Genomic DNA, 72,089 nt, shown 5'->3' on the forward strand with positions numbered 1-72,089 from the left:
AGGGCACCTTCCTACTCAGGAACGATGCTAGTCAGGAAAGTTGGGAATGAAATAAAAATAATTGATAACAAAAAAAAGGAAAGTTGGGAATGCATGCCTCATCTTTCTATGCATTACCCATTGTACTTGTTAAAGATATGTTTTTTTTTTTTTTGGGGGGGGGGGGCTTTTATTTATAGGACAGTAGACTGTCTGGAAATAGGGAGAGAGGTGGGGACTGGGGAGTGACACACAGGAAAGGTAGTCACAATCGGGACTCAAACCAGCGACACGCTGTCAGGCTACACTGAGCCTATGTTGTGTGCGCCTGGACCAGTAGGCCAGTGTGCACGCCTACCCATTGTACTTGTTGTCAGAGTACCCGTTTTGCCTGTTGTCAAAGTACACAGTGTGGTACCCACCATATAACAGATCAACAAATATAAGGAGATAGAGGGATTCCCTGATGTCGGTGGACAAAAAGGCAGATACATATATTTGTTTATTTTGCTTCTCCGAAATCCTTGGTCCGAATTCCCAATTATTGCACACCCCTGGCTCGTCAGCAACAGTGACACACATATCAAGCTGAGGTCATTGGTGTCAGAGTTACTGTATGCCTGGGACAGCCAGACATACACACACCTACAGACAGACATGGCGTTCTCAAATTCTGCCCAAACGTGACCCGACCCGACATTTTCGGGCCAGGTAGGGCCTAAAATGTATGCTATTTAGTCTGGCCGGGCCTTGCCTGGGGCTCATTGAAAAAAGAAAATATATTTTTTTATTATTTATTGCGACCGAAGGTCGTTGCGACCAAAGGTCGTTGCGACCGAAGGTCGCATATAGGGCTGGGTTCGGTAACCGCCGTATCGCGGTATACCGCGGCCTACCGCGGTGTCAGGGTCCTTACCGCGGTCAAAAAAGACAAAAAATAGGCTATTTTTATTGAGAACGAGTGAGTTTTAAAACGGGGGAGAAGCGAGGACCGCATGCGCTTCATGCCGCTCTGCTCTGGGCCGCGCACCACATGTTTAACGCGTCTCCGACAGAGAGAGAGACACAGTAGACACTGGAGCAGTGCAGTAGCCTCGTAGCCTCAGCAGCGTTACACTTTCTCCATAATCCACACGACACAACTCACACAAGTATGTTTATACATACCTCGTGGCCGTTTCTTTTTTATTCATACGGGCGGATCGCGAGGACTAAAACCGAAAATGAAACCAGCGCTAGTGAGTACTTTTACAGTAAGCGTGTGCCCGTCGTTGTTCGACTACAACCTTTTCTGTCAAGTCTGGTAACTAAAACCTGTTTACTATGTTTATATCACCACTCAATCAATGCGATTTGAGACGTGACTGAGTTTGCATAATCACAGACCGTACACAATCACTATACCCGTCTCATCTGGTTTGTTCACAAACAGCGTGCAGTCACAGTGTCTGAACTCTGAAGCCCCAGTAGCCTACCAGTGGCGTCAGTTCAGAAAAAGCTAAGGTATGGCAACATGACAGACACCAGTCATGTTGCCATACGTTAGCAACAGGCACGATGAAAGTACATTTTATTATTTCCCCCTGTAGCATAGGTATGGCAGGTGCCATAGCTTGCCATACCCAATTGACGCCTCTGTAGCCTACGTTACTATAGTAACCCGACACTGCAAAGATCTACAAGCTCAGAACGCGTTGCGAACGCGACGCGTTGTGAGCTTGTAGATCTGCTACTTTCAAAAGCCAGACCCACTGTGCTGTACGGGGAACTCGAGCAGTCGGGCTTATAGGACCGTGGAGAGACGAATTTTGGGCAGATGATAGGAATATTTTGTCTTATCGCCGAACCTTAATTAATAGATACGGGGGTGCGGTAATTACCGCAATACCGGCGGTAAATGGGAGGACGGTAACCGCGATAACAAAATGTTGATACCGAGCCACCCCTAGTCGCATATACTCTGAAGAACCGTGTTTGAGTGACCTTCCGTATCCTCGTGACCGTCCGTATCCTCTGTGATGTCAGTGTGATGTCAGCGAGTTGTGACATCACTTCCTGTACAGGGCGGCTACACGAAATGTGGATAACACTATATATGGAGATAGTCCAGTCCATCATGTCATATGGGACTACCGTCATAGAAAGTAGCCATTGTTAGGCCGGAGTCATTGGCTGTCTAAACATGGAGATGTGGATTACACTATATATGGAGATAGTCTAGTCCAATATGTCATATGGGACTACCGTCATAGACAGTAGCCATTGTTAATCCGGAGTCAATTGCTGACTGTCTGTACAGGAAGTGATGTCACATGACATACTTTTTATGCCCATATATGAGTCCTAACATGGAGATGTGGATAACACTATATATGGAGATAGTCTAGTCCAATATGTCATATGGAACTACCGTCATAGACAGTAGCCATTATTAGGTCGGAGTCAATAAAGTTCATTGCCGCGTGAACATGGAACAGTATCCCCAGCCACCCATGTCCATGCCCACATGCTCCCATGTTCCAGGGGAGACTGCCGACGAACGTGATGTCACATGACATACTTTTTATGCCCATATATGAGTCCTAACATGGAGATGTGGATAACACTATATATGGAGATGTGACTACAAAGACTGATGTACGTGGTTTTCAGAGTGGAAAGGGAAGATTATTTAATTTTACCATTGCCGATGAAAGTGGAAAGAAGATCCAGATCACTGCGTTCAACACGGAGGCTGACTCTTTCTTCCCTCTAGTGGAGCAGGACAATACATACCGTATCTCCAATGCAACTCTCAAGAAATCGAACGCAATCTATGCCAGCGTGAACGAGTATGAGATTATACTGACCCGTAACAGCAATGTCGTGCTCTGTGTTAGCAGCACAAAGATCAATACCTTCGTACCCATCAGTGAGATAGAGAAAAAAGACCCAAACAGCCTTATTGACGTGATTGGAATTTGCAAGAGTGTTGAACCAGTGTCAGAAAAGAAAACTAAAGAGGGCGTCAAGATCTGCAAGAGAGACTTCCAGTTAATGGACGACAGTGGTAAAGAGATAACATTCACCCTGTGGGAAGATAAAGCAAGGAAGTTTGATGGGACAAGTCAAGCCATTGTCGCAGTGAGATCAGCAAAGGTGTCAGATTTTGGAGGCCGATCTCTGAGTATGTCATACAACTCAACTATCATGGTCAATCCAGATATAACAGAAGCGACTAGGCTTAAAAAATTGTACAAAAAACAAGGAAAAGTCTTCATCACTGAATCCCTGACAAATTCACAGAATGTCGTGATCAACTGGAAATCCCTGAGCGAGATGAAAAATGCACCAGAAGAAGAGGGAGAATGGGAGAAATACTATGAAGTAACAGCAAAGGTTGCTGACATTGAACGGGACATATATGAAGCGTGTACCACTGACAGATGCAACAGGAAACTTAGAGACCTGGAAAAGGGATCCTACTATTGTCCCAAATGCGAAAAGACCTCTCCAAACGTTAAATACAGACTTCGGCTGAAGGTAAAAATTGAAGAATCTGGAGATGTTCAATGGGTGACATGCTTCCACGAAACAGCTGAGGTACTGCTGGGTCACAACATGACCCAGGAATCACTGAAAAATTTCAAAGAGAATGACAAAATTGCATTTGAAGACATATTGAATAAAGTAATCTCAACAAGTCATGTCTTCATAATCAAAGTCAAGGTGACAACATACCAAAATGAGAAACAAATGAACCACACAGTACTGAGAATCAACTGCTGCTCTGGAACACAGGGTAGTGTTCCAAACATCTAGGCTGATAATCCAGCTTTTGCAGCGTCACAGGTTCAAGTCCTGACTTGCGACCTCAAGTCCCCATCTCTTCCTGTACGGGGCGGCTACACAAGACTAAGAAATACAAAAAAAAAGAGAAGGATACACAAGACTAAGAAAGACAAAAAAAGAGAAGAATAAAAAAGAAAAAAAGAAAGGAGGATAAAGATACCAAAAGGAGAGAGAAGAAAGGGTGGATGAGGTACAATGTGCGGTATCCTCCTCTGATCTGATACGGGCGACTGGACTTAGATCACCTATGAAAGGATGTCCATGAAAGAATGTCCATCCACCTGGAGAAAAGAAAATGTAACAAGGAGGTGGCAACGGGCGGCCAGATAAAGTTATTAGGCCTGGATCCAACTTTAGGTCGACGCACATGATTCCAGAAGTGTATGTGTCCTTCTGTACCACGCAAACCCCACACAGAAAGGCCCTATCGCTCACACCCTAGGTTCGGTTGGCGATAGGGCCTTTCTGTGTGGAGTTTGCATGTTCTCCCCGTGTGTCTCCTAGGGTTGATACCCTCACAAAAACATGAACAAACTCCCCCCAGCATGACAACAACTAGAATCGTCAGAGAAACGCTGTGGTTGGCCAGATTGTCAAGAATTGGCGCGACCTCGCCCTTTAGGGCGAGGTTGCATGTCACCCTGAGGTCGCATTCCACCCTCGGGTGTCTTACTAGTTATTAGTTAACTATGAAAACCGTCACATCTTGTCCACGTATCCACGTATCTTTGTAGGTCACACCTGACACTGTGGTTCCCCTGACACATCACTGTGACATCTCAGATCTATGGGTTTGCTGTGATGTCAGGGGAACCACTCTAACAGAGTAGGTTTGCTGCTCTGACATCATGCTCTTGCTTCACTGTGATAGCACACTAACAGAATCCTTTTTATGCCCATATACAGTATGGAGTTCCCTGATATTAAGCCCATATCTAACAGGACTTCATATGGGAATGCCCATATATGGAGGACACATCGGCCACATACCACATTAACAGAATCTATATATGGCCAAGACAGCCCATATCTGTGTGGCTGGTTCTAGGGATCTCCATGTATTGGCATGTATGGTATGATGTCAGATGTCATAGACATCATAGGACTTTCACATAACGAATAACTGAAGCATGTTTGGGCTCTCACAGCATATCTCCATATACAGTACATAGATCTCCATATATGGTTACCAGGGGTCACTCGCCAGATGGCAAAGAATTGGCCCTTTAGGGCGAGGTCGCATGTCGTCCTGAGGCGTCTTACTAGTTACTTTTACTCTGTGATAGAGTTCTCAAATTCTTCCAGAACCCGACCCTACCCAACCCGACATTTTCGGGCCGGGTAGGGCTTAAGATGTATGCTAATTAGTTGGGTCGGGCCAGGCATCGGGCCGGTCCTGTTATGGCCGGGCCTTAATTTTCATGCCCGTTGAGAATTAAAGTTTCTGCTGTTAAATAAAAAAAGATTATTAGAACTATTTTCACCCCGATGAAGACCTTTCGAGGTCGAAACATGTTTTCACATGTTAGATCCCATTTGATCCGTGAGCACCTCTGACACTTTTAACTATTATATCTCCTGCGAGCACCTGGTTGTTCTTTTCTTTTTTTTTTCTTTCTGAAGATTAAAATCTTGAAATGACCAAACCTGCCTAGCAATGATGCCATAGGCAGGTTTCTGAGTCTTTGTCATAGAGCCCTGCGTATAGGTATCCACTTCAAAGAACAAATATACAGTATACAGTAGATCATGTTGAAAGACTAAGCAAAGTCAAGGACACTTGAAGTACATTTTAAACTTTAAATTAACATTTCAGTGCATTTTAAGCTAAATCTTAATCCTTTATCGATACAGTAGCCTACATTACAGTTGGATATTGACATAGGCCAACAGATGATGCCTTTGGTTTATTGGTAAAGCTCTCTCCCTGCCACATGGTGGCGCCATCAGACCACCAGCAATAGTCTTGTTGAGGAGCTTGCTTGCAAAGATCCTGGGTCTCTGGAGCAATTCAGCTCTTGTGATGCTGCCAGGAGAGGAGAATATTTCACTATGGTCTAAGAAGTGGACCTGGTCTTTTTTCAACTTGTGAAATGCATTTCTGTCCAGAATGGAAACATGCATTTTTAATCACTTACAATCACCTTCATCTTACAATATTTATATTTTTGAATGATCGATGTCATTTGGCTCACTGTGCCCACAGGTCTCTTAAACACTTTAATCATTACATTCCAGCCTGGTGGTCTAGAGGGGAAGGGACGGCAATGTACATTCAGTGAAAAATAAATGGAAAAGGAAACTGATGAATTCAGTGTTTATTTACACCATGATCGTGTCTGGCGCCAAACAAAAGCAAACAGGGGAAAGGATTGGTGATTGCTAAATCAAAGTAATTAACAAAAACAAAAACCCACTAAAACGACTTCTCTAAACAAAGCAATAGACAACCAAAATCTACTAAACGAACTAACTAACAAACAAAAGTGCAGTGGGTCTCACCTATAAACTCGGTGTGCTCAACATAAAACTCCTATGTGTGAAATGTGTAAAAGGTCTTACCGATCCTTTTCCACTTAGAAATAAACCACATAAGAGACGGGACAAACTGAGTCATACATAATCTGTGCAACAAACAACAAAAGCAAGCTGGAGGGGAGTCCAAAAAGGGGAAAAGGCTGATTGCAGGTGCACAAGTGCTTTATATTTTTAGTGGATGGAGGTGATTGGGTGGACAGGACTGGAGGTTGGAGGACCTGCCTCACCACCGGGTGGTTTGGCAGAGTTAGAAGGGTTGACCCGAGTGGAGGAAAGGAAACAGCAGAGGGGAGAAACACAAAAACAGACTGTTTTGGGTATGTCAGATGTCCTTGGCTATTTTCTTTTGTTAAAGAATCTCTCAAGTCACTAATTCAAGTCTACTAAATTCTTCAGTGTTATAACCAGTAAAATGGATCCAAATATGGATCATTTTGGATAATGTTACACTCTCAAACCCAAATGAACACTGAGGGTCTTACTGTGCAGATGAAAATAGTAGAACACATCAAGACTATCTATGCAATGCACCTGCTCACACGTACACAGAAACAGATGTTGTTTTTGGAAACATTTGGGGACATTCCATTGATTGATTCCATATTCCTTTACCCATACCAAAACCTCCGCCCTAACCCTATAAAACTTCAGTAAAAATCGAATGGGGGACACCAATTTTTCAAACTATCCGCAATTTGACATGCGGCCGCAAAGCTGGTTTCATGTCCAATATTTGTTTGCAAATGTGGTCTGTGAGGAACACGCATCTGGCCCTCACAAGTATAAAAATTAGTACACACGCACACAGACCGTGTCATGTCCAGTTGAAACAATGAGAGCTCTGCTGCGTCAATTGCTTGCTATGTGAACCATAGTATTATATGCGAACTGCACTCTGTCGAGGTGCCAACTTGCACCATGTATGGCCTACTTGTTGTGTGCCAGCAGAGCGCGCCATGAGGTGCGCTCACCACTGACAACACCATACTGGCAATGCCAGTGACATCACCACTGGCATCACCAGGAATGCTTGTCCCTCATTGGAAGTTAATGATGACGTTGCCAGAAATGCCGGTCCCTGATTGGGCTTCAGGCTTAAACAGACACCGACATACGTACATACATACATACTTACGTACATACATACATACATACATACATACATACATACATACATACATACATACATACATACCGGTACATACATACATACATACATACGTACGTACGTACATACATACATACATACATACATACATACATACATACATACATACATACCGGTACATACATACATACGTACATACATACATACATACATACATACATACATACATACATACCGGTACATACATACATACGTACGTACGTACGTACGTACATACATACATACATACATACATACATACATACATACATACGTAGCCGAACACAGTACTTGCGTGCTCTGCTGGCGCAAGTAATTAGTACCCAGTTTTACAATTCAGAATTTGAGTTTATTTAACACAGTGTATGGTGCTGGTTCACTACCAACCAGGTTACATGTGTGACTGTTTGGTTATATCTTTAAAAAAAACAAATTGCCATTTTAAGCGAAGTAAACATGAATGTGAGCCCTGTCTCAACTGCCTGCTCCGACCGAGCATTTAACGCTGGCAGACGAGGTCGTCCTGAGGCCTTGTGCGGGAGAGGAAATGTAAATTCCATGACAAAAAACAAACAAATAGGACCTTGGCTTCATAAATTCTGTCATCGGCAGACACTAACATGGAAAATAACATCACTGGGACCTGTCAGGCCTTCGGACTGTGTTTGGAGCGAGTACACTCGAGAGTAACATCATGTCCATCCATGTCATCGCGACACCTGCGGTCTCGAAAGGGCGACTGGGTCTCCATGCTCCAGTTTAAGTCTATAAGGCTTTAAGGCTAACAAGAAGAGGTCACAGTGATCCCCTCAGAGCAGTAATACAGAATATGTGGGTGGAAAAGATGCAGTCTTCAGAGGGAAGAGGAGAGAGAGAAACAGAGTGAGAGGGGAAAAATCTTGGACTGTGGTCTTTAGACACAATAAATTACATCGACTGCCTGAAGCTGCTCTGAACCGACTTGGAAGCGGGCGGGAAGCACAGCAACATCTGTGGAAGCCCTCGCCGGTTCTCTCTGTATTTATGGAAAGAGAAACCTCCCGGTGACCTGGGAACACGCTTACCCAATTAGCAGCCTCGCCGACGGATCAAATGGAAGTGAAAACATTCACCGCCGTGACGGTAGACGCATCACAATGCCCCATTCATGCCGCCGAGCTGCTCCACGCTTTGGGGATGGTGGGGGGTGGAGGTGAGGAGGTTGGTAAGCGTGGGACACTGGAGGGAAGTAACGGAGTAATGAATGCAACAAGAAACTTAACTTACCTCACCGTATTTGACGTGTCGGCGGAGGCCTCTGCCACAGATTCATGACTCAATACGGGCTCGGAGGTAAACACCGTTCAAAGGCGGTGTTTTCATAAGGGTTACCACTCGCTGCTCACCTCGGCCTCCCACATCCCCCTCATCTCAGCCTCCACATCCCCTTCGACTCTCCCACCTCCACCTCCCCGGCACAACCACCGGTCTTATCCTCTGGCCCTCCTCTGGGACTGAAGGGGAGGCTGAGGGGGGTTGAGGAGCCTGAGAGAAAACGCTGGAGGAGAGGTTCTCCTGACAGCTGCAGTGCCCAGGGGAGCATCTGAGACCTCTGGTCTACAACAGTCTCCCAATCATGCGTTTGTTCCCTCTTTTCAGTGGCCGCTGGATGTTTACTTCTCTTTGTGTTTTCATGCCTTTTTTCCTCACGTTCTCTCTTCTTGATGTGAGATTTGCTGCTCTAAGTTGAAAGCCACTGCTGCAGGACCTCCACATTTATCATGGAGCTCTAAAGCAGTTTCAGCTGAATTTGACATCAAAAATAAAAACCCCTAGCAGAAAGCCAACATGTGCAGAGGCAGTTTATTTATTTTGCAAATGTCAGTATTACACTGCGAAACCATGAGTGTCAATTTAACTCTGAGAATGTAGGACCCTTACAGGTCTATTTTTTAGACAGTCAACACTCAGGATTTTACAGTGTATGTGAAAATACAGTGATGGTGAGAGTTAAGCAAACCCAGGTGTGACGGTCAAGAGAGGACTTGTGTCTTGAAGCGGAATGATTGACTAAAATGTATGCTCTATATGTTGATAAAAGTGCCTGTGTTTACATCAGTGTGACAGACCTTTCTTCAAGTAGATTGTGTAATCTCTGTGCAGCCATATAGGCACAGTATAAAGACTCCTCTATTTCTAAAATTAATTGTTTATTTATAGGGGTGGAACCATAGGTGCTTCGTTAGAAAGCGGTCCCAGGTCTTTGCTTGTGGATGTTTCCATCAAAGCTTATAAAAATGTTACCACGCAGAGGCCCGTGTTATATAAATATTAAGAACACACACATACACATGCGCGCGCACGCACACACACACACACACACACACACACACACACACACACACACACACACACACACACACACACACACACACAAGAGTGATTCAATTATCTCTCTCCTCATTTATTTTCCGTACCGAATGGCCAAGTCTGATATCCTTTCCTCTATTCACCCTCTCTTTGCATGGAAACATATGATAGAAATAAAATGTTTCATGGTGTCAGGTCAGATAGCCATAAATACAAGCTGTCAGCGTTGCAGGCAGGACCGGCCGACCATCACATCCAGGCTGGAGGCTTGGTCCGAGCTGCTGCGGTTTGGAACGGGATATCACATGTTTAAATATTGCACATCTTTCCGAAAGAAAAAGTGGCTACTGTAAAACAACTTCCATTACTGGGCATCGCGTTACCTGTCACCGACCGTAATTCATGCCGTTGCAGCCCCGCAGGCATAAAAGATATGGATGAACAGAGCCATATGGGCAGACAGAGATCACTCACCCCAGGGATCCGTCTGGAACCCCCGGGTACAGTTTCTGCCTGTTAGAAGCAGACAAAAAGAGAAGGACATATATACTGGAAAGGACACATTTTTTACAGATTCAACTGGACAGGTTAATTGTTGGCATCGTCTTTTATCGCCTGTCTCTAACCTTTATCGTCTGCTTCAGCAGGTGTATGTCTGGCCATGAAACAGCCGACAGCTCTGTGGGCCTCGTGAATATCCACCCATCAGTGTAGTATTAAGGGAACTGCATTGTGTTGAAGCGTATGGCCCTATGGACCACGGGGTGACTGTTATTGGGTTTGTCAGCGCGTACCGAAACACTGCTCAAATTCTGTTGCCTGAAGATGAAAGGAAAAACCCCCTCACCTTCTCTTGCAGGTTTTGTTTGGTGATCTGTCCAGATGTGCAGGGAAGCCCCTATAGGTGCCGCGGTGTACTTCCGGGGCCCTGCGCCACATGGAATGACGATATAAGCCTTGAAACCTGGAAGCCTGCAGTTTGCCGTGACCGATCCCACAGGTACACAGAGGTAAGAGGAAGCAGGGGCGTTGTGTTCCTTTCCTCCCCTGCATCAATTTGCCAAGCGGCTGTGAATGGGCACCATTTTGAAACATGCAAATGCGGGCAGCCTCTGCCTGTATCAGCTGATGCAGTTCCAATGTTGTTTCTGGCTCGGCCTTAAAGGCCCGGGGGGAGAAAAGACGTACTGAGAGTTAGAAAAGGTCGCACAAACTCTAGCGGGATTACTTTACCGACACTTTCCATGGCTGAGAGCCCGTGAATGGATCCATTGTGGGGGTGGGTCTCCGCTTCGGCAAAGCAAACCCTGTCAGGATCCAGTTCATTAGCACCTAGTTTACTGTTTGAAGTTAGTTATTTATCCGGTGGCTAAAGGGGAACCCCGTTCAGACGTATGTAAGCGTGTGTGTGTGTGTGTGTGTGTGTGTGTGTGTGTGTGTGTGTGTGTGTGTGTGTGTGTGTGTGTGTGTGTGTGTGTGTGTGTGTGTGTGTGTGTGTGTGTGTGTGTGTGTGTGTGTGTGTGTGTGTGTGAGTGTGTGAGTGAGTGTATATGTGAGTGTACAGTACTCTACAGGATCTACAGGGGGGTTTCCAGGGCAAATTGCTCAAGAGCAAATAAAACTTTCCATGGCGCAATAAAAATGTATGGGGGAAAGAACAGGAGAACAGGGGAGACATTGGTGTGGTTCTGTAGGTAGGAAACTGAAAACATATATACATACGGGTTTGAAATATAAGTTCTGACAGTCACTGGCCTCCTCTCCGTAAATAAAAAACAGCATTAGTGGGGCAGTGGGGAGGTAGAAAAATGTGGAAAAGTCACATTTACTTTTATATTTATGGTGTTTGCCGTTTAGGAGGTGCTCATCCGGTGTTGAACAATGAGTGTACAGCGGTATAATTATAGTCGTAGCTTATGGAAAAAGAGTCAGCGTCTTTACTCAGTGTTTAAAGCACCATTCGCTTCTTGAATACACCGAGGTAGCACATAGTCCATCCTCCTCTGGGTTAACTCTACTGTTTCACAGACTATCTTTCTCTGTGTGTGTGTGTGTGTGTGTGTGTGTGTGTGTGTGTGTGTGTGTGTGTGTGTGTGTGTGTGTGTGTGTGTGTGTGTGTGTGTGTGTGTGTGTGTGTGTGTGTGTGCGCGCGCGCGCTCGCGTGCACGCAGGTGCGTGCATGAGTGCGTGTCTGTGTGTGCGCGCGTACATGCGTGTGTGCATTTTCTTCCCTTCCTTTTCTTTTGTGATCTGTCTGTTCTTTGGACAGCATCCCTGTCCCTCTGGTCAGACAAAAGTGCCGCGTTGAGCAAAACCTCCACTCACTTTTTATGGTCTATGTGGGCCGTCCTATTTGTACATGCTTAGAGCAAATTAGACCAGCAGCTGTGCACAAGCCGGCCCATTCCATGTTGGCTTTTCGTGATAAAAATAAGTTTCGGTAAACCTCTCGAGCTTGGATCCAGAAATACGCATCCCGTTTCTTCTGGCACAGAAGGCCTCTCCATATTTACAATCAGCACTTCCCTTTTCCGGCAGAGGGAGAGGGAGAGGGAGTGTAAGAAACAGAGGGAGAGAGAACCAGAGATGAAGAGAGGGGGAGACAGGGAGGGAGAGTGAGAAACAGAAAAAGGGAGAGAGAGAGGGAGGGAGAGTAAGAAAGAGAGAGAGAGAGAGGAGGGGACCACCTATGCTGATGTTTTCCACATGCAGAAGAAAAAGAAAACAAACGGCGTTGAGGTGAGGAGAGGAGGGGAGGGGAGCAGAGCAGAGAGCAGAAAGGGCTGCACCTGTCGTGGGGTGACGATCTCGCCATGGGTGACATCAATCCTCGTAACTTGTCACGCCGCCTTGATTCATTAACCAGTTCCAAGCCAGCAAGGGCTGCTTGCGCGTGTTCCAGACTAATTAGTTCTCAGCGCGAGTTGACGCACGATGCAGTTTTGAGGGCCAGCCCACGATATGTCTTCCATATTGAATAATTAAAATGTCCCGAGAGCAGAACTGATTCTCAGAACAGAATGCTATCTGAGACTAGACCATAACTCACCCGCTTTCATGGTTCTGTAAGCTGTATGATGAACTACTTGTCAATGTATTCATTTTCAATTTGTGATCAGTTTAGTGTGAAATCGTGCAATGTGATTATATGGGTCAATTCTGTGTGCAAATATTTTTTTTCAGTCTATGAAATAGCAGAATGTTACATGGACATATCAGCATTACTTCAGAGGGCTTTTTGAAAACCTCTTCTCAATCCAGCAACTTTGGACAAACTCTAAACACATCCTGAGATCATCCGAAGGCGCCATGTGATGTCATGCATTCCGAAGAGAGGCGTTTTCTTAATGTTTAAAAATCAACATCATAACGCTGGCCTGATTTGCATCGATCAATCAAGTCCCCCCGCTTCATGCCTTGGGACAGTGAGGAAAAGTGGTAGGCAAATATAATTTCTGACAGTGTGACAGGAATAAGGAATAGGCTCAGCTCGGAATTGAGTTCTTAGGCTAATCTTCCATGATTATAGCCCTGGGAGCCAAAACACACTCCATGTGAAAGAGGGTGTTTTCATCTGCCTGTTGCAGCGGCACGGTTGGCTGACAGAGTTACCTATCCTCCTGAGGCCTCTCACTCTCCTCCTGCCTCATGCAGGGCTGGCCAACAGCAGGTCTCATAGCCCCTGGGGACTGTCCTGGGAGACCTGGACAACATTGGCAGCAGGCGGCTTAGTGGTGTCATTTCGCCACAGTAAGCCGGTGGACAAAAGCATCTCTTGTTGTTGGGAGCTGTTTGCAGTGCTGCCTTCCCAGCCCTGTGGAAAGGAAAGGACAGCCAGCGACCGCTGCCAAACAGACCTGCTCCAGCTCACCTGTGCAGTGGACGTGGAACCGAGTGACCCAGATCTGGATGGAAACCATTGCAAATATTTCCCAGCAAAGGCCTGTGGAAGGAGCATTTAGCTGGGCCTCTCGCTGGGGAAGTCGGCTAACTGTAAATGACTCTGACTCCCTTCAGTTTGGGTCATCTGTTCCTAAGCTGTAGTAAACAGTTGGTTTACCATCAAACCATCCAGCACGTAGCTCAGCGTGACTCTAGGTGTAGATTTGAGCGACGAAAAACAAACACTCTGTGAAACTGCACAGACTGACAGAATGTTTAGCCCTTCATTCATCGCAAAACAGAAACACAACACAGGGAAAGTAATGAGAATGACAGCATGATTACAGTTTAAGTTGTTGATGAGCAGCAAATCTGTTTACTGCTTTGTCTGTGCAAAAGAGCTGGCAAAAGGACCCTCTTCTGCCCAAACTACAGCTCAGTTTAGAAGTGTAAGCCATGTTGCAAATATTTGGCTTGGCCGCAGAAATTGAATTATATTGGCGCAGAAAGCCCTGGAAAAAAAAAAAAAAAACAGCAACCTTGGGAACAATTATGCAAAGTGAAAGGCGGTTAAACCTAGTGCTACTGCTTTTCCTTTCCATCCAAAAGGAAAAAAGGAAGAACTCTGCAGTAGCAAAACCAATCTGCCTAAGTAAATATGCTTGAGCATTTATCCATCGTTTTGGCAGCTATGGTTCTATCTTTCTTTTCTTCCTGTGGTGTATTATTATAGGTTACTGATATTTCACACTCCTGATAAATTGAATCACATATCATCTAAGCACTTCCTTTCCATTTTATTGGTTATTATCGTGTCTTATGGGACATTGCGGCCCAAGACAGCTCTGAGCTCCGAGTTGTGGTGAGCTGATGGTCCCTTAGAACCGAGAATGAAACCACACAACCCAGAGAATTTAATAATCAGCTATTTTGTATGTTCCAAACATATCTTGGTCCGTCTCAACAATAAGTATCCTTTCGGACCAACAGCGAGCGTTTCCGCCTCGGTTGTGAAATCAATAGAAGATGATTTATAGGTCTGCTAAAGTAATCATTTCTTCCCCTGTACTTAAAGTTATTGTACAGCAATAAACAGTTTTATTTCATGTCATCTGTGTATAACTGGAAATCTAAACTATTGGTCAATGCCATGAGCAGATATTTTTTGTGTGGAGTCCCTCTCACACGCTGGCTTTGAACATGTAAACTAATAATCATAAGAACCACTGAGGCCTGGAGGCTGTTTGATTTGGAGCACACAGGATGTATGGATCCTTGAATTAGCTCCTTTCCCCCTCTAACTGTGTAAATGGTTAGAGGGGAATGGTTGTTGGTTTTATGAGCCCTTATCAGTGGGGCATTGACTGGGCCTTCTCTCATTAGCCCATTGAAGCCCCACCTGCAGAACACAGGAAACACAAACTCCATTGCTCTCATTGACATAAACACTACTAATGCTGCTAGCCAGCTAGCTAGCTAACGCGCCGTGCGAAACTTCAAGCCAGCTTTGTTTGCTCACAGCTGAGGCTCAAAAGAAAGGGAGGACCAGCGCAAGAGAAGGGCCAGCTTTGACAATTCTCACACAAAGGGAGCACTGTTGGCTAACAGTGAGCGGCCTGTTTCTGGGAGGTTTGCACTGTTCCCGGGGCCCATTTCATGCAACAGTTAGCAAGGCCAAAGGCAGCCCGTGGACTGGAGTGATAGCGAGACCCACGGGGCCAAACCTGGGTCTGGCCCTCTAGCTGTCCCCTCTGTCCCTCGGCCCAGTTCAGAGGCTTTTCACATCAGAGTGAGGACGGCAGGTGTCCCACCACACAGACCCTCATCACATGGGCTGGTGGACTGATTGACTTGGATGGGGAGGGTAGGGGTGTTTTTAACTGCTTTTTTCTTCTTCACTACATACTGGTACGGTTAGTGAATTTGCAAGGGGAAAAAAGGCTTGTGCTGGACTGATACCCTACTCTTCTGTTATTGCATTGATACCTTATTTGTAAGTTATTAAATATAAATAAATACATTTATTTAATTAAATGTACTTATTTACTTATTTATATTTAACAGCTTGCAAATTAAGTAAAGTCTTACAATGCCGCTATACTCAAGGTATCGATGTAATAACAGAAAAGTACTATAATTTATGATTATTGTATATCACCGAGCTGTGGAAGTGGTTTGTTTTGGTGGCGTTTGATAGAACATCAGAATATGGTGAGGTACGTGGATTCAGCTTGAATGAAAGCAGGACAGAGATTAACATAGAAAACATGCCAGACCTCGGCTTGAACTCCAGGTACTATACATCACCCAGAACCGGCCTTGGACCGGATCGCTCATTTCCTTCAACCTCCTGTCCACAGAGTCGGCGTGTGTGTGTGTGAGAACATGCTTCCTGCAATGTTGCGCCATTCAAAAGAAACAGTCTGTGCCTTCGTTTGATTTAGACCTAATGGGGAAGGAGAGCCCAAGAAATACGGCCTCCGTGGTGAGAGAAGGAGGAAGGGTGAAAGGAAAGAAAGCAAGCCAGTAAAGGGCCTAGAGAGGGAGAGAGAGAGAGAGGGAGAGATTAATATTCAGGGTCCTCTCTCTCTTTCTCCTTATGACCACAGAGAGGGCATAAAGAGCCCGGCGCCTCCGTGATGTCAGCCCTTGCTGGGCCTGTCCTGTAGTTTTCAGTTTGGTTTGGACAGACCAGGCAGGCCCGGCCTGCCGGGGTTGGGAGGACAGGGCCATGGGTTTCCCACATCACTCATGGGCCTCTGATAGGCGGTCGCGCAGGCCGGTAATGACAGAGGGAGAGATTTAGTATTAAAGTCTCTCCTCCGCTGCCTCCTCTGCTCCTGTCTTGACGTCAGGCTGTTTAAATACGGGGGATGAGAGCATGGCATGGCCCGAGGGGAAGGGAGTCCGACCCGTCTTAAATATACGACTGGCGGGGTTCCCTCGCGGGGTTGCTAAGGAGACGGCCTGTATACAACAGTGGGGGAACCATGGGATTACAGCCAATCATTAAAGGGATTTGTATCTGCCATAAATGTGAATAGAGACGTGTTAAAAGTAGAGGGACATAAAAATGTGATAAGGCGGAAGGTAGGAGTGCTATAGCTATATAACATACGGAGTCATCCTCCTGAGATGTTTGTACTTCACTAGGCAGACTCAGGATTACCAGAACTATAACACTGGCCTAGCTGTCAGAATCTCTATCTGAATGATGATTTTATAACAGCCCCTCCACATACAATTTTGAGGGCCTCTCCTGTCTATTTTGAGAGTGTAATAGCCTTTAAGTTCATGACTAATGAACTTTGAGAGCCAACTCAATGGCTGGACACTGTTTTGAAAATGTCATTCAATCAAAGCTAAAAGAGCCCATTGTCACTGTGCCTGTTTGCAACTCAACCGTACAACCAATACCCGACGTGGCTCGGCAACTTTAAAGGGCCCGATTCCAGCACCTGCATCCGCAGATCATCACACCATTGTGGCACTTAAAGAAAAAGGCCTCAGCCTAACACGCCCTCTGACCTTCTCCAGCTAACATAAACTAATTAGGCCGGCTCTGAAAGGACCGGTCTGCCGATGGCTTAATCAGCCTGAACCGTGCGATTCTGCTCTGGTCTGCTCTCCCTACTCGAACCTCATTATCTCACATTTTCAAAGGAGCACTGGGCAAACAGCAAGATGAGGAGGGGCTAGGAGATAGAGGGATGAAGGAAGTGGCGATGATGGCAGGGGCTTCCCCGGGTCCCCTTCTCTCACGTCGGACTCGGAGAGGAAATGTCATGCGTGAAGCTCGGAGAGTGGTCAGTACCAACCGGTCGACCAGGCAGCACAGAGGGGGCCTTTGTCGGCCGTCACTTAGCGCCAATTACAGCCCGTCAAAATAGTTTTTTTTTAGCCCGCAGGGCGACGTGTTAATGGGCCCAGCGTTGGGTGTGAGGAGCAACCCTGTCCACACACACCAACCAAGGGTCAGGGGTTAATAGGGCCTCTCTGATGTGGCGGATGAGATTTTTGCAACCTTTTGCTAGTGAGGGAACCCCAGGACAAAGCCCTGAGAATGTGATACAATTAGGCGGACAGCTAGCGAATGGAGTCGCTTCCCCGAAGTTGGAAGAGTGCATTGCCAGCAACAGATGGGCGGCCGGACACCGGCCAAACAGATGCCAGGGAAGGTCAGTGCCCCTCCCATGGCAGAAAGAGAGAGGACCCAGGTGAGGACGCAGCCTGCCAGCCAAGCTCTTTCTGAGCGTTATTTGGAGTGAGCAGCAATTAAAAATCCTGTTGAACACAAAGAAGGTCCTTTTGTAGTTGTGAAAATGTCAGAGGCCGTCCGGCCTTCCGTGGCATTTCCCATCCCGAAGTCTGAGACCACAGAGCTGAAACTCGCCTCATGCAGAGTACCGTATGAGGCCTTACGAGGGCCTGCGCCAGCGATTTTGCAGACCGCCCTCAGTCCAACGTGAAAGCTTTCGACTCTCCCTTATGAGAAAGTGAACTTGGCACGCTTGACGTCTGACCTATACTGTATTTCCTGAGTTTAAGTAATCAGTGATTATCTGATGTGGGATGCAAAAAAGAAAAAAAAAAGGCCCACACAAAATTATATGTTCATTAGATTCAATCGTGCTACGTGTGTGCCTGGTCAGGGCATGTGAGCACAAAGCCAGGACTCTGTTTGCACCATAAGTGTGGGAACAGAGCTAATGCCAAACTACCCATGAGCCCTTAGAAGACCCACAATGCTCTGCCAGGGAGAGCTGGGAGAGATGTTTGAACAAAAAAAACACACGCCACCACCACACTGAGTAAATCTAACCACATGCAAGCCTGTGGGAGCGAGCGGATGACATCCATCCGCATATAAACGCTCTCAAAATACTTTCTGGAATTATTGGTGCACAGATCGCCGCACCCCCCCACCCTCCCCACGCACACATCCTGAACCCCTCACCCAATCCTTTTGGAAAGGGGGAGCGGTGATCTGGGCCCCAGCTTCATGCTCCTAATGTTGAAATAAAGGAGGCGATTGAACTCGGCTCTCCAAATTGGATTTGTTTAATCTGCATCGAGTTTGAACATCCTGTGTAAACATCGAGCGTGTGCAGATGCCGGAAACACCACGGCTGGACGCGTAAATGCCCGCGGTTGTCTTTGGCAAGGAATCAGAAGAGAGAGCGGAGCCCGAACACAGGCTGGAGAGCTTCTATTGTTGCAAAGGGGGGGGTCAAGGGGCATTTCCTATTCCACAGACAATTGTACTGAAGTGTTGGAGGGGTTACATGGAAGGTCAAAAGAGGAGCATTTTTTTTTTATTGCAGAGGAATGGACTACAAAATACTGATCACTTTCAATTATTGTTAGTTGTCAGTTACAAAGTGTGCATTATGCAGTAAGTCTGGCTTGGCTTGAAACTTCTGGGAACCTCTGGGATCGAGTGTGCGACTCACTCATCGTGACCTTTACGCCAAATCCTACTTTGGCAAACAACGCAGAGGCAAAATTGAATAAACACAAACATCGTTAAAAGTTCATGTGTGTAAGTGCTCCAGCTAAACAACCCCTCGGTCAGGACCCGGTTTCCTTATTGCCTTGCCAACAGTATCGCAATCCAGTGTTAACTCACAAATCATTCACACCCGGCAATGGTTTCTTTTCCCCTTTAGTTTTCTCCCAGAGATAAGGGAAAATATGACTGCGCCTTGATAGGATTTATTGCCCCCGCCAGACGCTCTGCACCCTTACAAGCCCAACTCATTAAGCAGCGTGCTTTAAGCAGGAGGTGGAGGAGCAGTGAAGGTCACCGGGGGTTAATTCCAATCGTGGTGCCTCCTTGAAGGAGCCTGACAACATGTCTCCTCCGCTCACTGAGTGGATGAGTTCTCAGTGATCAGGCGGGACCAGATGACAAAGTGTGGAAGATTGATTCACACACACACACGCACGCACACATGCATGCCACGCGCGCAGCCGCGCATGCATGCGCACGCACAGACAAAGAAAATACAGCCTCTCCCTCAATGCTGTTGGATGCGTGTGCTGTGCGCACACGTATACAGTATGCACATACACATTTCTCTATCTTGCGCTCTCTCTCTCTCTCTCTCTCTCTCTCTCTCTCTCTCTATCCTATTCTCATGGATGGAGTTTATTGACTCATTTCAGTGCTCTAAGGCCAAATCTACACGCAACGAAAATAGAAAATCTACAAGCTATGCGCAACACGATGTACATCCAAGCGTAAATCAGGCATAACTGTGTGGTGGAGAGGGGCCATGCACATGCAGGAAGGTGTTTTAGTACATCCGGCCACAACAAAGGCAATTCCAGTGAACCCAATTCTGAACCTAATTCGGATGTTTTGACATCTTTACTGTCAAAGTGATTTAGCGCGTCTGATGTCTGGCAGGGGGTTGATGTGTGGCCGTGCTGCCCTTGTTCTCCCCAATGATTTTTATTGTTTTCATCAGAGTGAGCAACTGCTTTACGACTTATCAAACAACTCCATCATGATCTGGAAAGAGGCAAAAGAGAACGAAAAGGTGGAATGAAAGAAAACGGGGAGGGACGTGTGTGGGGTTGGGGGCGGGGGAGCGGTGGGGGGGTGCAGAACAGGAGTGACCGCAGAACAGTGAAGACATAACAGCAAACAAAGAAAGAAAGGTATGTGGAAAAGACCGAAAGAATGTACGAGAGAACGAAAGAGGAGAATAAAAGGGAGAAAAAAAGAAACGAAAACAAAGACGGGAGAGAAAGAAAAAGAAGGAGAGAGAGAGAGAGAGATGTGGGCCATTCATAAGCAGACTTCACCAAGGGATCTTGGGCCAGCACACCTGCTACTATTCACTTCAGAGGAAATAGACACTCTGTGGAAGAGAGGCTTTTGGCCTAGGGACAAAACCGCTGCAGCGCCAAATTAGAAACAGGAAGGACTGTGGGTAAGGCTCAGATTAAAAACGCACTCCCCACATGGACTCAATATACTGTAGCCCAGATCCCGCTCTGGAAACCCAAAACCCAACAGCACTATTTTATGTCCCAGTCAACAAAACGCCCGCTGTTTGCACAGTGACAGCACGGAGATGCAGTCCAAAGTCAATCCCTGAATGTTGGTAAACTCTGGGGCCTCTAAATGCAGCTCATTCTAATGAGGGAAAATGGGGTTTCTGCGATCGCTTTATTGCTCTATTTCACCGGTCCAAAGTGATTATCTTATAGGAATGGATCCCAATGGCGCATGCATCGAACTGTCTTGCAGTGGACACTTGGGGATACTGGGATGGGATGGGATGCGTTATGTTTAGAACAGTTACGAGGACTCAGTTGACGGGGAAGACAGAGAAAGTTAGAAATCTCCTTGTTCTCTCTTCCCGGCTGGGTTCTGGACTATGCCAGCTCTCAGCAGCTAACCCACAAACACACAGATACTCTCCCACTCACTCACCCACTCACATACTCAAAAAAACACGTGAATGTCCACACAAAATACTCATTCACTCGCACACACAAAAACACACAAATATATTGTGGCAGACAAAACGTAGGTAGGAGACAGCGCTAACTTTTCCCACAGAAGACCATTAGAGCCGGTAACGCTGTCAACGGGCGGCTAGCAAGAAGTAATGACGCGGAACCCGGTGAAAGAGATGTGGGGAGAAAACAGTGCGACGAAGCGAGAGGTCTGCGAACGTATACCAGAAAAGGAAATGAATATTGATACATGCCCGCTGCCTTCCTCCCGCGACCCCTGACCCCAAACGGGTTTCTCCTCCGCTGATGGGAGTCATGAGGCATTTCCTGCCAGCTCACGAAGCACTCGGCCAATTTGAAGGATTGAAAAAAGAAACGTGAAAAAAAAAAAAAAAAAAAAAGGTCTGTTCAGAAGAAAAACAACATTACCTTGTACGGTCCAGGATAAGGGAAAAAAGTATGCACCGCTTTCTCATACGATATTTCCATTTGCTCACGAGGCCCGTCCAAGTGGTGCGTTCCCCTCAATCTATCATTTTCACTGCGGTCACCGCTGGTAGAAGAGCCTAATATAATTATTCCTACAGATATCGGGGGCATTTAGAGGTTGTCTCTCTGTCTCTCATTGTATTGCGGATTCCCCCCCCCTTCACGCAGAGGTCAAGTCTGCAACAGGTGAAGGTCAGTCTGAATCCGCAGGCAGGATTCCCAAAATGATGTAATGGATTGCGCAGATATAAAAAATGGGACCGTGAAGATGCTGGACTTTGGAAGGGAAGGAGGGAAGGAGAAAGAGAGAGGCGGGTTCACGATAATCCATCTTTGGGCCTGCGTCCATGTTCTGTCTAGAACCGCTCCTCTCTTCCTCTGCTGTCGTTTTAATGCGCTTCTCTCCTCTCTTTGCCTCGTGGAAGAGGTCATCACTAAAGCCATGAAGGGCTGTATTCACCCCGGGTCTGCTGATTGATGTCGGAGCCAGGCGCACTGATGGATACGCGTAAGAAAATGCACATGCACATGCACATTGCACATACTCACACACAACCACATGCATTACACACTATTCACATGTATACGCGCGCGCACACACACATAATATGCCAGACGGGGAGTGTGCTCAGTAGCGCGACGACTCCAAGAGGAAAACCTGCCATGACATCACCCAGGGGAGCGCAGGTGCAGGGCCGGGACAGGAAGTGAGTCACAGGAAGCTGGAGTGAGGCAGTCTTTGCCATGCTCACTGACAGGCTGTGGGAGAGCTGGGGTGAGGGAGTGTGAGTTACACCTCAGAGCTGAGTTGGCCGGGGGCCTCAGGTTTGGGGACCTGCTCTTTACATAAACAGGCTCCAGGGGTGTCGCACCAAATTCTGGGCCCTGGGTGGGTACAAAGACTCACTGTGGGGCCCCCCATGAATGTCCTTCATAGGGGGAGGGGGTTTAACACGTTTAGACTGGGAATGCATTATTTTGTGCTTCGGTGCCGCGCTGTGAGCTTGTATATCTGCTATTTTTTTTAAATCGTGAACAATTTGTGCAAGTCTTTGAATATTTCAAATCCTTCTAAGGTTTCTATGTCAGTGGAGCTCAAACTTTTTCATGTGAAGGAGCCCCAAAATGATGTATTTGGCCGTGGACCCCCATCTAAAAATATTTAGTTCCAGGGACACCCCCAAAATACATATATTCAAAGATTTGCACCCATTTTCAAGACTTAAAAAATAGCAGATCTACAAGCTTGTAGCGTGGCACTCGGTGCCACGCTGTGAGCTTGTATATTTGCTATTTTTCAATAATAATCCACCTTGGGCCCTAGTAACTCAGTCCCACTCCCCCCCCCCCCCCTTGTGACGCCCCTGGCTCCACTCATCTCCCTCCACACTCAGGTCGATGACGCCTGGCCTCAAGAGAGGTGACTGGTACTGGAGATTTATTTTCCCAGAGTACCTCTGTTCAAGTGCTTTTTACTTGCAAAGCACTTATTTTTTTCTCCCCTTTTCTCTTTTTAACTCGTTAGTACCTTTTGTGAATTGTTTGATTGTAGTATTCACTCTGTATATCGTCATTGTCGGGTGGAGACCTCGTATCTCCAAGTTTCAAATGTGTATGTTCTTTCGCAGAGTAAAGCCCTGCTTCATCATACAAGGCCATCAGATATACAAGCAGATCGTCTGTTTTCACTAGTTTAAATCATTTTTGGAATGATAAATGCTAAACGAATGGTTTTGGACATACAAGGTTTTCACCCGACAACGACGATATGCACATGTCTAGCTGTATAACACATTCGGGGCAGGTATGAGACAACATCTGACCAACAGATAGCAATCAGTCACGGTAGAGTAAATAAGTGGAGCAGCATTTCCCTGACCTTCTATTCAGGCTTGAGTCTGCAAGCGGTCACAGAGTGTTGAGAGTGTGCAGCTGAAATAAGTTCACATTAAACATCGGAATCCTCTGGCATCCCTCCAGCACTGAGGGGTGCGACAATAACACCATCGCAATGAAAGATTGAGGAGCTTGGAGCAGAGACTATACCCACAGACTGGATGGTTAAATGGACAGATGGATGGATGGATGAATGGACGGACAAATGCACCAATGAACGGTTTGAACGAGCGAACGGACGGATATATTCAAACATGGACAGACAAATGGAACGGCAGGGGTGATAGGTGCACGTATCCTTGACCGCGGCGACCCCGTTGCCTTATATGAGGCTTATTACGCTGATGAGAAAAGTGTGGGGAGCAGATCTGTCCCATGCACCCGGTGGAAATAGAACCCAGGTCGCCTCTGCGCCCTGCATCTGGAAGGAGCCTCCTGGTAATCTGCTCTAAGCACAAAAGGGCTCAGCAGCAGCTTGTTCTCATAGACCACCAACCGAGGCTCCCAAACGGCATAACAGGTCTCCTTTCATAGCCGGGGATCAACTGATGCTTGGTCGACTGAACGTTCCAGGCCTGCAGCCCCTCAAGGTGCCTAACTGGCACTTCACAGCTCCATGACAATGATATTTGAGTTGCCGTAGTCGTTCTGTCATCCCGGGGTTTTGGAGCAGTTTTTTGGAATGCGATCATACAGAAGTCCCTCAAGCACAGTAAGCCCCCTTCAAGCTTGAAAAGAAATGATACATGATACCTAGCTATCAATTTGAGAATCCTTCACTATCTTGGCCTTGTCTGTGGCTGACACTTGTCAGAAAGGGAGAGAGAGAGAGAGAGAGAGAGAGAGAGAGAGGGGGTGGAGGAGTTAGAGGCTGGGTGTGTGTGTGTGTGTGTGTGTGTGTGTGTGTGTGTGTGTGTGTGTGTGTGTGTGTGTGTGTGTGTGTGTGTGTGTGTGTGTGTGTGTGTGTGTGTGTGTGTTAGGGATGGGACGATATGTACATTTCATATCACAATGATTGGGACAAAATAAATCACGACTTACGATATTACCGCGATAATCAAACTTATCCTGGGGCGGAACATTTGGAAAGACATTTGATAGAGTGAAAAAAGACTATCAAGTATGTATATTATAAGTACCTTTTCCAATTATAGAGGGTTTACGTGGTACCAGATATGCAGCTCAGCAAATAAAAGGTGAATTGATCCCGGTGCATGACGGAGGACGATATCACGATAAATTAAATCTCCACGATAGATTATCATGAGTTTTTTTATCACGATAAACGATAATATCGCTTATCGTCCCATCCCTAGTGTGTGTGTGTGTGTGTGTGTGTGTGTGTGTGTGTGTGTGTGTGTGGTACAGTAGTAAGACAGTATAGGAGATGGGTTGTTGCCATCTACTGGCTGGACACAGATGAAAGAGGCCACACATGCTCATCAAATCAAAACCTCTTCAGTTCCTGAGATAGTCGAGAGCACAGATGGAATGAACTGTAGGCGTTGTTGTTTTTTTCTTGTTTTTTTTTTTTTTTACTGTCCCACAGTAACGGAAGTACTTTGCATGATCAACTTGTATGCAACAAATTGTATCCAATAGATCAGTGTTTCTCAAACTTTCAAATGTCAAGGTCTCCCCTTAACTCTGACAGTGTACGAATGGAACCAAATGGACCTGTCAGGGTTCATTTGGTTCCTTTTGTACACTGTCAGAGTTACAGACTTGCATTGGTAAATTTAGACCCCCCAAAAGACCCCACAGAGTCCCCGGAATACACTTTGAGAACCACTGCAATAAATCTAAAACAAAGTAATTTTCTTTTTACAAATAGTCAGGGAGTCAAAGATTCTATGCTGAGATTCTGTAAAGTGGGAATTATATTCCCAAAAATATTTAAAATTCATAAACCAAGCATGGAGCGTGAACGCTGTGAGCCCTTGTCCACTATAGCGGCTATCATCAGACCAAACGATAAGATCCGCGTCGGTGGCGTTTTATTGGTACATCCCCCGATTTGTAGTTTATAAGTGTGGTAATGGTGAGATTTACTGTGTCTCAGATTGACATTTATCTACCAGGCATGCTGGCGAATGTCATGTAGTTCTCTCTTGATTGATCTCTTCACTTCCTGCTACAAAGATGGAGGACGCTTCCCCTTAACCACACTCTCGCCTCCTTTCAAGCTTCGGTGCAAGGACACGCCCCCCCCCCCCCCCCCCCTCCCCTCCCCAACCCCCCCTCGACGCTGCAGGCGCGGTTCCAGGATCAGATGAGTTCATAACCCTTCCCCCAGCAAACTTTAACTGTAACCATCACAGGAGAAAACACAACACTGACCTCAGAACAGTGTGTCTGGAGGCGAATCCATCCTCCGAGGCCCTGCGCTGGAAGCCCCATATGTGGTCCATATGGACCTGCTTCCTGTGTCCTTTTCTGTGGAAAAGCGCTGGTCCACAAACCGGCAAAGGTACACATCCTTGAACCCCATAGCCTAGCCCATGATATGTAATTTGGTAAATGTAGGATATTTTCACCTTGAGGTGAAGGAGGAAAGAAGACAGGCGCTGCACACACGGTGCACACACAGCCCTGTTCAAAAGCCCTTTATTCGCATCGCATCAGGTTTATCAGAAAACAAGCTGTAACCCACAAGGTTCTTCATCTTTGGTTATAAATTACTTGTCTGTGTCGGAAACCGTTTTACCATATTATAAAACACTCTTCCAATGTTTTCTGTTCTCTTTCTCTGTCTGAGATGTTGTTGTTTTTTACCAGAAAGACAGAGAGGGAATGTGGGACCAAGGAGGCAAGGAGGGACGGAAAGATTCACACACACGACCCCCCCCCCCCCCCCCCTCTGTCCATGACAGGATAGGTGTGTGTGATTCACTGTCCCCTGGACGAGAGATGAAGCGTTACGGTGTAACGAGGTCGTTTGTCCTGCCGCTGCCCGCCCATCGTCTGTCTGGCGCAGGCTCCAGCGTCCATCCTCTACGGTTTCATTGCCTTGCTCTCGGGACGATCATAAAGGCTAATTTATCCTTCATCGTACGACGGGGTCACTGGCCAGAAATCGCAGATATACAAGCTCATGACGCATCGTGTCCGCAATCACATCGTGATCTTGTACATCAGCTATTTTCGGCACTCGAACCGTAATACGACAAAGTATAAATCAGTGGAGGGCGCTTCTGACAGTACGGCGTAGCCCAGCTACTTACACTATACTGCCCCGACCATAAGGCTGTTATATGGGCTCCTCCCTCTCTCCGCCATTGAGTCCCAGCCAGAGGTAATAATTCCAGCATGTCACTCCAGGCCAGCCTCACTGTGATTGCACGGATGATTAGCTCTAACACTAATGACAGTAGCAGAGCATAGTTCAGGAACAACTTAGTGTTACCTTTTAGTAATGTAACCGTCATTTCCCACAAGCCTGTCGCTCTGCACTTGTGCTGAAACATTATAAGCAAGAGCAAGGCACGGTTGCGTTTATGTTCTCGCATGTGCACAGCCCACCCCCCCAAACACACACACACTAGGGCATTAACGAAAAAGTCGACAAGTCGACTCAGTCAACTTCATTGCACAAGTCGACTCCCACCAGGGTAAGTCGAAGTTGAAAAAAAAAAATACTTTCTTTCTGAAAATAGCAGATCTACTATTATTAGATCTGCTATTCTCACCATTTGACAATTTGGACAATGTTTAATTTGCCATTTTATAGGTATTAAAAAGTCCTTAAATTGGCACTTTTGAAATATGAAGATACCCTCTATACACTTTTGGTTTGTTTGCAGTTTAGTGAGAAAACAATGTTTCACATTAAGTTAATCATCTGGGGACCTCCCAAAATAATTGGGGGGTCGTGTGTGATGTGATGACGTCATCAAACGATAAAGTCGACTTCAACTAAACCTTTTACTGAGTCGAGTCGACTTGCAAAAATCACAAGTCGTTAATGCCCTAACACACACACATGCACACTTACTTACACAGGCACACCGGGCACACTGAAATGGGTCTACGCATACGCTACACACAGCGGAATGAGACTGTATATATGAAAGTACTATCTTCACTGCAGTCATTCTGGAAAAGTCATCTCCATATTTGCTCTGCTCCTGAATCTGTGGACGTGGGGTGCGTTTGATGTGTTTAGAGCTGCAGCACAGATGCCACAGTTTCAGCTATGCTGGACGTCATCTCGCTGGCTGTTCTCGGAAAACAGAAAGAAGGAAGAAAAAAAACACCCATGTGCACCACCTCTAAAATTAGTGTGTGCGGCACATGAAGGGGGGAAAAAAGAACTCTAACAAGAAGAAGGAGGAGAAGAAAAAAAGAAACTCCAAAGTGGCCGCTGTCCCTCCCCGTTGCTGTCGTCCCTCCCCGCGTCCCTCCCTTCGGCCTGGCGTTTTGGTGTCCCGCCCTGGCACGAGCCCCGGCCTAGAATCTCCCATGGCGATGGAGCACTTTGCTCCATCGCAACGGTGATTTATGCTTAGCTGCGCGCCCCGTGCTGTGCACCGAAAATAGCTGATCTTGTAGATTTGCTATTTTCAGTGCGCGACACTGCACTCAACCAAGGATAAATCAGGGGGTGCATGGCATGCTGGCCGCATACTTTCCAAAACCTGGGGCCAGCCAGAAATCTGGAAATCAGATTTTATAGGCCTTATGATTTTGGTTGTTTGGAGTTGCATATAGGCCGTTTGGTGTGGTTTCGCAGTGCGCGGAGCAGAGCGAAAAGAGCCCTGCCACGCTAATGCCAGTGTTATGTTCATCAGTTTGTGTGGCCGCTCTGTTGTGTGTTTGTGCGTAAACAACGAGTGCACAGCACACCTTTAACTGATTTGCCAGATGTTCGTGGGGAGAACGAGGGGGAAAATCAGTTTGCGGAGAGCGACTTTGCAGAGGCCTGTGTAGCAGGTGAAGAGTGTCCTGCCAAGAAAGCATATCTCACAGTTCTGCTTTTATAACTAAATCACTAACATAGAACTCAAAGTCACACACAAACAGACATGCGCGCGCACCCACAAGAAAGGACAAAAAGGCTTAGCCTGACATCCGAACGTGTACGCTATAGAATAGATCACTCTATATTCTGTGCACTCTAAAATAGCACACGAGTAGCACACACAACTGGATTTTGGAACATAGCCATATTATTCTCAGTCCCAGCCACTGGCTGACCACACTCTGAGCCACTAACCCATGTTGACGTGATGAGCCTGGAAGTCAGTCAGTAATGGCAGAGATAATAGGCCCTTATTGCTTTGACCCTTGACCCCTTGCTCTTAGTGAGAGTTTTAGGAGTGGTCCCTAAGGAATTGTCTGACACTAACCTGGTTCTAAAGTCAGAACCCCCATCTCTCTCTCTCTCTCTCTCTCTCTCTCTCTCACACACACACACACACACACACACACACACACTCACTCACTCACACACACACACACACACACACACACACACACACACACACACACACTACTAAACTACAAACGCAGAACAACCGGAACCAAGTTCAGCTGGGACCGGGTGCAGGAGAGGCGACATTTTAGGAACACTGCCCATGTGCAACCCACCCTGGGAGCAGTATTTCCACCCGACCTAATGAAAGGTTTATAGACTTGAGCTATAAAGGCAAACCACTAAATCTAACACTTTTTTAACACAAGCATTTTTTTCTTCTTGCAGCACACCCACCCCCACCACCTTTATATTCCTCATTGGCCAAAACTCTCGAGTTCAGCCTAGAAATGTTTACTGGTATAACTTTCATTTTCTATCTTTGTCCTGTCAGGAATGTTCCGTTGATCTTCCATCAAATGTTCATTACGTGTACGGTGCGAAGTGACTTACTCCCGAAGTCCATTAAAACGGTGGATGGGGGAGGGGGGGGGGGATTCAAGGCGCTGCTACCGAGCAGAGCTATGGGGGGAGCCCATATGCTGCTGGTGCTGCTGGGTTGTGGTCTGGTGGGGTCCTACACAGGAGAAATGGACACCAGATGGGATGAGAGAGGAGGGGAGATGGGGGTGGTGGTGGGGGTGGGCGTACTGGGGGAGGGAGGGAGGGGGGGGGGGAGCGGATACAAGGTAAAATAAAATAACACATGCAGAAGATTGAAACTGAAATGTGGTAGGGACTGGAGGAGGCGGAGGCGGACGGGGGGGGGGGGTGGAATGGGGAAGGGAGGCTATAGGGTTGGGAGGGGTCGAACGGGTACAAAATGACTGGCTGGTTGCATCATCTGCAGCGGATTGGGCGCTATATACGCCACCAGAGGATAAGAATGGGTATTTTGACATCTGCTGTTGCCCAACAGCGTCTGTGTCAACAGACACAACGTGAACCCCTCTGCGAGGAAAAACACCGCACAGCGCACAAAGGTGGAAGGGGGGGAAGTGATGTGCGTGACATAAAAGAATTTGACGTCTCTGCGCTTTTTTTTATTTTACTGCCCATGGATAAAGCCTCTCTCGGCCCCCTTCTTTTAAAATGTTTTGATTTACAGTTTTGAATATGAGTAACAAGCGTATCTTTGTTCGACGCACATTTGTTTTTTTGGAAGAGAGAAGCCCACCAGGAAACCCTTGAATAGATGATTGAAAAAACAACCACGTTGGTTTTCCATGCGAGCGTACGCATGTGTCTGAGATTGAAAACCAACATTCCACGGTCCCGATGTGCGCTCGCATAAAAAAAAACACATTCTATTTAGAGCATTTTGAGCTGCCCTGTGTTCCCTCCAAGCCCTTTTTTCTAATGCAAACACAGCAGAAAATGCAGTCAGTCAAACTCCACAAAACTCTCCCTTCTCTGTCTCTCTTCCCTTCCTCTCATTATCTGATTCTGATCTGCCATTGTGGCTGCGGTGTAATGCCTGATTTATGCGCCGTCGTACGACCGTGTGTAGCGCGTCGCAAATAGCCGATCTACAAGCTCACACCGTGTTGCAGATGTGACGCGTAAGCTTGTAGATCGGCTATTTTCAGTGTGCATCGCCATTATACAACGAAGTATAAATCAGACTTTTCATCTCTCTCTCTCTCTCTCTCTCTCTCTCTGGAGCAATTCAGTTTAGTTTAGAGGTTGCATTGTTTTCACAGTGAACATCACAGTATTAAGATATTAACTTGGGGCGTTCAGGCCTGGACTGACTTGCAACAGACACACGATACGTTTTGTTTTTGCCAGCCAGCCAGAACCACTGTCTCAGTGAATAAAACATGACTCCTAATCTGTTCTTGGTGTCAGTGTGTGGTATTGTTTGTGTTGCAGTTCATTATCTGCTGCTGCTGCTACTCGCAGGTTTTTCTCAAACGTCTCCCATGGCCAAGCGAGGGTGTTTTTTTTCCCCTCCTGTGCCAGAAAGCACACATCAGAGCCATCAGCTAAGGAAGCAAGGGAAGGCAGCCAAACTCCCTGCCCAAGGTTCAGAATCTGTCTGAGCGTGTGTGGCACAGGTGCGTGTTTGTTTGTCTTTATTATTAATTAAAGTGGCGGTAGGTAGGGTACTGTAGAGTCCTGCCCTGGCTGAGGGGCCGTGGAGGTTGCAACCTGTCATGTCTCAAATCACTCTTTAAATAAGCTCGGACCCGCTTTGAAAGACTGATTGCAGGTTAAAACCCACCCCACATGCACACACTTCATATCCATCAAGAAAAGACGAAAATCCCAGGGGTTTAGCTTAGAGAACGGCCTTCCCAGGGAGCTTTGCAATGACATGCGATGCGGGAAAACATGTCGTGGTGTTTTTCTAATCCTCCCCGGGGAGGTTATAACATCTGTGGGCCTGTCACTCCCCTCCCGTGACCCTACACCCTACAGCAGTCCATTACACCACTGGCACCCTTGACCTAGCGAGCCCCCATCATCTTCCTCTATAAACATCTATTGTTGTTGGTCTCCAGTTACGTTTACTGTAGGAGTCCATGCTTGGTTTGCAATCAGCGCCGCGGAGCGCAAGCTTGCAAGTCGTGTGTTATTTCTTTTCGGGCTAATTTATGTGAGAGAGCTTGGAGACTCGTGTTATTCGTGTTTAGAGTTTAGCCACACATCCCTCTGACGAGGCTGAGTCAACAAGCACTGGAGTTCACTGTATGCAATCTGGGAAGACTGGAGCGACCACGTGTTTTCTCACGATAAATACACATTATTTATTTACAAATAAAGTGGTTATAATAGAAATAAATACAAAATAAAAATCTGAGCATTATACTTCATGTGGTATTGCACCCATTTGGAAATGTACATCAGAAATACATTTTCAAAACCAGTAAAGGAATATTCCTCTGATTAAAATATTTATTTTTTTCCCAACATTACGTAGACATAAATATATTCATATATAGTTTTCTTCTTCTTCTTCTTCCACAATAGCTCTGTTTTGTGTCTCTCTTCCATATAAATAAACGTCTTCATTGGGAAACCGGGTGTCCATATTAACCTCTCACATGTCTCTTTCTCTTATAAGTCTTTCCATCGATCGATCCATCCCTCCCATCCCTCCCTCGCTGTGTCTGTCTGTCCGTCTGTCTGTCTGTCCATCCGTCCCATCTCCATCAAACCCCTCACCGGCAGCCACAGCCCTCGACCACCATGTCCTGGTAGTTTTTAAGGATGACCTTCTCATATTCGTCCAGGTAGAGCAGGGAGATGGGGCTGAGCTCCGTGGGCACACAGCAGGCCCGCGGGATGTTGGAGTTGACCGAGTTGACTAGCGTCTGCACGATGGCGTGGTTGGTGGAGTTGAGGTGGTCCGCCAGGGGGAAGGGGCACTCCCCGTGGCAGTAGAAGGCGTGGTACCCGGGGGGCGCCACGATCCACTCGTTCCACCCGACGTCACTGAAGTCCACGTACAGGGCGTGCCTCCGGCAGCTGGCCCGCTGCTGGTGCTGGTGCTTCCGCCGCTGCTTGCGGGCAGCGGCCTGACGCTTCTCCCGCGTGTGGAGCACGGCGTCCCCGCGGCCATCGTGGCCATAGGTCACCAGCAGGGGGCGGGCCTGAGGCCACGAGTCCTGGTCCCCGTGCAGGGACCGGCTCACCCGAACGTGCCTGCTTTGCCTCTGGGTGTGCTCCGCCTCCCGATCCCCGCCCTCGGGGTGAAGCACCTCCACCATGAAGCCGTGGTTGTGGCGCCCCACCGAGGTCCATTGAGAGACGGCGGGGCTGACGTCAAAGCTCTCCCAGCGGCTCAGAGAGTCCTGCACTAGCCGAGTGTCCAGCAGGCGCGTCAGAGGCTCTCCGCCGGCCGTGACGGGCGCACCGAACACCTCGTAAACGTTGATTCGATGGAAGCCGCCTCCACCGGCGGCAGCGTTACTCGAGTAGTTGCCGGAGGCCACAGCCGCCATGACCTGGTCCCTGAAGATGCGAAGCTCTGCGGAGGTGATGAGCTCCTCTCCGGGGATGGAGGTGAGGTTGAAGTAGAACTGCTGGGTGGTTCTGCCCTTCAGGCTGGCCAGGGCCTCCATGGACTCTACAGGGGGATAGCACAGAGAGAGTCACATGTGTGAACAACATTCACTGTCTGGAGCAATTGAGTTTAGGCATTGTACGAGAAAAAAATACGTATTAGTTGACTTCATGGACTTTGTAAAAGCGGAGAGATATTGGCTGAAAACGGGTTCTAACATGGTTTCCCTTGCTTGCTCTCTCTCCCTCTCTCACTCACTCACTCACTCACACACACATACACACGCACGCACCCACGCACGCACGCACGCACGCACACACACACACACACACACACACACACACACACACACACACAGAGAGAGAGAGAGAGAACGTAAGCTTTAGCTTACTTCTTCCCCGTCGCACAGAGCCAGGCTGCCACGTGGTTGCAATGAGCGGGTGTCACACAGGCGTCACACAGGCACCCACACCATGCATGCATTACTCAGTGTAAATGCAGGCAAATGCTCAGGGTGATCTCATGGCGTCATTACCACCGTGCTCATAAATTTGACCAGGCTAAATGTCATAAGATCAAAGCTGCGTGCTCCCTTGTATTGATATGCCCAAGCAGAAGAACTGCGATTGCATCTTCAATTATGCACATTAGCCAAATGCCACACGGGGGATAATTGCCCTTTAAGATTTGGCCACTACATGCAATTACCACGGTTGGTGGAAAAAAGGTTGCCCCATCTAGGGATCTTCAAAGCTTTGTTTTGACAAGAGTGCAATAGGGAAGTGGATGTGGACATTTATCAGATGAACACTAAAATGTTAATGTCTCCAAATGCCAACCGTGAATTAACCTTTGTAGAACTGGCCAGCTTCAAAAAACAATTGCATGACAAGAGAATGCCACTAATATATAATTCATAAATTTCAGATGCTTTTCATAGTGAGCGTGAACGGCTCTCCCCTGAAGCCAGGAGCATGCATTAAGATATGAAACCTGGCACTAATCCATTGTCAATGAACGGGAGACTGCCTTTGGGTATTTATAGCATGCATGTTTGTCCTTCTTCAGCCAAATGAGTTTTATTTTTAGGGAGTGCTAACAGTTCTGCGCTTGGAAAAATATCCCAAAAAAAATCATATACACTATCCCCATACTACCAGAAAATGTCACTGCCCCAGCTATTGCCAGCCTCCTTTTTTTTCAAAGTCTATCAACCACATCCTATTTAGGTGCTTGCTCACATATCTGCTCTTTCTGTAGCTGAAGAAGATGGTAGTGAATATTCTGGTTAATTCAGCCATCACTGCTTAACTGTCACACGAGAATCGTATTTTAAATGACATTGATAACAACATACACTTTCCGCCGGCAATGTTTTTCCCTCGCAGTGTGCAACAAATGAGAGAGATGGCAGTAAGAACAAAAATGCAATTTTCTCTCTGTGCAGCCTGTCTTTGAACTTTTACTTTATGTAGATCAGAGATGATATATGCAGACGTATATATATATGTTTTTTTTGTGTGTGTTTGGTGTGGTGAAATAAACACAAACTTTGAACTCAGGCCTCCTTTTTTCTAGTTCTTTTTTCAAAGGAGGCATTTAGGAAATTCCACCTTCTCATCCTAGAACCTCCCTCACGAGGCACAAAGACTTCAATTAGCCCTATCACTCCTCATTTGATGTGGGAAAACCCCTGCTCTCTCTTTCTCTCTCCTCCGTCACCAATCCTTCTCTTTCTATCCTTCCTCAGCCCCCCAAATCCCCTTCTCCCAACTTTTTTTCTCAATCCCAAATCCTCTTTTCTTTTCCTTCCCATATCCTTTCATTCTTTACCTCTTTCCAGAGTTCTCTCTATCTATCTCTTTTGCTTTCTCTGTCTCTTTTTCATCCCCCCCTCTTTCTCTTTCTCTCTCTACCGCTCTCTCTCTCTCTCTCTCTCTCTCTCTCTCTCTCTCTCTCTCTCTCTCTCTCTGAGGGAACTGCAGTGTGAACATGTCGCGGCATGTCAAAAACTTGTGAACCACAGATATGAGTGTATCAACATTCCTAATTTCTTTTCGCGCTGCATGCCAAAACAAAAGATAACGGCTAATGTTCGGTCATTCATCACCCCCGCCGGTTCCTGTGGAAGAGTGTAAATGTTCTAGTTGGCATGGAAAAAGGTTATTTTTGAAAACCGATAGAGCCGAAACTAATTATCCCGGTGAAATTAATATCGGCGAGGAGACGCTATGAAGGATTGCGGCTGCGTGCTTTGATGTGCCGGCCTTACATCTGTAGATACATGCTTATTACACGAGGCCGTCATCAATTCCGTATGTCCTGACGTCGGGGACAACTTAACAGTCGCGCAATGCTGTTTGACATGGGATGAAACGCCCAGGGCAGAGTAGGTAAACACAACCTGACTGCAGCCCTAATGGACAGTGGTGTCAAGGTGTACGTTGGCCTGGCCTGGAGGTTTACAGTTAGTGGGCTGGGATGGGAGCAGTCACCAGGGGTGTCGCACCAAATTCTGGGCCCTAGGTACAAGGATTCACTGCAGGCCCCCCATGAATGTTCTTCCTAGGGGAGGGGGTTTAACCCATTTAGACGGGGAACACAAAAAATAGTAGATATACAAGCTGCTAGCTTGTAGATCTGCTATTTTTGAAAAATTGTCAACATTTGTGCAAGTCTTTGAATATTTCAAATCCGTGGTGCTCAAACCTTTTCATGTGAAGGACCCTCAACATGATATGTATTTGGCCACGGACTCCCATCTCAAAATATTTAGATCCAGGGACCCCCCCAGAAGCAAAATCTGAGTTACAAATGTTCGCTTAAAAAACACATGTATTCAAAGATTTGCACACATTTTCATGACTTTTCAAAAATAACAGATCTACAAGCTTGCAGCGCGGCACTCGGTGCCGCGCTGTGAGCTTGTATATCTGCTATCTTTCAATAGCTAAAGTATACAATAATTAAGGCCCCCTCCACCTTGGGCCCTAGTAACTCAGTCCCACTTTTCCCCCCTTGTGTACGCCCCTGTGGGCTGGGATGGGAGCAGTCACTCAGACTCTGCTCCCTTGGCCAAGGGTTGTTTGTAATGTGTCAGTTTAGCCACTGGGTGTCATCCACACGAGGCTTCTGGAGAACACCCAAGCTACCACTCAACCACCCCTCTGACTCACCCCTGGTGGAAACTTCTCCACTCAAACACTTAGGACTCTGTATGAGGAGGAGGACGTTGTGTAAAAACCCCTATGGACTCTGTAGCTTGTACTATCGTTGTTGTCGGGTGGAAACCTTGCATGTCCAAAACATGCAAGGTTTTGTATTTTATTTTAAAACTGATTTAAAATGGTGAAAATAGCAGATCTACAAGCACACAATGCCTCGATGCGAGGCACTGTGTGTGTGTAGATCTGCTATTTTCACTAGTCTTGTGCGACAGTCTTATGTGATGAAGTGGGGCTTTACCTTACGAAAATAGTACACATTTGAGTGGAGATACGAAGTTTCTGCCCGACAGACAATATTATAAAGTCACACAGACATGGACCATAGGAGATTAAGGATCCAATGGACCAAAGGTCACTTATAAGGTTATGTGCTCACCATTAAAGAGACTATTTTTTTCTCATGCATTGTAAGAGATTTAAACCATTCCATTGCAATCAAGTGTGTGCCACTTGACAGTGACTGCTTACCAAATGCATTGAGCAAACAAGCATAGCATCACTCAAGGACATCCTGATGTTGCTTGTGGGATAATTCTAGTGTATCCAGTCACGGTTAAAAGTAAACACCTTTGCATCAATAATTTGAATATGCACATGTGGCTTGTGAACTAATGCACTTTAGCCAGAGGCTACACTACACACTTTTGTACTCTATGAGCCTTAATCATCTGAACAACATATGTTCCTCCTGAGCACGGGGGAAAATGGGACTGAAATGAAACGCAAAATTCAACAATCAGTCCATATCCAAGGTATAAACTAAGTGTGCAATTATGGTGTTATATTATTGGAACGTGCGTAATGGCGCACAGCGCGCAGAGAGGGCGATTTGGAAAGAATAAGGCACCCTCCCCCCTCCCGTTTCCCAAGGACTAATTTCAGTCCTGTTAGAAAATGACTCAGAATTCAGTCTGACACCAGGGCTCTGTCATAATGCGTGTTAGTGTAATGTCATGTCGTGTGTTATTGCAGTAACAGGGTGATGACTATCACCTGCGCACAGGCACACCGCCCTCTATCCTGTTCCCGTGGTGCGTGTCTGGAAAAACTGTTTTCGGAGCCCACGCAAACATCATCAATTATTAAGAAACAAATTACCCCAGGGATCCCACCACCCTTGATGTTGTTAATGCCTGTTGCAGCCGCGCCAGAGGAATGCTCGGTTAAAACGGTTGCATCACAACATAGTTCAGGGATTAGGCAGAAATGTAATTGCGCGGCACGTTTTGCCTGTCTGGAAATAGCGGTCACAGACATTTTAAAAGTGATTATCTTCTTATTTAGGAGGTGTAATAGCGCGGACGCGTGTCACCTATCGATGACTAAACCTTCCATGAAACAGTAAAGACTCAGAAGTTCGCTCCTCGCGCACTGAGTCATGTTTAAATATAGGTTTGTGTTGTCTGAGCAGAGCAAGAGCAAGCTCTCCTCCACCTGACAGCTAAAGTATGTCACTAATACGTACCTTCGTGGTGAAAGCTTCTAATCGTGTTGGCCTTGCTGGCGGCCCTTTCTGCGTGTTTGCCCATGTTCCTGGGCCGCTTGCCGCTGTGGTCCCCGTTCGCCGAGTGCATGCGGTAAAGGTCCACCATGTACTGCGGCACCACGGCCTGCTTGCCCGGGTTCGGCCTGCGCTTCAGTCCGAACATGTTGAGGAGCCGCAGCTCGAACTCGTTGAGAAAGCTCTCGGAGCGCTCCGGGGTCTGCCTGGATCCCGCGCCCGACTCGCTGTACCTCCTCCGGCCGACCTCGGGGATGAGCCCCGCAGCACCTCCCAGTAGCACCTGAGCGAGCAGCAGTACCATGAGAGAACGGACCACGGTGACCATGGTCAGTCAGTCCCTGCGGAGAGAGGAGTGCAGGAGGCAGGCTGTCAGTACGGAGCGCGCACCGCCATGTAGCCGCTGCACGGGGCGCACTGACAGCAGGGGGGACATGACATGAGGGGTTCACTATGCGAGCAGCAGCAGCGGCATTCCCCCAGCTGTGTGTGTGTGTGTGCGTGCATGCGTGCGCGTGTGTGTGTGTGTGATGATGATGATGATGATGATCCGTCCATACAATAGAAATTATCGAAGCAAGAGCAGGTTAAAAGGGAGACACCTCACTTTGAAGTACAGAACAAAAACTAAAGGAGAAAAAAGAAAGAAAGAAGGGGGGAGGGGGGGGAGATCAGGGAATAACACCCCCGCAGGCTATAATGAGGCATCTAACTGAAATAGGAGATTGATCTGAACATTAAATAGAGAGGACGAACTGAAAACATGAACATATCAAGGCGAGGAAGTTATGAAAGGCACGAGTCAAACAAAAAAAAGGGGGGGGGGGTGGCACACAGGAAAGGCAGAAATCAAAGAAACTCAGAGCGGTGTGTGGGGGGGGGGGGGGGTTGTTGCAGACAAAAAAAAGAGTCTCCAATTAGGAGAGATAAGAAAATGTGTTTGGTGAGGGCATATGAAAGAAAGAAAAAAACACAAGTCCGCGTAAAACCCAGAAAGATCACACAACAACGCATGAAAGAATGTTGGCATGAAAAAGAGGGGTTAGAATAAACAGAGAGAGAGAGAGAGAGAGAGAGAGAGAGAGAGAGAGAGACAGTCAGACAGCGCTACGAGCGTCTGTTTGCGGAGGCTTTGACGGCCATGTATGACTATAATCATAAAGGATAGAGTTACTTCAAGAGGCTTGCAGGTGTTAGATCTGACGTGCGGACCAGGGCCAGATGTAGCCCCGCTTATTGCTTCTTTGAGTCGACAAGACATCAAAAACACATACATCAAAAAATAAAAGAAAAAGAAAAAAAAAGACAACTAAAGAAACTGCGAGAAGTAGCTATACATTTTTTAACGGTAGCCTATATTTAAACCAGTCCAGAATAGAAATTCGCCACTTTTCAAGCACATTTATTAAGGTAGCTACAGTGAAATATCTCTCCTTTGACAATTATTAGCCATATCACACATTTTACACTTATAATAAACATTCAAAGTTTACACTAACTAAAGCCAGTGTATAGGAGTAAGAGAAACAGTTAAGTAAACAAAAGTCAACAAAGCTGCATTATAGCCTATGTAATACTGTTGTTCTTTTTCTTTTACCTGATAAGGAAGCGCTGTGTCCGGTCGTCGTTCCAGCTTTGGGCTCCGATAAATTCCACATTAATTCGTGTTTAATCCACGCGTTAGGTCCCCGGACCGGAGACAGCCCATACGCACTGCACCGATCTATCTGTGCCTCTTGCACATAATAATAATCCTCCCCAGCTGCAAGTCAAGGCGTCTTGGTCAGGAGGACGGGAGAAGAAGAAGAAGTGGGGGAAAAAACCGTTTAAGTCTTATGAGGAAGCGAGCTGGCGTAGGCAGGACCGATCTAAGTATAAAGCACCTCGGTTGGACATCTTCAAAAGAGCAGACGTTCTGCGGACTTTAGTTTTTTAGGAGGCAATAAGTTCAGGAAAAGTGTCGCTCCTTCTTCGTGTCGCTGTCTGTTGCTGTTGCGCGTCGCCTCTCTCTCTCTCTCTCTCTCTCTCTCTCTCTCTCTCTCTCTCTCTCTCTCTCTCTCTCTCTCTCTCTCTCTCTCTGTCCTCTCCTCTCCTCTCCTCCGTGCGCCACCGTGCAGTGGTTCAGTTGATTGCTGCCTCTCTTCCCCCCGACGACGCCTTTTGTCGCGCAGTGATGTCACCAAGGCAAGGGCTGTCAATCATTCAACTCCTTGAGAGTGTACTAACAGATGGAACCAAATGGATCCATAAAGGGGTTGAGGATATTTACTTGTATTATCCATAGTCTGTTACAGGTCTGTGTATGTTTGTACAAATAAAATGAATATTCCTTAATTATTTTATGTAGCCTATAAAGTCCTAAACCACCACTTAAAGTCACTGTAGCCTACAGGCTATGCATTTCGAGCGTTTTATTACATAATAATAGGTAACATAATAACCTACTAATAGGTGTCAGAGAAGCATTTTTTTGTTTTTAGTTTTTTCACCCTTTTTGTCCAGCTCAGTCCATGACGCACGTTTGAGTGCAGCCTCCTGGTGCACTATTTTCTCTGTATTTTTCTCTTTCAGATGTGTTATTACATAAACCAATTTCCATTCCATATACTGTGGATCGTTGATAATCAGTTTAATAAGAGATGTTAATTTCTGGATTAATGTTGCTATGTGCCGTTGGACTAGAGTAGACTAATTAACAATGACTTCTTATCAAAATATATAGAGGTGGACTGCCAGCTATTATGTCCCAGTTGAACTTCACCTACCTGGAATGGACAAATGGTGTCTGGCTGTGTGTGTACACACACGTGTGTATGCACGTGCACACACACACACACACACGCACACACATTATTATGCGATTGTATGTGTGCGTGTGCGCGCTCGGATGCCTTTGTTATTACTGCACGCGTGTGTTTTGTCTGTGTACTGTATGTACGTGAGACAGAACAGATGATTTATGTGCACTTCCTATAACTGCCGCATCCGCCTTTTCTTTTATCGATACATCTGAGGAAGGTGTTTGAGCACATTATTGCCGTCTCATCTCTACAGTAATGCCGCCTGCACACTCTGTTGTGCATGTGTGAGAGGAGCCAAGTGACACGGAGCCAATGAACGAAACCCCAATGATTTCCCTCTAGCCTGGAGGGTCATAATACTTCACTCAGTTTAGGTGGAACCCCGTGAAATGATATCTGGACAGAAGGGGGAAAAAGTTGTGCTTCAGCCCCTCATCTAGTCTGCGTGTTCATCCTCTTCTTTTGAATGCATGTTATTCATTCTGCCATTTACATTCCAAACCTCACCCACGTTTTTTGGGAGAGTACCTGATGTACTCTGTGGTGCAGGAACTGGCTGTCAGTGCAACAAGGCGAGGGGGCAAGAAGAGAGTCTTTGCTCCATTGTTATTAAGGTTGAGTAAACAGTGTTAGTGTTTGGTCCATCTCCATAAGAAAAGCCCCCATTGATTCCATCTAGTGCTTTCCATTAGGTGCTGCTGATGGTAGGGCAGGCGGCTGTGTTTTGGCCAAAGCATTGCATAGATGGCAATAGATTAAATCCCCACAGAGATCACAAGATACCTTTGTCTGTTTGCAGGACAATAACATTTTATGAGGGATAATCCTGGATCATCCACTCGGCAATTAAAATACAGAGGCCCACCTGTACCACCGTTGTACACATTTGCAATTTGTCTTCCTCTGTCCTTGACTTTGGAAGATGTGGTCCAAGATAGGTCATTAACGACTTGTGATTTTTTCAAGTCGACCCGACTCAGTAAAAAGTTGAGTTGAAGTCAACTTTATCGTTTGATGATGTCATCACATCACACACGACCCCCCAATTATTTTGGGGGGGTCCCTAGATGATTAACTTAATGTGAAACATTGTTTTCTCACTCAACTGTAAACAAACCAACATAAAGTTTAAGTGTATAGAGGGTATCTTCACATTTCTAAAGTGCCAATTTAAGGACTTTTTAATACCTCTAAAATGGCAAATTAAACATTGTCCAAATTGTCAAATATATAGAGGCAGAAATTGTGAAAATAGCCGTTCTACATGCTCACAACGCCTAAACATTGTCCAAATTGTCAAATATATAGAGGCAGAAATTGTGAAAATAGCTGTTCTAATTCTAAATGCTCACAACGCCTCGCATCGCGAGGCGGTGTGAGCATGTAGATCTGCTATTTTCACAATAGAAAGTATTTTTTTTTTTTTTTCAACTTCGACTTTCTCTGGTGGGAGTCAACTTGTGTAATGAAGTTGACTTGTCGACTTTTCCGTTAATGCCCCAAGAGGACATTTGGTTCTGAAGAGAGATGCCTCATAGTTCCTCTTTCGCTCCATCATAAAAAAAAGCGGAAAAACAAGCATGTAATGTGGGTAACCTTTACAAATGACAAACATTAACTTCCCGTCTCATAGTCTTATTTCCTCTTTCATGTGTACAACATTAGATTCATCCATCCACACATTAAGAAAAGGTGTGATGTAATGATATGCTAATTGATACTGCATACATCTGCTCCGTCGGGGTGTTAATCTGCTAGCAGTGATAGCTGGGTCTCTACTGTTGCCAAAACACCACTTGGTGAACCTAGTGCTCTAAACCCAAGCCCAGGTAAAAGCCGCTCGGCATTCAGATGTTTTAGATCGGGGGGGATAAGGCCTCACGCACTAAGCTGTGAGTATCTTTAATTACCCGAGTGAGAGGATTAGAAAGAGAAAGAGAGAGCTTTATCTGATTCTCTCTCTCTCTCTCTCTCTCTCTCTCTCTCTCTCTCTCTCTCTCTCAGGAGTAAGAAAAATAGGGAATACCGGTATGTGTGTGTGTGTGTGTGTGTGTGTGTGTGTGTGTGTGTGTGTGTGTGTGTGTGTGTGTGTGTGTGTGTGTGTGTGTTCGCACGTGCATGTGTGTGTGCATCCTGGCACATGCAGTGAGGCCCAACAGGGAATAATATATGTTGGATGTCTTGATGATCAGTGATGCCCAGCATGGATTGAGGCGGGGAGGGAGTCTCTCTGTGCCTATCATCATTGTGTTGAGCCAGAGACATCGAGCTTATCTAATCGCTACGAGCTGATCCAATTATACACTGATTGAAAGGACATTGCATAGCAAATCCCTGGTGGATAGCAAGGTATAGAGATATCCTATCTGAAATACAAATGAACAACCTCTCTCCAGAGGTTAAACACTTACTCAGTCAGCCTCAGCCATGAATCGACAAGAAGCCGACACCAAAAAGCATCTCTGCACAAAGTCATTGTTTCCGTTCAGTAGGCATGTATAACTTTTGTGATTTCAAACAGATCTAGAATGTTATAATGGCAGATTCAAGTTGTGGAAAAATAGTGTTCAATCCGTGAACACTGTCATATCGCAACGGCAAAGAGCTTCCTTTTATCCATACAATGATAGTTTAGCTGTTAATTATCCATACAATGATAGTTTAGCTGTTAAACTACTGTTATTCCGCCACTCCAAAGCCTTTCACGATCTGTTGTCGTCGGCATGGCCGTTTCAACAGGAAGAGATGGTATAACGCGTGCTCCTTGTTGTATCACAGCTCGGTGCTTCGGACCCTACATGGGTGGATGGAAAACTTCAAAATAGGTGTAACTCTTGCTCCGTTAAAAATATAAATCATCTCTTTGTCTTAATCACAATGTATGGCCATCATCAGATCAGATCAGGAATATAAACATCTTTCTCAGCCTGTTGAACATATCTCTGTGATGAATGACCATGTTTTACCCCTATCTGTCTCTCTCCATCTCTTTCTCTCTCTCTCTCTCTCTCCAAGCCTTCTCATTCTCTATCACTCTTTCCCTAACTTTTCTCCTTCAGTGTTTCTTCATCATTCTATGTCTTCCCCATCTACCTTTGTGTGTACGTGCGAGTGTGTGTGTGCGTGCGTGCGTACGGGTGCTGTGTGTGTGTTGGGGAGGAAGCGGTAAAGCTCAGGTCAGGGGAGCAACAACCCGGGTCGTCACACAGAGCCTGACCTGGGGCTCACATCACTCCTAAATGGTCTGCATCTCTGTAGCACCTTTATCCAAAGCGCTTCACAAAGCACATTATATTCACACATACTGTACACACACCAACAGCAGTGTCAACCATGCAAGGCACCGATCTGCACACTGGGAGCAGTTACAGGTTCAGAGTCTTGCGTAGACACTTCGACACAAAGCCAGGAGAACACAGGAATTGAACCCAGAAACATCTACCGTACCTCCTGAGCCACTGCCGCCCTACTCCTGACATTTTGATGCATGGGAGACATTGGTTTCAGAGCCGTATCCTCTTCTCCTTGTGTATTCCACCTAACGCACATCCTACGCTTCGCCCTCCGGGATGGTTTTTACCTGAAAGGTAGAACGACGAGGAGACGGCACAATGACCTCTGTCATCCGCACGTCGTATCCGTACGTCGACTCATTGATGTATCTGTTACTTGTATGGAAAACCCCTTTGAGCAGAGAACAATGTGTAGTACACAATACTTAATAAAAGCTATAATAAATCTCTTGGTGGGGGTTGAATATTTGAGGCTATATAGAATGAGTTGTGTTGTTTTGGGTGGACGCGGGGGAGGGGAACATTGTTCTTTGTCATCGTTCACCGTCGCTCCAGGACTCTGCACATGCTTGTCTTTGTGGCTTGTCTATGTATGTTTTCCGTGTGCGCTTCTGCATGTACACAGTACGTCCCTGTTTGTGTGCGTGCCTGTGCCTATTTGCGTGCATGCACGAGTGTGCGTGCGACAGTATGTATCCGTGTGCACATAGATGTGGACTGTGCGGTCTCCTCTTGTCATCACGTACATTCCTGGAGTGGAGGGGGGTTAGACAAAACCCTGAGATGACACTGCAGATCTAGCCATTAGCCTTTCACCTGCTGTTAACAGCAACTTGGCCGGACGCTGGGCCTACATTCCTCCGCGTGGAGACAGATGTAGCCTTAACTCACGCTAACATGCCTACAAGGAGGAGATAAGCCTCGGAGATGTTGTCCTAGAATTGTAACCGTTTTTTTCCCCCCTCCTTGCCGCAAATCAGCTCCAGTTCAACAGTTGAAATGAGCTCCATTTCGATGGGGTCGAATGGTGCTTATGCTATTTAAGTTAGCAAAACCAGTAAACTTTATCAGTTGACATGTGTTTGACAGGAGAAGCACGACTGCCGGGCTGAGCAGAGCGTGCGCACATGGCGCATGAAAGGGATTGTGGGGAAACGGGACACATTTCATATAGGTTGGTCCCAAAATGGAAACCCACCAAGGTCAAAGACGGCCAGCTAAAAAGCCAGAGTCAATATTTATGGATACTGAACATGTGGCACGGTCCTCTACCCACTAATTTGAGCAACAAGTCCACCTCCAGATTATATGGCCACTCAGAGATCAGAAGAGGGGATTCAAAACCTTGCCTGCACATTTTTAAATATTGCAGATTTGGGTTTTTCATTCACTCAAAGTTATGCATAATTTAGCATTTTTTTGTTTTTGTTTGTTTGTTTGGGAGTCTGCACCTGGCGAATCTGCTCTGCCAAATCCTGAGTGTTAATTTAACACACTGAAAGCACTACGGAGTAGCCTCGCCATCTGGATATCTTGTTCACGATCAACAGGATTAATTGCGCCTAACGTCTTTTGATAACAATAAAGTAAATACATTAAAGAAAGTTTTAATTTCATACTAGACAATTGCACGCATCACTTTAACTTTACAAGGCCGGTAATTATTTCAAAGTCAAAGCCTATTGCGTCCTTATTGCCTGGTCTCACTCATGTTGAATGATGCGAGCAACCCTTTGATACCCTTGGAGCGCCTTTGAATGTTCCTTTGTACACATTTTACTGTGATAACACCAAGGGGCCCGTAAAACCTCAGTTTACAGGTACGAAACATTTAGCTCTTAGCTCCGCGAGGACCTCACGCTCAACAACTCACAATAGGAACCAGTATAAACACATGCTCCATTTAGCAGAGTAGTAGAGATGAGAGGCAGCCACTTCCATTTTAGAGAGAGAGAGGGAGAGAGAGAGAGAGACATAAATACAGGGATCTGCCCTTTGAATGCAGCTCCACTCATAAAGACACCACGCGTCACTCAATTATACGTCTGCATGATTAGAAGCTTGGGTTACATAAACAGCCAGCGTCAAGATTTACATTTTACCGCTTAAGCACAAGCAGCTGTTTACAGGCAGGGGGGGGGGGGAGGAAAACACTTATGCTTAATTTATACCATGTCGTACCACCGTGTCGCGCGGCGATAACAGCAGATCTACAAGCTCACGACGCGCCACGGTGCGACACGCTGTGAGCTTGTGGATCGGGTATTTTTGCAAGCAGCACCATCATATGACGAAGTATAAATAAGGCTTTAGCAAGTATCTGTGCATGTAAAAGAGAGAGAGCTGTTGCAACCCCAGAAAAGGTGTGTAGCGTTAATGGCGGGTGTATTTAACGCAGACCAGAATGGTTTGTTGGGAGTTTTCTTTAACTCACCAAACTTTGGCTTCTGATCCGATCTGTTTTGAAGGAATGTGTGATGCTGCGTGTTGCATACTGTGTACCTTGATTTATGTCTACAAAGTTAATGCGGAGGTTACGATTAAGTTAAAGTACGTCCCGGTTCCAGAGATGTGTTTGCAGGAGCTTCTAAAGGTTTAGGAAACTTTAGAGGGCGATTGAAACATCCTTGCAGATGAAATGTGACCTTCGCACACGCATGCACGCACGCACGTACAGTAACAACAACAACAATTTTCAATCACTTGTGCAGCAAGATGAAGGAGAGATTTCTCACATCTTTCATTTGCCTTGACGTCGGCAACAACAGGCAATAAACATAAAGCAAGCGTTTCACGTGCGTTTCACTTTGATGGAGGACATTTGCTTGTGTTCCACAAAATGAGATCGCAGCGCGGCTGAAGGCTCCGTGACAGAATTGATTACGGGGTTCTGATTGTGGGGTGTTTTCACAAAGGTGGATCTCAAGTGTAAAATGCAGTGAGGGGACGCACAAGGCCATTGCATAGAAGACACAACAACATACATGACCATGTCATACAGGGACGTGCTAAGAATGTTAGAGAGGCAGGGGCTGAAATATCCCTAAAAGGGAACCTTTGGCAAAAGATTAACCAGTAAGACTCCCTAATCGGGAGATAATCGACCTTCAGGTCGCATACACAAACTTTAGAAGGTAATGGTAGCCAATCAGGAGGGAATATGGGAAATGGGACAGTTCTATGTTGATGACATGACTTTAGAGATATTGTGTACCGCTTTGCGTGATTTTAGGGCAAAATCTGTAGGAGCGGTGTCCAAAAATGTGTTTTGCAAGAATCGGCTTCATGGTGGCGCTAGAAAAGGGCCATGTGAGAAATGAGGGGTGGAGGTTGTGGTTTGCCAAGGAGTGTGTGTGCAAAGTTTGGCATGGATAGGGGCAATGCTGGCGGAGATATGAGTAGGGCAAAAGTGTGACGTGACGTGACGTGACGTGACGTGACGGACAGACTGACAGACTGACAAACTAACTGACAGCCTGTGGCGGTTTTGATAGTACCTATCTATCTGGCTGGCTGTCTGGCTGTCTGTCGTGGCTATTCCAATAGAATATATCCTGACGCTTGATCACTTTATCAAATTTTGTCTGGTAATAATGTTTACATGTGGATACAAATCTTGGCTCCAAGTCCAACATAGCATTTCACAACTGGATGTGATTCACCAGAAAAAGTCTTATAGCGACATGGCTGTGTGAAAAGATAACCTCTGTTATAAAAACTAATTGTTTAACACAGTAAACACTGGTCTAGTCGAGCACAGCCGCCAGGGGTAGGAGGTTAGTCCGTATAGTCGACCCATTTAATTATCACCTTTAATTATCACATTGTCAGGTCCAGCCTCCAGGGTCCACTCTTTCATTCTGAGAGTGTTCGAACGGAAACCAAATGGACCCGTATGCGGGTCCATTTGGTTTCCGTTTCGAACACTCTCAGGGGATAAAAGGAACACTGAGGATTTCACTGTGTGGACCTTGCAGGGCTATAGGGTTGGACCTGATGGTGCTCTGGCATCCACAGAGTGACATTATAGCCATGTGGTTTCATGATAATAATAATCTTGAGAGCAGCTGTATAAACATTTAACTGACATCCACTCCCTGGGCATGCCGTATGTATCTTTAACTTCATGCTTCGGACCAATCTGATGCAACTATTCATATCTCCACCCATGTCGGCCCCCCCTTCTCTTTCACCCCTCTCCCCCTTTTCTTGAGATGTATGTGTTTGAGCATTTAGCTGTAAATTGTCAATGGGGAAAAAAAGGATTCAAACTGGCTTTGCCTTTATGAGGAGCAAAGCGTGATGTTCCGTTTAAGAAACAGAACCGTATAGGATGGACTATTAACTTGTTTCGATTATTCTGAAATATCAGGGAATAATTGTCAGCAATTAGGGACTTAACGGCTGCCAATAAGGTTAGACAGAAACTCCCGGTAATGGCCCCTCACAATGTAGTCCATTTCCTGGTAACATTTGTCTTAATTCGTGACAGTTTGTGTAAATATTTATGTCACTAAACTAACTGTTCTGTATACAGTGAGCCCCTCACCCCCCCTCACAATCTTCTCTGGAATGCGATTTAATTGGCGGTTTCCTCTGTTTATCCTGTTTCGTACGGTTTAGGGGCGAGCTCTGCGTAATGAATAATCAGGTAGATAAAACGCGGCCTTAAATTAAATGTCCCCCTTAAAGGAAATCATATGAGGGTTAATACCCGACTCATGCCCCCCTGTCTGTAATTCACCTCCTCTCATCACATGCCAGATTACCATTATGTGTCATTTGTAATACAGTAAACAGAGCCCAGATGGCTTGGATTCTCTTGGATATACAGAGGAGTAACAGAAGCCATGGTGTGAGGCTGCTGCTGTACTGTATATGACTGTATTGTACATAGTGGTGGAAAAGTACTCACATATTTTACTATATAAAATAGTAAAAGTATCAATACTGCGATATAGAAATACTCTGTTACAAGTAAACGTCCGGAATTCAAAAATGTACTTGAGTAAAAGTATGAAAGTGTTGGCATCAAAATGTACTTAAAGCCATACTGTGTAAGTTGCCCAACTAGTGGTCATTATCCCTATAGCAAACCGCGGTCGCGTCCGCGTCTTTCGTCCGTTTTTCGTACCTTCAGACCCCCGCGTCTGCCTCCACCTCGCTGAGATCTATCTTTTAAGGGGTCCCTTGTTCCTGTGCGTTCAGTAATTCCAGAGATACGGACTCCTTCACCCTGCCTGGTAGGCGAAATTACCTAGAGAAGGGATGGTACAAACGGGCGACAACAAATATGGCTGCCATAGCGAGTATTAGCGACCCCACTTCAAGATGCGCTGTGATTGGCCGGCAGTTGTATAACCCTCGCTGTGATTGGCCGGTAGTGTGATGACGCAATTTTGGCGCGAGATCCGGTCCACGGCAAGGATCTCAGTTTACATATAGAGAAGGCTTTACAGGCTGAAATTCACGGCGCGGATCTTCTAAAACTTTTGTGATTTAATAGTTAGGAGAATTTTAAGATTTGTTTTATAAAAAAAGTTACATAGTACAACTTTAAAGTACCAAAAGTAAAAGTACAAAATGTTTGAAAATAGCAGATCTACAAGCTCACAACGCGTCGCAACGCGTTGTGAGCTTGTAGATCGGCTATTTTCAAATAGCCAAGGTATAAAATAGGGCTAAAGTGGATTAATGTATGTTTTATTTTATAATCATTTATATCTGCAAAGTAACTAGTAACTAAAGTTTTTAAATAGATGTAGCGGAGTAAAAGTACAATATTTGGATCCGAGATGTAGTGGAGTAGAAGTAAAAGTATCGGAAATTTGAAACTCTCAAGCAAAGTACAGATACATCAAAATTGTACTTAAGTACAGTACTTAAGTAAATGTACTTAGTTACTTTACACCACTGCTGTATTGTACAGTACTGTACTGTATTGTACGGTACCGTATGCTCACTGTGCCACAGGGAAAATCATGTCCTGAAGACTTTGCTTTTTCAGTCCCTGAAAAAGAAAAGAAAAGAAAAAAGCTCTCATAACGTGAAACAAGTAAGGAAGGCTGAGTTGGTTAAAATGAGGACTAATGTAAAAAAGAAAAAAAAAAAGAAAGGAAAAAAAAGGCTTAGCTGTTGAAGTTAAGTATGCGTTTTGTCAATTACTCTGAGAGCCCGGTGCAGCAGAGCAGACGGCTCGGTTTGAGCGAATGTGACCCCATCGAGACGTTTGTGTTATTTCTGCTATGCTCCGTGCTGTTTGAGTTGGACAGGCTGGCAGTCGGTGGTGCACAGAGTACTCAGCCCGCAGTATTTGAGTCAAAATATAGATACTCTCTCCTGGTCAGATATTCCTCAACTGAAGTGAGAGTAGTAGCGGTAGAATTTGTAGTTAAAAGTATTCCTACTGGAGTAGGCCTAATTTTACTATTCAAAACTACGGTATTTTCATTTTTTCTATTGCTGTATTGAAATATTAACATTTTCCCCACAAAAAATGTACAGATAATAAATAAAGTACAGATAAGTATATCGTCACTGTCGGGCAGAAACCTCGTATCCCCAAGTTTCAAATTTGTATGTTTTATTCGCAAAGCAAAGCCTTGCTTCATCATACAAGGCCGTCGCACAAAAGTAGTGAAAACAGCAGATCTACAAGCACACAATGCCTCGCGGTGCGAGGCGTTGTGTGCTTGTAGATCGTCTGTTTTCACTATGGTTTAACTCATTTTTAAAATGATAAATACAAAACAAACGGTTTTGGACATACAAGGTTTCCACCCGACAACAACGATATATACAGTACTTAATTACTGTCCACGACTGCCTCTGTGCTGTTTTAATTGGATATAGGCTGGAACAGTAGTGAGCTCAGCTATACCAATGTATTTTCCTTGTCTTCCCACATCTCTGACATCGTACAGGCCAAAAATGATTCTGATTTAACCAACGCATCGTGCTGTAATGCACGCTGCACTGTTTAATCTTTGAAACATCCAGTAAGGTGACCCTTAGAACCATGGCACTAGGGATGGGACAATATAAACATTTCATATCACGATTATTGTGACAAAAGAAATCGCGATTTACGATATTATCACGATAATCAAAATCCATTATCCTGGGGCGGAACATTTGCCAAAAAATAGCAGATCTACAAGCTCACAACATTGTGAGCTTGTAGATCGCTATTTTTTGGCAAAGACATTTGATAGAGAGTGGAAAAAAAGACTGTATCAAGTACGTATATTATAAGTGCCTCTTACCATTTATAGAGGGTTTAAATGGTACCGGATATGCTGCTCGGCAAATAAAAGGTGAAGTGATCCCAGTGCATGACGGAGGACGATGTCACGATATATATTAAATCTCCACAATACGATTATCATGAGTGTTTTTTATCGCGCTAAACGATAATATCGCTTATCGTCCCATCCCTACATGGCACCGGATAAAAAACAGGCACATTTTAATTAAAACCACGTTTCTTTTCCAAAAGTGAACTACGGACATACAAGGATACACAAGATGACACCCCCCTCCCCAGCTTAACTAAACACCTCTGTTTTGAAGGCTATCTTGCATTCGACAGTAATTTATCTGTGATTATTTGGCCTCACTGTTTTTGGGGCAGGGGGACGAGGAAAAGACCACTCGCTCAGTTTACGCACGGATCATTGAGGAACACTGGGCCTCTTGTCAGTGCAGCAAATTTTGCCCAAGAATGAAACATTCTATTTTCCTAACCTGGTTAAGTAATCACATTACCTAAGACTCCATAAAGTGGAACAAACAGTAGCACAGAACCCCCGCTTCTTTTTATGTGCCTTGAGTGACAGATTGGCTTTCATCAAAGGGGGCCAGCAATGAACTTATATAGTCATTTTGCTATGCTAAGAATACTGAATTGATCCTCATATGTGGAACATCTGGTGAAAAGCAATTTCCACCCAAGTGTTTTAGTATTTCCTCCTAATTAATTTCACATGTACATGACAAGAGCGAGTGGCCTCCCAGAACCGACGCACAAAAGCCAGCTTTGTTTCCCCCGTCAGAAAAGTCATCTGCGGTTCCTGGGTTTCAAAACCGCGGCCGTCGAGTTTGACGCTCGCAGACGACGTCGGGAGACGCGCTTCGGTTGGAGAAAAAGTCACATCTCGCGCCTCAGTGGCACAGGGGGCGAAGGGTTCAGGTTTACATTTTGCTCATTGGGCGACGGGTGTAGCCAGTGGGGCATGTCATGCAGGGTTGCAGGAAACAGGCTCTAGGTGAGGGAGAGCAGCCAGGCACCCAGCCAGCATGGGAATGAGTGAAAATTGAGTGCTAAGCCGCCGGTCCAATTCCAAGCCATAATGAAGGAGCGCGTGTTAAAAATGTAGACTATTAGTGGAGCTTCTTGGACACTTTCTTGGGATGAGATGTTTGAAACTGGTTTTCTCAGTTCAAAACAGCCTCAGGTCACAGACGATTTTCTCATGGCGTTGTTGTACATCTCTCCCCTTTTTCGATCGCTCTTTTGATTGCAAACTTCCCATGTAACTCTGCGGGGGTTCTAGCAACTTTGTACGGTACATATAAACAGATCGAACTGTTAATCTCGCATTGTGTCAGAGCTGTCTGAGCATAAGGCGCCTCTGAGCTTGCGCACATGCACACAGTCACAGACTTTGTGTGCCCCCCCCCCCCCCCCCCCCCCCACACACACACACACACACACATACACACAGACACATACAGCCGTGAAGTTGATCACGAGAGCAACACAGACAGTCTTGTCGTTGCTTGTCTGGATGACAAGTCAGAAGGGGTTCCCAGAATGTTGGCGTCGACCAGATGAAAGTCGGCTTGATCAGATTAATCATTAAAGTGGGAGATACGCGCAAGCCTCAAGCATTACTTTTTCCCCCACAAGCCCCGGTGGTGCCGCTCAATCCAAGACCTCTGTTTGGTTAAGGTGTCTGGGACCACCGGGATGAATGTAACCACACATTTCTCACCTGAGTGGCGCTCGTTCTTTTTTTACAATGCCCCCCCCCCCCACCCACCCATCTCCCCATCCCCACCCTGTCACAATCCAGAGAGTCTGCGTTTCATCTCTGGGTGAAAACTGTTCATCTGGAGAGGAGACGTGATGCATGGCTACAGCAGAAGACACAGCGGGTCAGGGGGGAAGGTGCCGCGGTTCTTGGCCGCAAGCCAAGGAGAACGGGGGAACGTGTTTGTCCGCGCCGATGCCAAGGTGAGATAAAAGCAGGTGTTTACAGGAGGCGAGTTTCTAAACTCTAGGAGAGCTAAGGGAAAACCACGCCCCGGACTCATTTTTGAAGCTTGTGATTGGCTGAACCGGAGGTAGGGAGCGCTCCATTGTAGTCACTTGGACCGCCGCAGAGGTGCACCAAAACCTAAACCTATCCTTAACCCTAACCCCAACTCTAACCCTAACCTTAACCCTAACCCCAACTCTAAACCTAACCCTTAACCTCAGTAAAACTAACGCTGATGAATGCTAACCTGGTGAAATGCTAACCTGCCGACACTGGTGAGTAGCTAACCTGCCGACGCTGGTGAAAACGAGCTCTCCTTCCCTTAGCTCTCCTAGAGTTTAGAAACTCGCTTACAGGAGTTGTAGACTCGAGAGGCAGACGACGAGTGCTAGGTTCTCAGTTTGGAGCCACAGCGAAGGAAGGCGGACATCCCGTCATTGGCTTTTTGGTCCCAAATGCACCATGAGCACATCGCCTCCCTTGTCTCTTCATTTCTAATTCTCGACCGCCATATCGTCGTTGTCGGGTGGAAACCTCGTATCTCCAAGTTTCAAACTTTTATGTTCTTTCGCAAAGTAAAGCCCTGATTCATTGTACAAGGACGTCGCACAAAAGTAGTGAAAACAGCAGATCTACAAGCACACAACGCCTTGCAGTGCGAGGCGTTGTGTGCTTGTAGATCAGCTGTTTTCACTAGTTTAAATAATTTTTTAAATGAAAAATGCTAAACGAACGGTTTTGGACATACAGTACAAGGTTTTCACCCGACAACAACAATATGTTTTTTATAGGTCAACAGGAGAAGCATCACATGCCCGTGCAGCCATTTCAAAACATATTCCTGCTTTTTCACAGCACAGGTGAAAAGAAAATAGCTCCCATTTGCCTCCCAGGCGAGAATCTAGGCTATAACACTAAGCTCGAGGACGATATCTTTGTTTTTGTTTCGTTCAGTTTGCATTTTTGTGTGGTTGAAGCCTCTTAGTACCTTCAGTGGCTCCTGTGATTTTCAGCTGCGGTTGTGCAGTTGCTTATAGGCCACAGTGAAGAAGCCCTCCTTTCTACTGCAGCTTCAAAGCATTTTTCCTGGGCGGCAGAGTTTCAGGCCCTTTGTGGCGTGGGTTATTTGTCAGAGGGTTCGGAGGGTGACTCGTTTCACTCAGTTCTCTGAAAAGAGAGAGAGAGAGAGAGAGAGAGAGTGAAGAAGGCCTGTGCGTGAGTGCCTGAGCGGTCTAAAGTTACGTCCGTGAGCCCCGGTATTACAACCCGATGACTGACAGGAAAAACGGGGTGAGCTCTCTTCGTCGGCCTCTAACAAAAACACCAATATAAGAGGGAGCGGAGCGGGAAACAACAGATTAGACTACTGATCTCAATCTGCTCTCCTTTGGTTATTGGGAAATAATAGCTCTGAAAAGGAAGTCATTTAAAAGGGCCTTTAATCAATTCTCCTTTGACGAGCAAGCAGCATGAAAGGCTGGAGAGAGAGAGAGAGAGAGAGAGAGAGAGAGAGAGAGAGTCAGAGAGAGTGAGAGAGGAAGGTGGAAAGGGAGAGAGGGAAGCCGGGAGAGAGGGAGGGAAAAAGAAAGAGAGAGAAAGAGAGAGAGAGAGAGAGAGAGATAGGGAGAAGATGAGAGAGAGGAAGGGAAAAAGAAAGAGAGAAAGATAGGGAGAGAGATAGGGAGAAGAAGGGGAAAGGGAGAGTAAGGGGGAGAAAGGAAGGGAGAGAGAGAGAGAGTGCAAGCCTTTATAACTCCAAACATTTTGGTGTGTGGGGTGGGGGGGATGGGGTAAGCGGATAGATACGTAGGCTCTAATTTGACTTCTCTCCGTGTCCGCGTATCTCAAAAGCACTTGATCACCACCGCTACAGTGAGCCTTGACGCCATGTGTGAGTGTAAATGGTTCCAAGGCTCTGTGGTGGTGAAATCACATTGCCAGAATGACCACCAACTCTAAATGAAACACCACCCCCCCCTTTTTTAAAAGGTCCCATTCAAAACCCACTTTTTTTTTTTTTTTTGCCGCATAAGGTAGCAATTTCCCTCCCAAATATGGCGCAGCCCAATAACTGTTGAGCAATCTGACACCATGTCAGGGCAAATTAAAGCGAACTTTTTACAAAATACAATACAATAAATATGATGTATTAGTGAGGTATAAGGTGACACAAAAAAAACTGAGGTGAGGAACGCAATAAATGCACTCGCAAACATGTGCAAACTCAAGTTCTGTACCAAGTGGCATTCTTGCCATCATTGTAATTCCTCGCCTCTGTTTGTTTTATAGGTACAGCCAGAGAGAAGTAGGTCTACATAGCGAGCGAGTGAGTGAGTGAGTACTTTGTTCATTCCACAGCCTGCGCAAATCTGTTTTAAGTTCAAGAGAGGAGGAACCCTTTAATTTAAACCCTAAAAAATGAAGTCATTCATTCCCTGCTAAACTGCGCTGTGACCCACGAGGTTAGGTAAACAAGTGTCCCATGCATTACTGTCAAAACAGCCGTCCCCTTGCTCCCAGGCAGCGCACTGTAAACTCCCACTATCATGTTACAGTCGCGCCAAGTGAAACCGACGGATGGACGGATGGACGGACGGACGAAAGAGAAAGACAAAGGAAAAAGAGAGAACGGGGGAGACATATCCGTGTCCTGACATTTTTTTTTCTTCTTAGGACAGCGAGGCAGAGATAGTCGGTACCTGAGGCTGTCCTCGGGAGGGTTTCTTGTAAAGTAGAGAGTCAGCCTGTCCCAGAGCAGAGAAAGGAGCCCAGACCCCTGCATAGCAAATAAAAAAAAAAGACATTTCACATTGTTTCAGAATGTGCAAACCAAATTGCAGTGTTAATTTAACTCCCAAGTGTGTACAAATGGAACCAAATAGACCTGTAACTCATGTCGGTTCTATTTGTACACTCGCAGAGCCAAATGAGGCACGAAAAAAAAAATGGCCAAGTATATTTTGGGCCATGTCTATGTGCATGTAAGAAAACACGTGAAAAACTATTTTCCAGAGATGGAGAGATATTTTAAAATATTCTGGCTAATGTTCATTTTCAGTGAGAGGAACAGAGAGGAGGAGAGGACATGGGCCATAGTGCAGTGCTGAGCCCAGCAGGCCTACACAGATCCATTACCAGCTCCAGCTCTGGATGGAATGTGTGGAATCCAACTGGGCCTGGGTTCTAGCACAGGGGTCCAAACCTCACACGGCTGCTGCTGTTGCTGCCGCTGCTGCTCGCTCTCATTTTATTATTTTTTTCTTCACTTTTTGTATTATATTTGGACCGAAGACCGTAAATGTAACAAGGAACGCTGAGTAGCGGTTCTGGAAGCTGACACGCATTATACACACACACATGCTCACACACGCGTGCGCGCGCTCACACACACAAACACGCGTGCGTGCACACACACACACACACACACACACACACACACACACACACACACACACACACACACACACACACACACACACACACACACACACACACACACACACACACACACATACAGTAGGGGCGCACCGTGGAGGCCATGGTCATATGCAAGCCAGAAAGAGGCAAACACAGCAGAATGGAGAAATGTTTGGCCAAGCCTTGCTTCTTTTGTTAACAGTCACAAATTGAACATAAGCTTGCCTGACATGGTACCATTTAAATGAAACATACACCAGTCCTTCATACGGAAATGAACAACAACAACTACAACAACCGCTGAGCAGCCATTTTGGCATCAATAAAGGGCCATATAAGAATGAACACATATGAAAATGAGAAATACCGGTACTTGCCGACGAACATTTCAGATCAAAACTATTCATATACCCTAATGATGCCTCATTCATGAAGTTTGATTACAAATAACAATTACGTTGCCTTATCACTGTGTAATAGTTGCGTTCAGCGTGAACGTACTACTTACACAAACAACCGTTTGGAAAAAAAAACTATATTTTCGGACAAATTCGTTGTGTGAAAAACGAAATGCTCCTGGTGTGTAAGGCCCGTAAGAATGATATTCTTGTTATCACTAATGTGACAGTAATTGCCTCTTAGCCTGTCATAGGAAGAGAGGGGTGAGGCGGAGAGAAAGACAAGATGAAGAGAGGGAGGGAGGAGAGAGGGCACGGGGCGCTGACGGAGGGCACTAATGACTGCCAATGGAATGCCTGCTCCCATAATCCTCTCTGTCACCGCCGACAGATCCTCTTGACCCCTGAACCCCCGATGTAAGGAAGGGAAAGACAGGAAGTGACAACTTAATCAAAATTACCTGGAGGGTTTCAGGCTTGTTTCTCCGTGACGACCTCCAGACCGGTATAACACCACTGGCTTAATGACCCGAACCCAAGATTACAAGTGGCTTATCGGTGATCACACGGTTTCATTATTCTGCATGTATTCAATATTTTCTAAGAGAAAGAAGTATTTGTTAATTGCTACCTACGGATATACTATGAGAACCGGCAAATCTTGTCCGGTGTCTGCGTATATCCGCGTATCTCTATAGGTCACGCCTGACACTGTGGTTCCCCTGACACATCACTGTGACATCACAGGTCTATGGGTTTGTCGCTCTGACATCATGCTCTGACGTCACTGTGATGTCAGGGGAACCACTCTTAACATAATGGGTTTTCACGCTCTGGCTTCACTGTGATGTCACACTAACAGAATCCCTTTTATGCCCATATATGGAGTTCCCTGATGTCATCAATATTAAGCCCATATCTAACAGGACTTCATATGGGAATGCCCATATGTCACGGCCCCTTGGCCTGGCCTTAGGGCCTGTGGTAGCCTATGCATGGGGGAACTCTGTACTTCTGCTTCTCCCCACAGAGCCATGGGTGTCGGCCAATGAGGTGGCTGATTGGGGCATTGGGAGCACCTGGCCAGTACTCCTTGGAGCCCTATAAAGCCACCATGGCACCCTCATTCTCTCTCTCCCTCTCATGACGACAGCACCTATTGTTTTACCTTATGCTTAGTTTATACACCTTACAACACCCCACACTACACTCACCACACATCCATACATTGCTGACACCACTGATTACTGATTTACACACCTCAAACTCTTTGTACATATTATTTAAACCATATGTTAATAAATCATTGTTATACTTTAAAAGCCACTGCCTCGTGTCCTCCTCGATTTGTCATGGCCTAAGAGCCAGGTTGTGACAAATTGGGGGCTCGCGCCGTTCGTGAAAAGTTGGAACTCGGGTTGGCCGTGACATTGGTGACAGGTAAAGTAATCTTCCTGTTTTGTTGGTGCTTTATTGGCATTGTTGGTCACGGCATTAGGAGGAGGCGCTTGGTAGTGGTTGTTTGATTAATTTTAGTTAACAATTTGGTTTTTGAATAAGTTGAGTTTGAGTTTGTTTGAGTTATTAAGGATAAGTAAAAATAATCTAAGTAAAAGTAATCTAAGTAAAAGTAATCTAAGTAATTGTTTGGGTAAATACAATTATTTTTGGTTCTTTTTTTTGGTTTTTGGTTTGTGCTGTCTATCGGTTACCGTGTGGTAATTGGGACAGGTGGGGCAGGTGTGTCTGGTACAGTCTGAGGGGCGGTACTCCCCACCCATGTAGGTCAGAGGTGTTACCCGCAGGGGGACGCACTGTTTTTTTTGTTTGAATATTGTATTTTGTTAGACTCGGTCCCACACAAGATGGGATTGGGTGGTGACCACCGAGATTGCCATGGAGGTGTGGTTACTCGGGAGGCCCACTGAAGACCTAGGGCAAGTTGTGTTAGTTTAGTTGGTTTAGGCAGTTGAGGTAGGGGGAGTGCCGCTCCTGTAGGCGCACCTGTCTCACCTGTCCTAACGAGACAGAGGGGGGGCATTTGTTCCAGTTTGGAATTGTTTTTCTATTTATTAACAAATAGTAATTTGCTCTTTAAAAAATAACTGCACAATACCTTGAAAATAAGTAAGTCACATTCTTTTTGTCTTTTGACCAGTTGAACTTACTGTTTTGAAAATGTCTCAGATTGAGGACTTTGTTGCATCTCCATGTGAAGAAACCTTAGATGATTTCACTAAGGACCAGCTACTGGGAGTAGCTGATCACTTTAAGATTGAAATTACAGACAGAAGGTTAAAGGAGCGTGTAAAGTCTATTTTGATCGCTAACTTAAAGGACAAGGGGATTCTTGAAGACTCTGTAGTTGAGGAAGAGGATGAGGAAACATTAACTGAACCAGTGACCGTGCCTAAAATGCCCACTATGCAATTTACTTTTGAGCAACAGAAAGAGTTGCTTTTGTTGCAGGCAGAGGGGAGGAATAATCAGTTGGAGAAAGAGTTACAGGTAGGGAGGCTAAAAGTAGAGCAGTCTAGACTGGAGATTGAACGTGCAAAGCTTGAGCTAATAAAAGAAGGTAAACTCACTGCTGGGGATTTATCTGGTGGTAGGGCAACGCCCTCGGGATCTCAAACTCACGATTTTGACATTTTCAGTAACTTGCGCCTAGTGCCCAAGTTTAACGAAAAGGACCCGGAGACTTTCTTTTCCATGTTTGAACGTGTAGCCGATGTACGTAAATGGCCAGAGTCTGCCCGCACGTTAATGCTGCAATGTGTGTTAACAGGCAAGGCACAGGAGGCCTACTCATGTCTAAGTCCTGCTGACAGTCAGAAATACCAAGTGGTTAAGTCTACAGTATTGAAGGCCTTTGAACTTGTTCCTGAAGCCTATCGCCAACGTTTTCGGACGTGGCGAAAAATTGAGAACAAGACTCACCTAGAGTTTGCACGCGATTTGTCATGCTATTTCGCCCGCTGGTGTGCCGCCTTGGAAGTTAAGGACTTTGAAGGGTTGTGTGACCTTATAGTCCTCGAACAGTTCAAGAACACATTGCCTGAACATATTGCCACTTACATCAGTGATCGAAAGGTGAAAACTGCTGCTGAAGCTGCTGCTTTGGCAGATGAATATGTGTTGACACACAGGCGCTCTTCTGGGGAGCGACGCTCCTTTGTCCAGTCCCGTGCTGGCAATGAGAGTGTCGAAATGGGCTCTCCAGGTAGTTCAGGCATGGCGGTTACACCGGAGGCGAACCCTGGTCATGGCACGCGTTAGGAGAAAGTATGTAACTTCTGTCATAGGAAAGGCCATTGGAAAGTTGACTGTTACGCTCTAAAAGCAAAGACTATGTCTACCTCTCCCTCTGCGAAAGGTGCGGCTATGGCTGTGCCTGCGCCAAGCTTGGAGGAGGTACAGGTTAAGGGAGTCAAAGGGTCAAAATGTGGAATATCAAAATGTCAAAATCTTGAGGTTGATGCGTCCTACAGGCCGTTCATCAGTGCAGGTTTTGTGTCCCTTGTAGGAAGTAATGTTAAAGTGCCAGTGAATATACTACGTGACACAGCAGCACACGATACATTTATTGAGGCATCAGTGTTACCATTTACTAAGGAGAGTGCTACAGGGTCCTCTATTCCAGTTTTAGGAATGGGTTTAACTGTCCTCAATGTTCCTGTTCACAACATCATGCTCTATTCCAATCTCTTCCAGGGTCTGACAGGTGTGGCTGTGCGTCCCGCTTTACCTGTGGCAGGGGTAAATGTGATCTTGGGTAATGGGTTGGCTGGTGCACGTGTGTGGACGGATGTGCCACCACCTTTAGTAGTGGACGAGGTGTCTTTGCTAAAACCTGAGGAGAGTGAAACCGAGGTTCCTGATGTGGTCACAGCTGATGCAGTGACACATGCCATGTTCTGTGGTAATTCTGAAGCAATTGAGTGTGACCTTGGGAAGAAACAGAATTTGGGTTCAGGAGCAATGTTTTCCTTATCTGAAAGAATTCCTGCAATTGCCAAACCTTTTGAACATTTGTTCATTGATTGTGGGGGCCTACTCCCTCGCTTGAAATCCGGTGCAGTTTATTTTCTCACTGTAATGTGTTTACTATGGTTAATACTCTCAACCAGTGAGGTTGCACAGCAAAGCACTGGGTTTAGTCGAACGTCTCCAAACGAACTGGTCTTTGGCCATACTGTACCATTAGTCATTTTGAGTAACCAGTGGAAGGCGATAGAGCCTCGTCGCAACTTACTTGACTATGTGAATGGGTTTTGGCACAGACCTTATTTAGACAGAAGCACTGAGCAGAGAGTTTCCAGCCCTGGTGATCGTGTGTTGGCACTGTTGCCCATCACAGGCTCATCATTTCAGGCCAAATTTACAGATCCTCAAACAGTGGTTAAGAAAATGTCTGACTTAAACTATTTGTTTTTTACTCCTCAGCGGAGGAAACCCATCCTATTATGTCATGCTAACTTACTGAAGCCATTTCATGTTTGTGAATCCCGTCCACCGGATGTGCAGTCCAACTTGGATGTTAATGCAGCATGTTCAGCGGTAGCACGCATGGATCACATTGGGCATCGCCTTGCCTTGTTCTGAAGTCTGATTACTAACCTTTCTCAATTCATTGAAATGTCCCAATCAGGTTAATTTGCTGGTCCCTAATGTGTCTTATTGGCTCGACATTATATACATTAACAGGGTTGAAAATGTTCTTTCCAGGGTGCCTTAAATTGTAGGCAAAAATGTGATGTGTGTTTTTTTTTTTTTGTCCCTTAGGCCTTGTCTGTCTGCTCCGTCCTCCTAATCTCCTCCTCTTAGATGCTCCAGGAATCCTAGGCAATCTTGGCTGCTGAGGAGGGGGCTGGGTGTGCGGGTGGTAGACAGGACGGCTTGGGTTAAGTTTATTTGGGGCAAATGGTATTGATAGTATTGAAGGGTATTTCATGGTATTTGTATTCACTAATTTACACATGTTTTTTTTTTTTTTCTTCATTATTTGATAATATGATATCTATTAATTGGTTTTGTTTTTTCTCTTGACTTATTAGTTTGAATTTGGTAATACTACTTAAGTTAGTATTAAGACTGTCTCAGTCCCTCAAGGTCCCTCATTTTAAAGGGGGAGGGTGTCACGGCCCCTTGGCCTGGCCTTAGGGCCTGTGGTAGCCTATGCATGGGGGAACTCTGTACTTCTGCTTCTCCCCACAGAGCCATGGGTGTCGGCCAATGAGGTGGCTGATTGGGGCATTGGGAGCACCTGGCCAGTACTCCTTGGAGCCCTATAAAGCCACCATGGCACCCTCATTCTCTCTCTCCCTCTCATGACGACAGCACCTATTGTTTTACCTTATGCTTAGTTTATACACCTTACAACACCCCACACTACACTCACCACACATCCATACATTGCTGACACCACTGATTACTGATTTACACACCTCAAACTCTTTGTACATATTATTTAAACCATATGTTAATAAATCATTGTTATACTTTAAAAGCCACTGCCTCGTGTCCTCCTCGATTTGTCATGGCCTAAGAGCCAGGTTGTGACACATATATGGAGGCCACATCGGCCACATACCACACTGACGTCTGGTTCTACAGACAGGGATCTCCATGTATGGGCATAAAAGGGTATGATGTCAGATGTCATAGACATCATAGGACTTTCACGAATAACCGAGTAAGCATGTTTGGGCTCTCACAGCATATCTCCATATACAGTACATGGATCTCCATACAGTATATGGGTACCAGGGGTCTCCATATATGGGTAACTGGTCCGATATACATCACTGGCCAGATGACAAAGAATTGGTGTGACCTCGCCCTTTAGGTTGAGGTCGCATGTCGCCCTTGGGCGTCTTACTAGTATTTATTAATATAAGTAAGCAAGTATGCACAGAAACCTTTTTCTGGTACATGGCCAGATAGATTCCTTATGAAATCTGAATATTTATTTTGTCACTGTACAATAAAAGGGAGAGTCCTGACGTCCTGGTTCTTTGCATAATGCCCTGTGTGTGTGTGTGTGTGTGTGTGTGTGTGTGTGTGTGTGTGTGTGTGTGTGTGTGTGTGTGTGTGTGTGTGTGTGTGTGTGTGCTTGACTGCTTGTGTGCGCACACAAAATTCACTCCAACTCACAGGATCAAAGGGCACAGCTTTCCCAACACCAGCTGAATTTGAGTGTGAACAGTGAGATAAAGTTGAGGCTATATTTGTATATATATAACAAAAGGAAATCTGGTTCCAGTTCAGAACAATACGTACATCGATGTGTAGATTCTTGCCTTGACACGAGCCGGCATTGTCTCTCACACATTACGCAAGCATTAGCTGAGAGAGAGACACCCAGAGAGAGAGAGAGAGAGCATGAGAGGTTGGACAGGGCGATCTTCATTTCAGCGGGCAGAGAGGTCTGAGGACATGTGCATGAAGCTGTCAGGGGTTTGTCATCGATTCTCTCCGTCTTGTCATCGGCCTTATCTGATCCCCGCTGCGGCCTGCCATGTTTCTCCCTCACCCTCACCTCCTCCCTCACCCCTGTCTCCCTCCCTGTGCGCAGGGAACGCCAGGGGCGAGCATATATACAGTATCGTTGTTGCCAGGTGGAAACCTTGAATGTCCAAAACCGTTTGTTTTGTATTTATTGTTTTAAAAATGATTTAAACTGGTGAGATGCGAGGCGTTGTGTGCTTGTAGATCAGCTATTTTCACTAGTTTTGCGCGACAGTCTTGTGTGATGAAGCAGGGCTTTACTTTTACGAGGGAAAAAAACGTACAAATTTGAAACTTGGAGGGGCGCCAACTTGGAGGGGCGCCGGCTGGCCTACTGGTCCAGGCACATACCACATAAGGCATTGCCACATAGGCATTGATGCATGACGGCGTCGCCGGTTCGATTCCCGATCTGGACGACCTTTGCCGCGTTTCACTCCCCATCTCTCCCCCGTTTCCTGTCACTGTCCTATCGAATAAAGGCATAAAAGCCCCAAAAAACTAATTGAAACTTGGAAATACGAGGTTTCTGCCCGACAGTGACGATATAGCCTACAAAGGGACTGTCCCAAACATCCGGGCAGGTTGCTTGTTTGTTGTTGTTCTTGTTGCTGTTGCTATTATTTTGTCATTTCTCTATGGTTATTTGAAAGATTATTTTAACTTTAGTTAGGATAGTATATGGACTGAACTGTCAAAGTAAAGCGACAGGTGTGGAATGAAACCCTGGGTGTGTTGGTCATGTGCCTCCACAGACAGCATCCCTGCTGGTTGAGCTGCCAGTGGGCCTCTCGATGGCAAACCTATAACGGTACATGTCCTCCTATATTCGAAAGGATTATTTTTAAATTAATGCCCAACTTGATCATGCTACAGCGTCACACAAAAGCATCAAAGGTAGCAATGTGTGCAAGCTCGAAACACGGCGCAAATCGATGCGTTTTGAGCTTGTAGATCTGCTACTTTTGCAGTTTTTTTATTTGAATCCTGAAAAGTAACAGTTTTGGACATATGTTTTTTTCTACCCGACAGAGACTATGTGTACAATTGTACGCTAGCGGTTACCTATGTATTATACTGTACCATGTTGTCAGTAATATTGATCTCTTCTGTGTTATAACACTACGTTCAGAAACCGGGGAAACTGGGGAATGTTTCTTCTCAGTTGCATGGCAGAGACGTAACGTTTAATGGTCGCAGTTAATAATAAAGTGCACTGCACATGTGATGTATAATGCATTTGTTTAGCCGACTGACAATATAAACTTTTGGCACAGATTTATTTCGGTTGACATTTGCCCATTTTGCACCAAGTAGACAAATAGCTTCAGATTCCCATGGCACGGTAGTATGAAGTTTGGTTTGGCAGAACGGACCTTTTCTGACCACTGTGACCGCCCCATAGACACCGTAACTAACACCTAACCAACGCCTACGCACGTCTCCTGGCAACGCTCACAACCGTGTGCCTGCGTCGAACCTTCTGCGAGGCGTGCGTGCAAAGCACTGGACTATACGCATCTCTCGGTGGACAGTGCTGTAAAGTCGCTGGCAGCATGATACTGCTATAAGCATATAAGCGTGTCATCATCATGTTCCTGGCTCTCCCCCCACCCCCCCCACACACACCCCAACCCCTACCCGGAGTCCTCACTGCATGCACTGACAATTTGGTCGACAAACATGCAATCACCGTAGTTACAGACAGCCCCTTTAGTTAGGGCAGAATGCTGTGTGAATTATGGTCAAGATGGAAACCTTTGAATTATGGGTGAGCTTTGCGCTCTCTCTCTCTCTCTCTCTCGTCCAGGGGAAGGAGAGGAGGAGGAGGAGGAGAGGGTGTGTGGGGGGTGGGGGGGGGGTAGGGGGGGTTCTCGGCGGGCTTGTGCCACAGAGTAGCGCTGACAGAGTCCTGGCTCACCCGGCAGCAGGCAGAACCAGAACAACAAAAGGAGGCTAACCCAAACACAGAGCTGTACGTAGCACCAGGAGAAACCCAGCCTGGGACGGCCGGGTCACGCGGTGCATCTCACCACGGAGCAGAGAGAGAGAGAGAGAGAAAGAAAGAGGGAGGAAAAGAAAGAGAGAGAGAGAGGGGGAGAGAGTTAGGGAGAGGTTACTGGTAGCCCTCTCCCATGTCAATCCTCTACTGCTCAAGTTAGCTCTCTCTCTCTCTCTCTCTCTCTCTCTCTCTCTCTCTCTCTCACTCACACACACTCACACACACTCACACACTCACACACACACACACACACACACACACACACACACACACACACACACACACACACACACACACTTGGAAAGCAGCATTGCAGGCATTCCTGCCTAATTGTACATTTGTCGTCTTTCAAAGGGGAAGAAGAAGTGTTAAGCCAGATACAAAGAATCTCGGGATAGGGCGATAGGGCCAGCATCCGTCCCCAGCCTCCTGAGGGCTATTTAAAGGCGCAGTAGGCTGTACTTTCCGCCGCACAGCGAGGCACCCACCCTTCCGCCTGGCTCCATATTGGAACCAGATGCGCGGCTGGATTGGAGGCCCCACTAATTTAAGTGGACAGGGCAGATGGAAGCGACTCGCCCTGCATGCATACCACCCCCTGTTGGCTTTCATGTGATGAGGAATCTCTGCTGTGTGGTGGGGGAGGTCCGCCTAGTAGTGACACGCGCGCGCGCGCACACACACGTAGGCCCAAAGTACGAATATATTTTAATACAGCACGCACGCGTACAGATGAAAATGGTATTGTCCTTATAGATGTAAATATGAACACAGTCCTGTGTACACAGACACGCACAGACACACACGCACGTGCACACACACAACACACACACACACACCCAGTCAGACCTATATACTGTACGCATGCACATTGCACACACTAATAATTACACTAAGAATTATGTTTCCCGGCTGCAGTGTGGGACATACACACAGTTACGTACAGTACACGCATGTGTGCACACATACACACTCACAAACACACCCTTGTGCAAGCACACACACATGCACACTCCCAAACGTGTGCTCACGCACACACGCACACATGCACGCACACACACACACACACACACACACACACGCGCGCACGCACACTGCAATGCTGATGATGACAATGTAATTCTTTCAACACTGATAACTGTGTTCTTGTTCCACAACAAAGGCCTGTAATGTCAATACTAACTTAGCGTTGAGATTTAGCAGATGTTATAAAATGTCATTTGTTTCTATTTAGCTGAAACAACTCAGGGCAGAGCCATACTGTACGTAATCCTATTCACTGAGACGAGAGAGGGAAAAAGTTATGCTCAAATCCGTCATGCGCTGCATACAAAAAAAGACCTTGTCATAACAGAAGGTTTGATTTTACGAAGCTGAAAATTATAAGGATAATGAAAAAAAAGGAAAAGAAAAAGGTAATACATCTGTACATAAAGAACAAAGTTTTGACAGTCACTGAAAATATGTGATACTGTTGGCAAGCACAGTTTAAACTCCGGGATGAAACGTAGGGATTTAAGACTCAATTTAAGTTTTCTGGCCGCCTCATCTCAGTTCCATCTTCATTACACACAGGTTTTCAAACCTTTTGTGCCCAATAGGGCTGTCACGATTATGAAATTTTACTTGACGATTAATTGTCACTCGATTAACGATTTAATTGTGTATCTGTCATTGACAATTACATTCCTGTTTGGCTTGTAGGCTTTGAAGTTGCACATGGCAGATATGACACATAACCTAAATATACAAAGAAATTATTTACATATTTTACAACTTTATACTTGGAAAAAGAACCTTGATAGTGGAAATAGCTGATCTACAAGTTCACAACGCGTCGTGGCGCGTTGTGAGCTTGTAGATCTGCTATTTCCACTATTTTTGAAAATGTTTGAAAATATGGACATTTTTCAACATGTAAACGATAATGAAAAATCACACCCGTGTGAAGTGGAGCTGTGTGTGTGTGTGTGTGTGTGTGTGTGTGTCTGTGTGTGTGTGTGTGTGTGTGTGTGTGTGTGTGTGTGGATCATGTGTACCGATTTTTGTGACATTTGAAGAAAATATGTAGGAAAAGGAGCAAAAAGTGTGTTTTGGAGAAAATTCAAGATGGCGGAAAATCTATCATGGCGCAAATGGGCGTGGCCTATATGGGGAGATGCGTCATGACCCAAGGAATCCAGGGAAAAAATATTTTTAATTTTCCGACCTACGGTTCAAGAGTTACAGGCCAAAACGTAAAGTGGGGTGTTATGGCGCCACCATGCGGCCAAATGACACAATTATTTTTTATGTAATCCTTGAAATCATTATGAACCTCCTCTCCAAGTCTTGAAACTCTAGCCCCTATGGTTTGCGAGAGACAAATAATTGAATGTGAGTTTTTGCAATTCCCATTATAAGTCAATGGGGAAAATTAATTCACTAATAAATTAATATCAATTAAACTATAGAACCTTTCTCTTAGAAAAGTAATAGCCCACGATTCCCGAGTAAGCCGGTCGATTTGACATATGGCGCGAGTGTGTGGTGGCAAAACTGTGGGACTAGTGGCGTGCCGAAGTTTAGGAAGTTCAGGCTACATACACACAGACAGACACACACACACACAGACCCACACGGCCACGTATAGGGAGCCTGTGTTTCACACAGCTCCAAAAAACAATTGCGTTTATGTCAGATAATGGCGCTTAGACGATTATGTAATAATTGTGACAGCCCTAGTGCCCAAGGTAACACCAAAAGTTATGTCACTAAATCTAAAGGCACGACTGTATTCATATCATATCCATGCAAAATAATAAATAACCTCGTGCTATTACTCTTATCACTCTGTAAACATTACATTTACAGACAACTTAATTTACTCAAGAAATGTACTCAAGAAAAATTCAAGAATCGATTTGAAACATGCCAAAAGAAAAAAATAAATTTGATGCAGCAACAAAACCCATTTGAACCAGACAGGTCACACATTGGGAAAAGAGAAAAAGAGAGAAAAATAATAATAACTTCTTCTATAGTTGTTTAAAATAATAATGTGTTGTTGTCACTAAATCCCAAGGCACACCTGGACTTGTCTCTCTTCTAGGCACACCGTTTGGCAACTGCTGCTGTAGTCAGTGTTGCCAGATTTAGTGAGAGATATAAGCAATCATGCCAACGAAAACAAGCCCAATAGAAGCAACTATAGGCCACATGAACACTTTAAACTATTATGCGGCAGCTATTTGAAAATAGCCGATCTACAAGCTCATAACGCAATGCGGCAGGTTGTGAGCTTGTAAAGTTAGTCACAAACCTAGGTGTCAAGTTCGATCCTAACCTGACTTTCAATAACCACATAAACCATCTGTGTAAAACTGCATTCTACCATCTCAAAAACATTTCCAAACTCTGCCCCCTTCTAAGCTTGTCCATGCCTTTATCTCCTCAAGACTGGACTACTGCAACTGACTCTTTATTGGGATTCCTGCAGCTAAACTCTACCTGCCATTGCTAATACAAGGGACATATATTGTCTGACTAAGCCAGGCTACTGCTAATCACCCACAACTGCATAAATGGACTTGCTCCCAACCTACAGAAACTAATTAAGCCTCCACAAACCTCCTAGCCTAGCTCAGCTTGACAATCCACCCATGTTAAAACAAGGTGGGGATATATACAGCAGTTAGTTAGCTGCATTAGTATATAGGCTGGTGATGCCAGGCTACAAATCTCCACCCGTACCCTCAGTTCAGCAAATAAATTCCTCCTCGAAGTCCCTGGTACAAATCTACGCCCCATGGGTGACCGGGCCTTCTACTCGGCAGCACCACGCCTGTGGAACAGCCTTCCCATAGGGTTGAGGGCACCACAGACCCTGGACTTTAAAACAGGCATAAAAAACTTTTTTATTCAGGAAGGCCTTTTTGTGCTACATTTTCAGCTATTTTGTATTGTTTGTTTCTGTGCCGAGATTCATTGAATGAAATGTGCATTACAAATAAAATGTATTAGGGTAATAATAATAATTATTATTATTATTATTATTATTATTACCCCACAGATCTGCTATTTTCAAAAGAATCTTAAAATAAAGTGACAAATTTGTAATACTTTTGGAAACATTTTAAAACGGGGTACCTGGCACAACATATTTTTAGAAGGTGGGTGGTGGGGGGGACGACTACGACACATTTCATATATTAATTAGGGCCCGGGGGACCTTAAAATGTTGGAGAGCCACTGGTTTAAACAACATTAGACAGCAAGCCACGCATCAATATTCAATATTTCGCGACTTTTCAGAATAACAAGCCCAAAGTCGCTTCTAATAAGCGGATATGGCAACACTGGCTGTAGCGCGTGTGCTTTTGTCTGGACGTCTGCTATACTGCAGGGCCCAGAGGCCTGCGAGGCAGGGACGTGCAGAGAATGTTAGATAGGCAGGGGCTGAAATTTCTAAAAGGGCCTTTTGGTGAAAATATCGAAAATAGCAGACCTCCAAGCTCACTGTGAGCTTGGAGGTCGGCTATTTTCGGTACTTGATACCACATTGAACTAAGAATAATCAAGTCAATACTGGAGATGTGGCGTAACGGCATGGATTTCCACACAGAGAGGGCAATTCTTTCAACATAAGATGATGCATTCAAGTTCAGGAGAGTTTGGACAAGGCAGTTCTCTTGAATGCTGCCATCGGGCATGGCATGGAAAGGGGGCATTTGCATTTCTTTCAACATAATAAAAACTGAATTCATGGTCTGGAGAGGGCACTTTTTTACAGACAGGTAAAAAGGCGGGGGCTCAAGCCCCCTTTGATGTCTATGGGTGCACGTGCCTGCCTGCGAGGCAGCCCTAGTGCACATCACCTGGCTGGAAGACACTGCCGCTGCGTTAAGCCTGTGCAACCCTATCCAGCCATAAATTACTACAGCGCCTAGCAACCATAAGAACTATTGTATTGTGCCAGTATCCGTGTGCATGTTTGTGTGTGTGTGTTGGCGCACACACGTGTGTATGCATATTAGCACACATGCTGTGTGGCTGTGTGTCCGTGCACGTGTATAGGCGTATTTGTACACATGTACTGTGTGTGTGTGTGTGTGTGTGTGTGTGTGTGTGTGTGTGTGTGCATAAGAAATAGCCCTCCATAGTGTGTCCTTTGTCTAGTGAGGTGACAGGTAATTGAGTCAGAGAGGATAGAGGAGTTATGGTTGGGGAGCAATTTGAAACGTTGCAGGTCTTCACAGCCAAACCCTCACTGGCGGTTAATTGCTGTGTGACACAAGCACACACAGTCCCTTAGCCGGGTGTATGTTTGCATGAAATGAAAACATGATACTTTTATCTGATTGTGCTTCAGTTTTGAATGTGAAAAAAATAAATTTGCCCAGATTTTGTTTTCTTACTATATATTATAACAGAAAAACTAAAACTAAAAACATTTAAAACACAAAGCAATCTAAAGACCAAATAGGTAACGAAATTTGTTTGGCTTTTGCACTACCTGAAGGCTTCAGGTTTCCTTTGTTCCATGCCGAGGTATCGCTCTAGCACACCACAGGCACATACAATCACACGACCGATAGTGTCCGGTGTTATTGAGAAGTGAGAGTCAATTGAGCGAGAGCCTCTCGTCTCATCCCTCGGGATCAGCTGGTGAATGTTCACCGACTGCGAAGGGAAAGCCTGCGGAATCGGACAGGAAATTTCCTCTTTGATAGCGCCTGTTTGTTTAGCTGGACTCGGTTGACCTGCGTTGACCTGGCTTCTCAGGCTGCAGCAGCCCACAGCCTGAGTCCCTTGCAACATCCAGCCAGCCTCCAACAAAACAAGATTCACCAAAGTCTTGTGTATCTTTGGGTTTGTTTGTGCATGTGTATTTGACGACGGTGACATTCCTTTCTTACGGCATTGGCCGAGCGGCCGCACGTTTGCACGCCAGGTGGGGTCGAGTTGAGTAGGGGTTAGAACTCTCATGAATTGACAAAAACTAGGGGTTCAAACTTACGATAGGATTGTCCAATCCTCTGTCAAATCCTCTGCTGGTCTCTTATTATTCGAGGAGATTCCCCCTGGGGGAAAAGACTCACTTAACTTAAACCCATTGTCCCAACACCTGAGACGTTGACCGTGGGTGTTCCTGGTGGGTGCTGTGGTTCCGTGACCGTGGCCTGACCCCGGTGCATTATGGATCTTGACAGCTTCATTCAGAGTTTATTGGATAAACACATGTTGGGAATCCCCCTCCAGGTGTACAGCAAATATGTCAGATCTGCGTGGAATTACAGGTGATTATCCGAGTGGGATTCCTGCCCAAGCTTAACGCTGCATGGGCTTTTGGAGAAAACGAGGTGGGTGACTCGTGCACACACATGAGTTAACGTGCAGTGGCCCCTGAACCCCGGGGTTAAGAGGTGGTTTTAGCAAATGCACACGCACGCACGCATGCACACACGCACGCACGCACGCACGCACGCACGCACGCACGCACGCACGCACGCACGCACGCACGCACGCACACACCCGCTCACACATAGGCAAGCACCCCTATATTAAGCAGTACAAACACACAGATGCCCTCACACACACACACACACACACACACACACACACACACACACACACACACACACACACACACACACACACACCTGTTTGCTAATTAACACAGGCAGCAT

At 45.8% G+C, this 72,089-nt stretch overlaps 1 protein-coding gene across 1 annotated transcript; it reads right to left on the reverse strand.

Annotated features, from left to right (window-relative positions):
- Positions 1-32,164: 32,164 nt before the first annotated feature.
- Positions 32,165-39,691, reverse strand: bmp2b (bone morphogenetic protein 2b; the record flags this gene model as incomplete). Its single annotated transcript, XM_080744618.1, has 3 exons — positions 39,335-39,691; positions 37,702-38,078; positions 32,165-33,072 (listed from the first exon to the last, which is right to left on the reverse strand). The coding sequence occupies exons 2-3, from the start codon at positions 38,063-38,065 to the stop codon at positions 32,165-32,167; spliced, it is 1,272 nt and encodes a 423-aa protein (XP_080600744.1). The 5' UTR covers positions 38,066-38,078; positions 39,335-39,691.
- Positions 39,692-72,089: the final 32,398 nt, after the last annotated feature.

Source organism: Nannobrachium achirus, assembly GCF_963921795.1.
Source record: "Nannobrachium achirus genome assembly, chromosome: 16".
Taxonomy (NCBI): Eukaryota; Metazoa; Chordata; class Actinopteri; order Myctophiformes; family Myctophidae; genus Nannobrachium; species Nannobrachium achirus.